At 44.4% G+C, this 72,089-nt stretch overlaps 1 protein-coding gene across 1 annotated transcript; it reads right to left on the reverse strand.

The window, feature by feature from the left end:
* Window positions 1-14,508: 14,508 nt before the first annotated feature.
* On the reverse strand, window positions 14,509-53,642 carry LOC100064510 (adhesion G protein-coupled receptor E2). Its single transcript, XM_023645190.2, has 16 exons — window positions 53,533-53,642; window positions 51,018-51,071; window positions 50,571-50,720; window positions 47,901-48,056; window positions 44,577-44,723; window positions 44,445-44,491; window positions 43,623-43,800; window positions 43,433-43,540; window positions 43,059-43,282; window positions 42,310-42,495; window positions 41,059-41,256; window positions 40,541-40,776; window positions 16,321-16,387; window positions 15,971-16,062; window positions 14,904-15,072; window positions 14,509-14,818 (listed from the first exon to the last, which is right to left on the reverse strand). The coding sequence occupies exons 1-16, from the start codon at window positions 53,561-53,563 to the stop codon at window positions 14,702-14,704; spliced, it is 2,160 nt and encodes a 719-aa protein (XP_023500958.1). The 5' UTR covers window positions 53,564-53,642; the 3' UTR covers window positions 14,509-14,701.
* Window positions 53,643-72,089: the final 18,447 nt, after the last annotated feature.

A 72,089-nucleotide genomic window follows, 5' to 3' on the forward strand; every position in this document is an offset into this window, starting at 1 on the left:
TGCAATTAAGCCAAGGGAAGATGGGAGCTGGAATTAGGGAGGTGATCGAGATGGTGTCAACGAGACAGATTTGTAAGCACTGAGGGGAAATATTATCAGAATTTAGCCATGGGTTGGTTTAGAGTGGAACAAGGTAGGGAGGAGGATAACGTGAAGGATGTCCCAGGTCCTGAGTAGTGCGACAAGATGTATGTAGACGCCGTTCAAGGAGATGACAAACCCTGAAGAGGACTGAGTTGGTGCAAAAGATGATAAGTTCTGTTATGACCATGTTGGGCTGCTTCCGAGATATCTAAGTAGGGATATCAAGTAGGCAATCGGAGGTAGTGGTCTGGGGCTCGTGGGTCCTTCAGGGCTAGAGAAATATATTTGGCCATCATTTCCTTCTGCAGTGAGTCCCTGTGCACGAGACTGTCTTTGAGCAGGCATAATATGAGCATAGACGTGTTTCTAGAACCAAGCCAGGTACAGTAGATGAAATCTAAAGAAGATGAATAAAGTTCAGCTTGAGAGATAGGAAGATTCCCAGGGAGTGTTGAGACATGGAAGCCAGAGACCAAGAGAAGTTTCATGATGGAGGCAGTAACCACAGCATCCAGTACTACTGAGAGGACCAAAAGATATTTACTCCAGCCAGTGATATGAAGCTCATTGGAAACTTAATAGAGAGATTTTTGGTTCCAGAAAGGAGGCAAATGGCAGTTCTGAGTGTATAGAGGAAAAAGAGGGAGGGATCAAGTGTATAACAATAATTTTTAATAAGAGAGAGACTTAGAATGTTGCAGTGAAGGTTACAAGGAAGCTGTTGAGATGGGAGACCGTGCAAGGACCAGAGACATAATGTATGAGCAATGATGTAAAGTTATGGAGAAATCAAGTGTCAGCAACCAAATACAGGCAGAGGGATTAGCCTCGAAATGTAGGAAGCACATTTTGTCTATCTGTGGGGACAAGAATGGACCAGATTTCAAATGCCTGGTGTTTTTGAGAGCACAAAATTGACCTTGTTGCATCCTGCTGAGTTGATTTTCCCTGTGGAGAAGTTGGTAGGAACATGAGCTGGGAAGAGGGAAGAGTTAGAAAAATGAGAAATTTGAGGAGAGGAGTACTCAGGAAGGGGCAGTTGCAGAGGGTGGACCAGCAGGCGGAGGAGAGAAATACAGAGGTCTTGCTGGGCAGGGTGGGGGCTCATGGAAGTTGGGAGAAAGAACAAATTGGCTCAAATCTTTGCACAATTTATGCAGACCCCATGAGTCTCACTTTCTTCACCTATCATATGGGAGCATAATAAAACTCACCTCCAAGTGCTGATGTGAAGAAACATGTGAACAAAAATGTGAGAAGAGGGTTTGTAAACCTGAAAACACCAACGCTTGGTGTGATTCACCACGCTGGGATCTCTCCTATGCTTCTGGGATTCTCCTCCCTGGTTTTGCATTGTCTGTGTGTTTTGAAAATACCAGGTACAACTGCAGACTTTTAAGGAAAGTTTCAAATCCAAGTTAGTGCTTATTTTACTTTCCCATTATGACTATATATCCCATGTACTTATTTTTTTATATAGAGGGGTGGCATGGAATGACTCGGGATAAAGGATGCTGCTGTGACTCTGAGTGCCTCGTGCATCACTGCTTCAGATCATTAGTTCTTGCTTATGGAGCTTACTATAGCATCTTTGTCTGCTTGTGAGTAAGTGTTTTCTATCTTCTCACCAAGGAAAATTAAAAAGCACATGGACCATGTGACACCAAATGGGTGCTCCACACGTGTGGGGAATGGGACCTCCACGTGCAAGCGTAAAGATGAGCATAGAAAGACAGTAGACAAAAGTGCGGGAAGAACGCCTTTCATGACAGGGGAGAGCCTGAATGAGTACAGGAGCAAACTAAGTTTGAGTCATTCTGGGGCATCTCCTCCTATATACCCAGGTTGCCCAGCGTGGTAGGCATGTGCTGCTCAAGCAGATCTGTTAGTGAAGTGCTCTGGGAGCAATGTGTGCCCTTACCACACTGTGTTTGTAGGCATCAGACACGGCCCTGCTGGAGAGTGTGTACTTCTCAGACTCAGCTGTGCTTTTCCTGACACTTGCGAACCATTTCCTGTATTGCTCCTGGACCTGCAGAGGCACAGCAGACTCTGGGTCAGCTCACTGGGAGGAGTGAGATGGGCAGAATCCTGAGTGGGTGTCACACAGTGGTACCTGCTGGCTGAGGAGGCAGTGCACCAGGAAGATGAAGGCTGTTGATGATGGTGAAGAGGTAGGCCATGACGTGGGCAGCTGGTCCCACCTGCAGGATTCCCAGACACCACGTGCAGCCCAAGATGAAGAGCTGAGCTGTAGCTTTAAATTTCAGAATCCTGGGGAGGAGTAAAAATGAGGCTCCTCATGCACCTGGAGCAAGAAAACCAAGAGCATTTTCATCTCCACTCCATGGATGCCTCTGACTGAATAGTGACCATCTCGGATCTTACTGTCCATGATCCCCTAAAGAGAAATGCTCTTTGGGTCCAGAATGGTATTTCAACTTGAACTGAAGATGGTAGTGACTCCATAATGTGGCTTTCAAACAGATCATGATGTTTCATGAAGATCCCTAATTTCATTCAACCAACAGTGCTGAGGACATTCTGTGCACCTGGCTCTGTGCTGGGCCTTGGGAACTAAAAACAACAAACAGAAGATTTATGTTTTCTCAGCTCTTACCCTCTAGTGGAAGGACAAAAACAAATGGTCATCTATAACATTTGTGAAGTGCGAGGTACTTCTGCCCACGTCCATCCAGTACTCTTCCCATCCTCACCTTTTCCAGGGACTGACCCAGAGCATCCTTTGTCTAGAATAGAGGCCATTGATTCTGTGCAAAGCTGGGGAAAGCAAGGGACATCCCCAAGCTTATATTCCTGGGGATAAGGGTAAGGCCTTGCTGAGGCCGAGCTGAGTCAAAACGGGGAGGGCCAGGCACCGTCAGCATTCCCCTACAGAAAGGCATGATTAATTGGGTGTCATCTCTAAAAAAGAATTGCTTAGCCAAGGTCACAACGGTTTACACATATGTTTTCTTCCAAGACCTTTATCATCTTAGTCATTACACTCAGCTATGTGATCTGTCTGGAATTAATTTTTCTAAATGGTGTGAGGTTTTTAATAAGGCGTGAGGTCCACATTCTTGTGCATATGGATATCCAGCTGTCTTATCATCATTTACTGAAAAGATGATTCTTTTCCTCAACTGACTACAGCTCATGGACTGGCTGCGTGTGTTTGTCAATACAGCTTTACTGGCACCCAGCCACGCCCAGCTGTTTGTCTACTGTCCGTGGCTGCTTTTTTGCTACAACCACAGAGTTGACATTGTGACAGAAATTGGATGGCTCACAAAGCTGAAAATATTTCCTGTCTGGGCCCTTACAGAAGGCTTGCTGACCTCCGGCATAGCAGGCGCAGGATCTCGGAGACAGGCCTCATCCCCTTCCATTACGAGCACCACATCCTGAACATTAGTCCCTGACCCAGAGGTCCATCAAATTGTCAGATCTGCAGCTTCTATATTCAGAATGTTCCTGGCTGGGATGCAACCCAAATGTGCATTGATAGGAAATAGGTAAACATGGTACAGCCATACTAGGGAATTCCCCAATCCTACACGCAGTATGAACCCATTTCTATAGCATGCAGGGAGATTTACAAATATGTGTGTACATGTATAGAAACATGACTAGAAGGACAGACATAAACTGTAAACAGGACAGGCCTGTAGAAAGAATGACTGTGTGTGTCTGGAGGGAGAGATGGGTCAGAAACGGGATGTGAGGAGAAACTTTCAGTTTATAGATTTCTGGGGTGTTTAAATGATTTACAACAAGAAATGTTTTATATAATTCATGTGCAGTGATGAGTAAAAACATTAAATCTTAATTTATTAAAAGGAAAGAAAGCAAGCCATGTAGGTGGATAATTACTTCTGCCTGTGGCTGGTGATGCTCAAACCCTGACTTTTCTGATTCTCACCCTAGAGGATGGCTTCATCTCAGGGTGTGGGAACAGAAACACATTTTGCCATTTTCCAGTCTCTTTATTTCACTCATCTCTCTCCATAAAGACAACAATCCTCAGAAGGATAAATCACTTTCCTGTCTGAAAGCTCCAGATCGCTTTGTAAGGCAGATGGCATAAACCCCAAACTCCTCCTTTCCCAGCATGCAGATTGCTTCCAGTACCACTCCACGCAGACTGTCCAACTTCATTTCCTGTCAACCCTCTTTCAGGCATTGTCTCTGGGTAGCAGCATTTTTGAGCATTTGTGTTTATCTGCAGTCTCTCTACAATGGGGACACATCCTGGCTCAGCTACGTGCTGGCTGCGTGAACATGGACAAACTAGTGCCCATCCTTAAGCCTCACTTTCTTCACCCTAAAGTGGGTGTAAAAGCTACTGTGCTTACAGAGTTGTTTGATGTGTAAATAATCTATTTGGTCACTTAGCAAACAGTGATTGATCCCTTCCCGTGAGTCTGGCCCTGTGCTATGTGCTTGGTACTCGATACCCAATGGGGAGGCAAAACACACACAGCTCTAACTCCTTAGAGCAGAAATGTGGTGAGAGAGACGTGTGAGTTAGCAATTGCACAAAGGAACAGAGCTCAGCACAAACGGAGGCAAGCGCTACGGAAGAAATGAGCACCCTTAAAATCTTCTGTCCAAGATATAATCCTTGAGATGTTAGTTGATATATAAACGGAACTTTTTTCAATTTTTATAAACTTGGACTTATTTAAAGGATTGAAGAAGAAAATTGGTAATTTCTTAGGATGATGCTAAGTGAAAATACCTGAGAGTCAGGGTAAAGATAAATGTAACTGACAGAGGACATCATGTGTGGCAGAAATCATGATGCCGTCAGAGGAGTGCCTGGAGCTGGCGAACTCTGACCTCACTCATAGGGTTCCACCCTCCCAGTGGTGGCGTCTGAGTGAGTGGTAGTCGACATGAGCAAAAGCCTCCTGGACCAGCTCCAAGCCAGGCTCTTCAGCCTCAGAACAAGCTGGAGGGGATGAGAACCAAGTGTGCCCCAGGGGGTGTTACCCACTTCAGTGTGGGTGACAGGAAGTCAAAGGACGAGAGCGAGAGACAGAGAGAAACATGCACATCAAGTCAACCATGATATTTTCACCGTGAGATTCCTGGCACTTAGTTTGTCTTTGTGCTTTTCAAACATTTCCAATGTTCTGTGTTTTTCCTGCATTGCTTTTGAAATCAGAAAACCATCCTGTGTTCTCTCCGAAGAAGGAGTCAGTGCTGGATTGATCATCCCAACATCAGTTGCTTGAAGGCGTTCCATGGCACATCTGCCCATGGATGAGGGGCAGAGAGAGAGGTGTGGGCACAGCTGCTCCTTCCTCCTCTTTTCTTGGAGGAACTCCTGAGACTGGTCTCTTCACCTGGCTCCTAGAGGCTCCCGCCTCTTCTCACCACTTCTCAGTCCTTTTCTCCACCTCCCTCCCCACTCTGTCCTGCAACCATCACTGTGTTCTCCTACCTTTATCTCCCTAGTCCAACTACGTCTGCCACCCCTACCCTATCCAAACCCCTTGCCTGTCCCCTAATTGTCCCATTTTCTCTCCCATTCCAAGCTCCCTAGTTCAGTCACCTCCGTGAAGCCCAGAATCCCCCTGCCCCCAGCTGCCAAGAGCATTGGGAACACTCTGATTCCTTCAAATGCCCATCAGCTGCTTCTCTCCCTGGTCTCCCTGGCCCAGCCTGCCCATTCTCTCCATGCTCTCCCTCATCCACATTCCAGCAGCAGCCTCTCCGCCCCTCACCTGGCCCCCTGAGCCCTATCAGGTAGCCAGACCCCTCAAGCCTTCCTGTCTCCCTCTCACGCTCCACCCCATATCAAAGTTACTCTAATTCCTCTCTGAATCCTCACTCCTTTTCATTCGTTCGGGACCCTCGTACTTCACTCCCTTCTTTGTCAACCACACATTCCAATTTCTCATCCTTGTCCCTGTCACCCACCCTGTTTGTACTCAGTGGTCCCAATCACCTGAGAACCATAGGACCTCTGTCCATCCTGGATTGCTGGGTCCGTAATCTTCAGCATATCCTGAGTTCTCCCAGTCCAGGCAGCTCTCCTCATTTCACTCAGGCCCCCAGACCTCCCCAATTTATCACCCCCTCCCCTCCTGTTCCTCCAGTTGCTGTACCGCCTCAGACCTACGCCGCCCCCGTCCCGCAGCCCCAAGCCCTCTGAGGTCCCCATTCCTGCACACCTCCCTGTATCCTCTGCCCCTCCTGGTGTCTCCCATGCTCCCCTGCTCCTCTCTGTGCCTGCAGTTACCCCTGATGAAGGCTCTCTCCAACTCGCCGTTGCCTCCACTTTCTCCTCAGCCCCCCAGTGACTCCCCAGGACTCCCAATACCAGTCTCTCCCAACACAATCCAATTCCAATCAGGTCCCCTCACCTTCTCCCCAACCTTCCCATCCTCATTCTTACAATTTCCCACCCACTTCCTCCCAGGGCCCTGTCCTCATCTCACTATCAGTCTTTCGAACTCCCACCCCAGAATGCCCCAGAGGAAGACTCAGTGATCCAGCTCGGTCCCTCCCAGGTTCCTGCAGTCCCGAGCAGCCCCAATGCCCCTCCACTCTCTCCATTTTTCCATTCCTTCCCCAATACCCCTCCTTGCATTTCACTACTTAGCTCACCCTTCCTAAGCTGAGGAACTTCCACATCCAGGATCCTCACTCTTGCACGCACAATCTTAGGACCCAAGTGTCCGGCCTCTTGGCATCTCTGAGTCATCGCTGAGATTTGAGGACTCCAAGTCTGCAGATCCTGCTGTTTGTAGTTTTGTGGTCCCTGACTTAGACACTTCCGGTTCTGTGAACATGGGCTCCTTAACTGCTGGCGTCCGACAGCTTCTTGTTATATACTTCTTGTGTCTGGATTCTATGTTCTCCACCAAGGGGCTAAATCCTCAATGAGTCCCTGTTTCCTCATCCACATGGTGACCATCAGAACCAGGAAAGGGCACAACCAGTGAGGGGAGCTGTCACAGCAGACCCCCAAAGTGGAGAGCTGAAGGGAGAGACCTCTTCAAGCATTGCACCTGCTCTCTTTGATGGGCGTAGTAATGTACTGAAGCCCTGTCATGAGAAGTGGAACCGCACTTCAGAGCCTGTCTCATGGCTGTTTCTAGCTCAGTGACAGAGTTCTGGATAAACGAGCTGGGGAACCCCCAAGCTAACTCGTCCTGGTTAATTCTTGTTTGTCTTTGGGTTTCCTACCAGAGCTTAATCTTTATTTTCTCAGTTAACATTTAAAAATAACCCACAAGGAAATTATTATTGTTATTCCCGTGATAAACAAGGATAATATATTTAATAGATTTTTAAAGGTGAAGATATGAGGGCAAATGCTGAGATCTGCCTCCCAAACTGTAAACATCCTGGAATGCTGCCCTCACTTGACCGAGAGCTCTCTCCCACCTGCCCTCTCCAACCATGGCTGGTTCCACATCTGCCGTGTCCCCACAGAGCTGTGTGTCCTTAGACCACAGTATCTACTATACTGCATTTTCTTCTTCTTCTGGTTTTCCAACTTACAGATTGATGTGGACTGAATGTTTGTGTCAGCCAGTAAATTCAGGTGTTGAAGCCCTAAGCCCTGATGTGATGGTGTTTGGTGATGGGCCTTTGGGAGATAATTAGGGTTAGATGAGAGCAGGCCCCTGATAGCAGGATTAGTGCTCTTTAAAGAAAAGATGCCGAAGAGTTTCCTTTCTCTATCTCTCCATGCTAGAGCTCGAAGAAAAGCCCATGCGAGGACACAGCGAGAAGGTGGCCATCTGCAAGCCAGGAAGAGAGCTCTCACCAGAACCCACCCTGTCAAACCTTGCTCTTGGCCTTCGCAGCCTCCAGACCTGTGAGAAAGTAATTTCTGTTGGTTAAGCTGCTCAGTCTGTGGTTTTGTTACGGCAGCCTGAGCTGACCAATACATAGGTCCTCACGATTCCTGGAGAATAAGATGATGTCTGCCTTGTTAATTTTAGTTTCTTTCAGTTTAGCATGATGCCTATCCAAAGAGTAAGTGCTCACTGAATATTTGAAGAGTGAATGAATAAATTGGTGTTGGATGAGGAGCTCCCCAGAGCACCCATAATATCTCCATAGATAAAGATTTACGAAAACATGGCCACGATCATTCATTTTTGAGTGTCTATAGCCGTTTGCATGCTACAGTGGCAGAGTTGAGTTGTTGCTGTAACTATATGGCTGTGATGGTTAATTTTTGTGTCCTCCTGACTGAGTCACAGGACACCCAGATGGCTGGTTAGGCATGATTTCAGGGTGTATCTGTGAGGTGTTTCCAGAGGAGATTAGCATTTGAGTTGGTGGACTGTGTGAAGCAGATGGCCCTGTCCCATGAGGATGGGCATCACCCGATCCACTGAGGGTCTTCATAGAATAAAAGATGGAGGAAGTTGAATTGACTCAGGCTGAGTGCTGGAGCTGGCGCATCAGTCTCCTGCCCTCGGTGCTCCTGGCTCTCAGGCTTTCAGGCCCTGATGTTAATCTATGGCTCCCTGGCTCTTAGACCTTCAAATTACACCACCGGCTTTCGTGGGTTCCCAGATTGCCAGTGGCAGACTGTGGGACTTCTCAGCCTCCATTATGATGTGAGTCAATACCTCATAATAAGTCTTTTCGTATTTCACATTTATGTATGTGTGTGTGTCTGTGTATCCTATTTCTCTGGTGAACCCTGAGTATTACACTGGCCCACAAAGCCTAAAATATACACATCATGATCTGAGCTTTCAATATAGCTTCATGTGAGGAGGAAAGGAGATTGAGTCTGTGAAATAGTTTATGCTTCAAGTGTCCAGTTGCAGGACTTAGTTTATAAGAATCTTTCAGCCTCTGAGTCAAGTCCATGAAGGATGGCCTGTTCTCTCCTGATCTCAGCCTTGCACACAGTGAGTAATCAATATTTTTGAGTGAGTGAATAATGAAAGACATAGAAAACAGAACAAAGAAATTTGAAAATCCAGACTATCATGTGAACATTCCTGATCTTTTAGATGTTGTTGGTTTGAAAATACCTTCAGGCTGGTGTTCCTGCTCATAGACTTTCAGCATCTGGAAGAGCATTTGCAGGATGGAGAGGCTTCAGAAAAGGGCTTAACCCAAAGAGACCAAAGAACTAGCCCTCAGCTGGCCTTTTCTGTGTGGAGTACTTTCTGAGCATACTGTGAGGCACAGAAAAGTTCCAGATTTCACAGGAATCCAGCATGAGCATGTCCACCATGACTTCTTCCACATTGCTGACACGATGGGTTTCTTGAAACGCACACCGCAAAGTCATCCTTCTCCTCTTCTAATGGCTCAAAGAATAACAGTTCTGATTTCCCATGGGAGAAGAGGCTATAGTTCAAGAGATCTTTCAATACACCTGGAGAGAAAATGTTTTAGACATGATGTACAAGACCATAGACAGAGAACTTAAAAGTTTGCTTTGGAAAAAAATAGAAAATTTAGGAAGTAATCAAAATTTCTGTGCCAGATGGATTCGTCAAGGCAAGACCAAAAGGCCGTATCAGATTGCCTTCTGCTAGACCCTGGTCTTTCTCAGAAATCCCATCTCCCTACGTTTCCTAACCCCCAAGTTACAGAAGACAACAGCAATTAAATCTGCTCCAGAAAATTATCCATCTGTTTCAAATGTGTTTCCTGCTCCCTCTGCTTCAGGGTTTGTGAAAAGGTGCTCTACGCCTGGAGTCACGTAAGACGGCAGCTGAGAAATGAGTGAAATGTAGGAAGGACTACCTATAGTTATTCACCTAAGATAGAAAGGAAAAGGCATTAAATTCCTTTCATGCCCTTCTTCTTTCCACCCCCAATGTGAGTTATTTATTCCTATGTGCACAGGAAGCTAAGCAAAATTTCTGAAATTTAGATGGGCGACTTCACCTGCTTATCTTTACTCAAAAACTTTGTAAATACTGTACTTCAGGAAATTACTCAGACCTGAGAACAAGAGAAACTATTTTGTTTTCCTTGGATGAAACTTCAGGAAGCCATGGAAGGGATGCCAAATGAAAGGGAGACACCTTTACATCTTTACACAGCAGAGACACTAAATTTTAGGAGATCATAGAAGGTAAAATTACATTAAGCAATGAATATCCTTGGTCCTTTGCCCATAGATAGTACATGTACGTGATGAGATTACTCAAATTTTGGAAGGTTTCATTAGCTATCTGATGCCATTGCTGCATTCCTCCACAGAAAGGGTATGTTTCTTTGATTCACTGTGTACATCATCTCTGGGCAGGAGGAAAATTGGTGGGATGAGAGGATGATAAATATTTGTTCAAATATCTATCCTATGAGCCAAATTTTGATGGCTCTACAATAGGTAAGCTAAACCTTGTACAATAAGTATGGTAGAGAGGAAACTGATCCACCAAAGATGCTCACATTCTCATCTCTGGATTTGTAAATATGTTACTTTACATGGAAAAACAGATTTGCTGATATAATTAAACTAAGAATCTTGAGATGGGAAAATTATCCAGGAGTATCCAGGTGAGCCAATGTAAGCACTAGGGTTTTTATAAGGGCAAAGGGAGGCAGCAGAGTTGGAGTCAAAGACAGTAAAGGAGATAGAGTGACAGAAGCAGAGGAGAGAGAGACCAAGAGACTGAAGATGCTACGCTGCAGGCTGTGATGATGGAGTGGATGCAGGGCCCCCTAGCCAAGAAGTGGAGGAAGCCTCTAGAAGCTGGAAAAGGTGAGGAAACGGACATTCCCCTAGAATCTCCAGGAGGAACGCAGCTCTGATGACACCTTGATTTTGGTCCCTAAGACCGATTTGGGACTTTCCACTTCTAGAGCAGTGAGATAAATGTGTGTTGGGTTCAGCAGTAAGTCTGTGGTAATTTGGTCCAACAGCAAGAGGGAACAAATACATTCAAAATATAGATGTGGAAGAATCAGTTTTCTGGGATTCTGGAGTGAGGGCAGCTCCGATTTGGGTGAGGGACTCCTGGGAACCAGCTCCCAGGGATGAGGATACGGCCTTGCTGAGGCTGAGCTGACTCAAGAACACGAGGGACAGGTACTGTTAGCATCCCTCTAAACAGAAAGGCGTGGATCACTTGCTATGTTCTTCCTGAATGAGTGGAAGCCCTGAGTGGGACAGGCCTGTGGAACAGCGAGAATTCAGCCTCTCAGATCCGTGGGTCCCTCCCTTACGTGTTCAACATCAACTGTACTGAGGGATGCTGCATTCGCTCCTGCTCGGTTACATTGTGCATCCTTGACTGAAGCAACATTTACTGTGGGGGGAATGGTCATCCCCCTCCCACCAAAGCATGATTCACTTGAAAGCCTCAAATGGAAGCAGTTAATTAGTTCTGATTGGGCGAGACTCAGAAAACTGTCTCATTTGTACACGGGAGATGAAGGGGACGATTGAGGACTTAAAATGCTTCTCAGTTTGACCAAGTTCACATGGCACGTACTTGGTAGAGCTGCTATTTCATTCCAGATCTGTTTCAGTCTGGGAACTAAGATCTCCACAAAGCTCTTGGATCATAAAGAAATATTAGGGTGTTGACAGGTAGACATGATGGTTAACAACAAAACAATAAGTAAGGCAGAGAATTATCTTGAAATTCCCAAGAGAAAGAGGCACCTTAAACTGATCAATAATTTATTCTAATATTTTACCTCCATCATGCTCAGGAAGTTCATTCATTCATTTGTTCATTTGTTCAGTAAGTAACTATTGAGCACTTGGGAAGTGTTAGACGTGGAGAGAGATTGAAAACAAGACAATTCCTGCCTCTTCTGCAGCTGCAGTTTGTTCATTCGTTAATGTGATCAGTCATGCAGCAATTATGCATTGAGCATTTCTACAGACCTGGCCCTGTGTGAAATGCTGAGGATGCAATAGGAAGGAAAAGCAGCATGGTGCCTGCTGCAGCTCAGATCTAGAGGGAAGACAGACATTAACCAGATAGTGAAAAACAAGAGTGAAATGACTCTGACAGATGCTCTGTGGGAAAGGCACAGTGGCTATCAGAGAGAAAAACCAGAGAGTCTGACCTATTCTGAGCAGGCAGAGAAGGCTTTTTGGGGGAGTTGACGCATGAGCTGAGATCTGAAGGCTTATATAGTTTTGAGCCAAGGGAGACATAAGAGTGTTTCAAGAAGAAGGAACATGTACAAAGTCTTTATTCCAAAGAGGCACGGTGAATCTAAAAAATTGGAAGAAATCCCATGTGGCTGGAACAATGGTGAGTATGTGGCAGATGAAGCTGGAGAGGTGAGCAGGAGACAACCCAAGCAAATTCTCATTGATTATGGATTCGGGGTTTGGTCCTATATGAAATGGATTTAACAAAGGAGTGACATGATTCCATTTGTGTTTGAAAAGCTCTCTCAGGCTTCTATGTAAAGGATGCATTGGATGGTGACAAGAATAGAAAAGGCAGGTCAGTTGGGAGGATAGTGCAGTTCGTCAGGCAAGTAAAGATGGCAGCCTGGCCAAGGAGGGGGTGATGGAGATTGAGCCAGCTGGACATATTGGGCACATATTGAGAATATGGGAACAACAGGACTGGGGCTGGTCCAGTGGCATAGATGTTAAGTTGGCACCCTCCGCTTCAGCAGCCTGGGATTCACCTATTCAGATCCTGAGGGTGGACCTACAACCGCTCATCAAGCCAAGCTGTGGTGACATCCTACATAGGTGAACTAGAAGGACTTATGATTGGATATACAACTATGTGCTGAGGCTTTAGGGAGAAAAAAAGAGGAAGAATGGCAACAGATGTTACCTCAGGGTCAATCATCTTTACCAAAAAAAATGAACAAATAAATAAAAAAGGGAAACCTAAGATAAAAAAAAAAGAACAGCATTGTATAATGAATAGGTTGTGATGGGGAGTAAGATCATTGTTAAGTGTAACTTTCAGGTCTCAAAGATGTGTCACAGGATGGATGTAGTGCCATTCAGAAAGACAGACACCATCGGAAAGAATTGAATTAGGATAAAGATTGCAAGTCTTATATATGAAGGACGAGTTGAAGGTGTCTTTGAGATATCAAAAATGTCAAATAAGTAAGTGGAGATGTTCCTCTAGATCTCAGAGGAAGGGTCAGATCTAGAGAAACATACAGAGGCATCATTTGCATCGATATGTGACTGAATCTAAGGAATGGATGTGATTGTTTAGGAGGAAAGAATTTAACGAGAACTGAAGTTTTTCTGCAACCAACCCGTTGGATCGAGCTGTAAAGGAGACAGAGAGAAAAGCTAGAGAGAATGGAAGAAAGACACACAGGGGAGTGTAAATAGAATCTATAGGGGATAAAGATGGAGAGTTTCATGAGAAAGGGGTGAGGAGTAGTGTGGGAAGTTTCTGAGAAGGCTTTTAGGAACACAGAGATCACTGTAGGTCTAAGAGATATATGTTTTGGTGGAATCATGGGGGAAAGAAGCCATATTGCATGGGGTTAGGGAGTGAGTTTAAAGCAGGGAAATTGAGACACAGAGAAAAGTCAACTATCGGCTGGTAGCTAGAACAGGGCCAAGTAGTACATGTGTGAAAAATGGAAGAAAACTAAACATGTTTCCTTAACTTTAGCAAGAACACTGTTGAGAAGGTGAGGGAAGAAAAGAGGGAGGGAGGAAGAGAGAGAGAGAGAATGTGTGAACAATAACGCGAGGATAGTTGATAAGGCAGGAATGATGAGATCCAAAGCACAGGTGGAAGCATTGTCTTCAGAAGGAGAAGGGAATTGTGTCGATGACACAGGAATGTGGAGGGGATGCACGCTGACGTTTGGTGGGTATGGTGGATTGTGTGAAATATACAAAGCATCGTAATGTCTTTGATTTTGTCTGTGAAATAGGTGATGAGAACATTTTCCGAGAAAGGGGGAGGAGAGAGAAGATTCAACAGTGGAGCCAGTGCTGGGTGAACAAGGTAACAAGAGAAATGCACAAGGACTTCCTGGCAGAATCCTAGACTCCTTTAAATGGTAAGGACAACTCAAGGGATTTCATAGAAGATGGAAGAGTTGAGAAAACATAGGTAAAAGGACTTTGTAAGTTTAAACCACTGTGTTGGTTCTTTGTAATCTGTGCCATGAATTATCCCATGTCATTAATGCTTTTCCTTCAAGGTTTTGCATAGTGTAGAAGCTGTTGAAAATATGAGGAAGTCTTTTTAAGAAAGTCTAAAATGCCAGCTAACCCTTATGTCTGTTTAATTCATAAATATGTGCATCATTTCCTTCCATTTCCCCCTTTTTGTGAGTGCTGCTGAGTGACTGAGATAGAAGGTGTGCAGAGAAGGATAGAACAATGTGGCTCTGAGTAGAACATGCATCACTACTTTGGATCATTGATTTTTGCTTATCTAGTTAACCAAGCACAGCACATAGCAGGTATTCAGTAAGAGCACTGATGTATAAAGGTCAAGATGAACACAGTTCCCTAAGCAAAATATGTTTATTAAAATAAACTTTTAAACTGAGACCACTGCTAATGGTTAATGAGTCCAGGAGTAAGTCAAACGTGAGCCAGCCTAGGGCATCATCTGCTGTTCACCCAGGTTGTCCAGTGTGATAGGTATGGGCTGCTCGGGCAGATCAGTTGGTGAAGTATTCTGGGAGCAACGCATGATCATACTGTGATGGGTTTGGAGCCATCAGACATGGCCCTGCTGGAAAGCGTGAAAGTCTCAGACTCAGCTTTGGGTTTCCTGACCATTTTGAACCATTTCCCGTATTGTTCCCGAACCTGCGGAGGAAAAGCATACTCTGGATCAGCTCACTGAGAGAGGTGAGGATGGGATGAGTCCTGGGCGGCAGCTGGAAAGTGGTACCTGCTGGCTGAGGAGGCAGTACACCAGGAAGATGAAGACGCCCTGCAGGCTGTTGATGATGGTAAAGAGGTAGGCCATGACGTGGGCAGCTGGACCCACCTGCAGGATTCCCAGACACCAGGTGCATCCCAAGATGAAGAGCTGAGCTGTAGCTTTAAAAGTCAGCATCCTGTGGAGGAGGAGAAAGGAGGCTCCTGAGACACCGAGAGCAACAAAACCAACGCCATTCACATCTCCACCCCATGGATGCTCCTGCCTTCCTCTGCTGGCGATGAGTTCTCAGGCTGCACTGTGATCATATTTGACCTTTGCCATCAATGATTCCCCACAATAGAAATGGCACTCAGGTACAGGAGGGCAGTTTGATTTAGATTGAGGAGGATAGTGATACTTCAAATGTAAGTTTCAAAAATTTTATGACTCTCCACAGGGATCCCTATTTTCACTCAGCCAACACTACTGAGGAGGTACCGTGCATCGGGCTCTGTGCTGGGGCCTGAGCATAACAAATAACAAATGTAACATTCTATTTCCATTTGGAAAGGATGATGATAGGAATATAGAAGAAACATCGTTAAGCTTCCACAAGGGTTCCTGGAGCAAAGGGCTGCCCAACCTCCTAGATTTGATGTTGACTAGGATTCTTTCCAGAGAGAGGAATGGACGACGGGTGAGAAGTAACCTGAACTGATGGTGTTGTGTGAAAATGTAGGCTGGTGTGGGAGCAGGCACAGAGTTTTCTAAGTGCTTCATGGGAACATAAGTCTTCTTTGCACTTTTGTCATGGGACTGCTGATAAAACTCCAAAGAATGTTTATCAACCAATGTCCGTTCTTCCTGCTGCTGAGAGAGTAACAGTCTGGGCTTAGAGATGGACGGAACATTTTGGCTGTCATGTCAGCCACACACCCCTGAGTCTGAGCTGGCTGCCACAGAAGCATAGCTGGGTCTGTTTACTCTGGGTTCTCAGAAGACCCTGAGAAGGGGCAGCAGGGGCTGCTGAGGCACATGGCTTCACTCTTGGGACCACACGTGGCTGTGGGCTGTCACCCTCTCCTCCGGCTTACCTTGTGTCCTGCAGGGTGGACACATCACTGTTGAGGGAAGAGAGTCTGCTTTTCAACATCCAGAGAGTCATCAGAAAGAAAACAAAGTTGACCTTCAGGAAACCACAGAAGGATTATTGATTAAAATTCCAATCTGTTTCTGTATCCTAGCCTGTCCAACATCAATTCCATTCTTAAGTAGTTTCCACATTTAGTAAAAGTGTTAGAGTTTGTAGTTTTTGGAGCAGTCTCAGAAAACCAAACCAAATCCATGACAACCCAAGGATATTCCAGCTCATCCACCCCTTATAATTCTGCCCTTCTAATGACCCTCAGCTGAGCATTAAGGATGCTCTGAAGTCATCACTCACAGAGCAGATGGCACAGACTGGTCCAAGGAAGCCCCATATAAATCCACTTTCTGAGTGGAGCCAGCAGCTGAGCAAGAGAGAGAATAAAAATTGCATTGGTCCTTAGGAATATTGAAAAAGTATATAAATTCGTTCATCTATTCATTCTTCAACAAATATTGAGTATCTTGTCTGTGATAGGCTATGTGGTTGGGCTCTGAAGATACAGCAGTGATGAAAGTAAACATTGGACTTCCAAGCAACATGGGGGAGTGAGCTGTTCCCTTCATCACTCCCCCTTTGAACTACAACTACCTGGACATTCCCTGACCAACAGAGGAAGCCCACACAGCACAACAGGATGCCTGAGAACACAGGCAGCTATATACATCTGAGGGTGGATGGACTGGCCCCCTGGGAAGTGGCAGAGATAGATGAGCACACCTTCTCTCTCCCAGTAGCCCTGTCATGCACACCAACGCTTGCTAACCTGGTGCAAGTGCCCAAAAAGTGGGAGCACACACCAGGACATCTGTAAGAAGAGGTGGTGGTAACCCTTAGCTTGCGCTTGTGGTCACTCTCCCAGCAGGGAGGGGGAGCCCACTATTGCCCCTGTGCCACCAAGGACCAGCCAAGGCTCAGGTCCCAGTGGGTATGCCCCACCCTCCAAGCACAGCAACTTAGTGAACCGAGGCTGTGGACTGTAAACAGAGGCCTCAGCAGATCTACATGCTGGGGCAAAAGGTTCCCAAGCATGTCTGTGAGCACTCACAGTGCTGCTGAGTTCCCAAACAGGGAACACGTCCTGGGCAGCTGTGGGAATAGGCATGCAGCTGGGCCCACTCAGGTTCACTTTCCTGGTGGAGAGGGAGAGCCTGCTGTGCCCCAGTGCTGTCAAGGAGCAGCCATAGCTCGGGTCCCAGCAGGGTAGCCCCACTCACCAAGCACAGTGGCCCCTCAGACTGCAGACCATAAACAAAGACTTCAGCAGATCGACCTGCTGGGGCAAATGCTCCTCAGGCACGTGTATGAGTACTCCTAGTGCTGCTGAGCCCCCAAAGGAGGAACAGGCCCCAGGATGCTGTCAAAGTAGGCACGGTTGCTTTGATCCCACTGGTGACCACTTTCAGGCAGGGAGGGGGAGCTCAGAGGACCCCTGACACACCAGAGTGGACCTAGCCCAGTGAGGAAGCCTGGCCTGACAAGGACAGTCCACACAAGTGCCTGAACGCACCCCAGGCTGGGGCAAGCACCCATAATACACACACAGCTCCCAGCAGACGAGGTGGGGCCAGGAACACTGCTCCTGCTCCCCCACACCCAGCAGTAACAGGGGGAATCTGTGCCCTAAGAATACCACAAATGCCCCAACAAAAGATTAGTTCATCAAGCACCATGAGAAACTGCAGCAACAATTCAGACCAGAAGGAAAATGAGAATTCTCTAGAAACAGACACTGAAGGCACAGAAATATACAACCTAAATGACAGAGAATTCAAAATAGTTATCATAAGGAAACTTAATGACTTACAAGAAAACACAGAGAGACAATTCAAGGAGCTCAGCAATAAAATGAATCCCTTCACCAAAGAGATTGAAACTATAAAAAAATGAAGCAAAAATTCTTGATATGAAAAACACAATTGATGAAATAAAACATAATCTAGAATCATTAGTAAATAGAACTGATCTTATGGAGGAAAGAATTATTCTTCTTGAGGGTAAAAATGTGGACATTCTACAGGTGGAGGAGGAGACAGAACTAAGATTTTTAAAAAAGGAAGGAATTCTTTGAGAAATAGCCAACTCAATTAGGAAAAGCAACATAAGGATTATAGGTATTCCAGAGGGAGAAGTGGGGGAGACAGGAGCAGAGAGCTTGTTCAAAGAAATAATTGCTGAGAACTTACCAAAACTGTGGATGGTTTCAGATTTACAGATAAATGAAGCTAATCAAATGCCCAACTTCATCAGCACTAAAATAACTTCTCAAAGGCATATAATTATAAAAATGGCAAAAGTTTGTGATCAAGAAAAAATACTAGGAGCAGCAAGGCAGAAGGAAATAACCTACAAAGGAAATCCTATCGGCTTTCAGACCACTTCTCAGCAGAAACTCTACAGGCTAGGAGAGAATGGGATGATATATTCAAAATACTGAAAGACAAACACTTTCAGCTAAGAATGCTCTAGCCAGGAAAACTTTCCTTCAGATACGGTGGAGAAATAATCTTTCCCAGATAAACAGAAGTCGAGGGAGTTCATTGCTGCTAGACCTCCCCTACAAGAAATAAGCAAAGATGCCCTCACACTGGCAACAGAAAGGCAAAGGTCTACAAAGCTCTGAGCAAGGATACAAATAGACATGATAAGAAACGTGTGTTCTCTACCAGGACAGAGAACCAAAGACTCAATTACAACTTATAAGAGAAAAGGAAAGGAAGCATCAAAAGTAATGGTAAACACTTCAACTTAGCTACAAACTCACAAAATTAAAAACAGAAAATTTTTTAACAGCAGTTACTCAGAAGGGGAGAGGAAAGAGAAGGAACCTGCTTAGGTTAATGGAGATAAGCGGCCATGAGGAAATGGTCTATCACATCTCCAACATCTTTCCTACAACCCTCATGGTAACCACTAACCAAAAAATCAAAGCAGAGCCACAATTCACAAAAAGTGAGAAATCTCCCTCAGAAAGCCAATAAAATGAAGTGGCCGTCAGAAATGCAAAGGAAGAGAAACAGTGGAAACATAGAACAACCAGAAAACAAGAGATAAAATGGCAGCCTTAAGCCCTCATATATCAATATCACTCTAAATGTATATCACTCTAAATGTAAATGGATTGATCTCTCCAATCAAAAGACACAGAGTAGCTGGATGGATTAAAATACAAGACCCAGCAATATGCTGCCTCCAGGAAACGCAACTCAGCTCCAAACACAAACACAGGCTTTGAGGGAAGGGATGGAAGAAAATACTCCAAGCTAATGGCCAACAAAAGAAAGCAGGTGTTGCCATACTTTTATCAAACAAAGCAGACTTCAAGTTAAAAAAGACAAAGATAGACAAAGAGGGACAGTATATAATGATAAAAGGGACATTCCACCAAGAGGATGTAACACTTATTAATATATATGCACGTAACATAGGGGCCCCAAAGTACATAAAGCAATTATTAACAGACATAAAGGAAGAAATTAACAGCAATACAATAGTTGTAGGGGACCTCAACACCTCACTCACATCAATGGACAGCTCATCCAGACAAAATATCAAGGAAATAGTAGATTTAAATAAAACTCTTGATCAGATGGACTTAATAGATATAGAGAGAGCATTCCGTCTGAAAACAGCAGAATATACATTCTTCTCAAGTGCACATGGGTCATTCTCAAAGATAGACCATATGTTGGGAACCAAACCAAGCCTCAATAAATTTAAGAAGATTGAAATCATCCCAACCATCTTTTCTGACCACAATACTAGAACCACAAGAACAAAACTGGGAAAGTCAGAAATATGTGGAGACTAAACAACATACTACCGAACAACCATTGGATCATTGAGGAAATCAAAGGGGAAATTAAAAAATACCTGGAGACAAATGAAAATGAAAATATAACATACCAACTCTTATTCGATGCAGCAAAAGAGGTCCTAAGCGGGAAATTCATAGCAATGCAGGCCCACCTCAACAAGCAAGAAAAATCTCAAATACGTAATCCTGAAGTACACCTAACAGAGCTGGAAAAAGAAGGACAGACAAAGCCCAAAGTCAGCAGAAGGAGAGGAATAATAAAAATCAGACCACAAATAAATGAAATAGAGATTTAAAAAAACAGTAGAAAGGATTAATGAAACTAAGAGCTGGTTCATTGAGAAGATAAACAAAATTGACAAACCCTTAGCTAGACTCACCAAGAAAAAAAAGAGAGAAGGCTCAAATAAATAGAAATGGAAGAAGAGAAATTTACAACAGATACTGCAGAAATACAAAGGATTATAAGAGAATACTATGAAAAACTATATGCCCACAAATTCGATAACCTGGAAGAAATGGATGAATTCCTAGACTCATACACCCTCCCAAAACCAAATCAAGAAGAAACAGAGAATCTGAACAGACCAATCACAAGTACAGAGATTGAAATAGTAATCAAAAGCCAGCCAAAAAACAAAAGTCCAGGACCAAAATGGCTTCTCTGGAGAATTCTACCAAACATCCAAAGAAGATTTAGTGCCTATCCTTCTCAAACTATTCCTAAAAATTGAAGAATGTGGAACACTGACTAACGCACTCTATGAAGTCAGCCTTGTCCTGATACAAAAACCAGACAAGGACAAGAAGAAGGAGAAATACAGGCCAATATCACTGATGAACTGAGATGCAGAAATCCTCCACAAAATATTGGCAAACCGAATACAGCAATAAATTACAAGAATCGTACACCATGATCAAGTGGGATTCATTACAGGGACTCAGGGATGGTTCAACATCTGCAAGTCAATCGATGTGATACACCACATCAACAAAGTGAGGAATAAAAATCCCATGATCATCTCAGTAGATGCAGAGAGCGTTTGACAAGATCCAACAGCCATTTATCATTCTAAAACTCTCAATAAAAAGGGAGATGGTATAGAAGGAAAGTACCTCAATACAATAAAGGCCATATACGACAAACCCACAGCCAACTCATACTTAATGGCGAAAAACTGAAAGCCATCCCTCTGAGAACAGGATCAAGACAGGCATGTCCACTCTTGCCACTCCTACTTCAACATAGTATGGGAGGTATTGGCCAGAGCAGTTAGGCAAGAAAAAGAAGTAAAAAAGAATCCAAATTGGAAAGGAAGAAGTGAAATTTTGCTAATTGCAGGTGATATGATTGTATATATAGAAAACCCTATAAAGTATCCACCAGAAAACTATTAGAAATAATCAACAAGTACAGCAAAGTTGCAGGGTACAAAATCAATTTTCAAAAATCAGTTGCATTCCTATACACTAACAATGAACCAGCAGAAAAAGAAATCAAGGAAACAATCTTATTTACAATCACAACAACAACAAAAAATAAAATATCTAGGGATAAACTTAACCAAAGAGGTGAAAGACCTGTACACTGAAAACTATAAGACATTATTGAAAGAAATTGAAGCCATAGAGACATGGAAAGATATTCCATGTTCATGGGTCTGAAGAATAAACATAGTCAAAATGTCCACACTATCTAAAGCAATCTACAGCTTCAATGCAATCCCTATCACAGGCCCAACAACATCTTTCACAGAAATAGATCAAAGACTCCTAAAATTTATATGGAACAACAAAAGACCATGAGTAGCCAAAGCAATCCTGAGCAAAAAGAACAAAGCTGGAGGCATCACAATCCCTGACTTCAAAACATACTCCAAAGCTACAGTAATCAAAACAGCATGGTACTGGCACAAAAACAGACAAACAGATCAATGCATCAGAATTGAAAGCTCAGAAATAAAACCACACATTAATGGAAAGTTAATCTTTGACCAAAGAGCCAAGAATATACAATGCAGAAGGGAGAGTCTCTTCAATAAACTGGACATTGTTGTTAAAACTGGACAGCTACATGCAAAAGACTGAAAGTAGACCATTGTCTTGCACCATAGACAAAAATTAACTCTAAATGGATTAAGGATTTGAATGTAAGAACTGAAAGCATAATAATCCTAAAAGATAATATAGGCAGTACATTCTTTGACATTGGTCTTAGCCACATCTGTTCGAATACATGTCTAATTGGGTAAGGGAGGCAAAAGAAAAATTTAACAAATGGGACTACATCAGACTAAAAGGTTTCTGCAAAGCAAATGAAACCATCAACAAAATGGAAAGACAACCCAGCAACTGGGAGAAAATATTTGCAAATCATTTATCAAAGAAGGGGTTGATATCCAAAGTATATAAAGAACTCACACAACTCAACAACAAAAAAGCAAACAACCTGATCAAAAAATGGGCAGAGGATATGAACAGACATTTTTCAAAGGAAGACATACAGATGGCCAACAGACACATGAAAAGATGCTCAACATCACTAATCATCAGGGAAATGCAAATCAAAACTACACTGAGATATCACCTCGCACCCATCAGAATGGCTGTAATTACCAAGACAAAAAACAACAAATGTTGGAGAGGATGTGGAGAAAAGGGAAGCCTCACACACCGCTGGTGGGAATGCAAACTGGTGCAGCCATTATGGAAAACAGTATGGAGATTCCTCAAAAATCTAAAAAGAACTACCATACGACCCAGCTATCCCACTACTGGGTATCTACCCAGACAATTTGAAATGAACAATCCAAAGTTACATAAGCACCTCTATGTTCATTGCAGCACTTTTCACAACAGCCAAGACATGGAAGCAACCCAAGTGCCCATCGATCAACGATTGGATAAAGAAGATGTGGTATTTATACAATGGAATACTATTCAGCAATAAAAAAAAACGAAATCATCCCATTTTCAACAACATGAATGGACCTGGAGGGAACTGCGCTAAGCAAAATAAGCCTGAGAGAGAAAGACAAACACCATTGATTTCACTCATATGTGGAATATAAACAAATATGTGGACAAAGACAACAGTCCAGTGGTTACCAGGGGGTGGGGATGGGCACAGGGGGTGAAGGGGAGCACTTATGTGGTGACAGACAAGAAATAATGTGCAACTGAAATCTCACATTGATGTAAACTAATAAGAATCTCAATTTTTTAAAAAAAAGGAAGGTAATTAGGGGGTGGAGCAAAATGGCGGGGTGAGCTGACCCGGGATTCTCTCCCCTCCAAAATACAAAAAAAGATTGGAAGAACTGAATTTCAGAGAACAAAAATAATGCCAGCTCATTAGAGACCTACAATTCCAAGAAGGCAGAGATCATAAACCTTGCTTTATACCTTCGGAGGCACTGGAACGGTAGGAGAGAACATCGCTCCCTCCCCTGGAGTCTGCGATCGCTCCGGCGTGGGTCGGGAAGGAGCGGGGGAAGGGCCGCGCGACCGGGGGATCATCCAGGACTCCTGCCACTGATTCAGTGGAAACCCGCTGACGGGGGGAAAGCTTCTGTCCACGGGGACGCCATAAATCAAGGGCCTTGGGAGACCAGAGAACAGAACTGATCTGAACCCAGACCGGTGCGTGTGAGTAACAGCCCCTCCCCCCCAGTGAAGCCAGTGGGCGCAGCCATCTTGCCCCAAGGCTGAGAGCTCATAACACGCTGCTCTCGACCCCCATCTAGTGGCGACAGGCTGTAACTGCAACTGAATTCTACCACCATGAGAAAACACCGCTCCTCTACCATCCAGCAATTTATAAAAGCCCCAGACCAGAAGGAAAACAATAAAAACACAGAATTAAGTCCTAAGGACTTGGAATTAGGTAAACTAAGTGATAATGAATTCAGAGCAGCTATAATCAAAAAAACTCAATGAGGTAGAGAGAAAGATAGAGAAACAAGCCGAGTTCTGGAGTTACTTCACAAAAGAGATTGAAATCATAAAGAAGAATCAAACAGAATTACTTGAGATGAAAAACACAATGGACCAGATAAAACAGAATACGGATTCCCTGAATGCCCATGTAGACAACATAGAGGAGAAAATTAGCATAATCGAGGACAGACAGGCTGAATGGCGCCAGACAGAGGAAGAAAGAGAACTAAGAATTTTTAAAAAATGAGCAAAATCTCCAAGAGATAATGGATTCAATGAGGAGTAAGAACATAAGGATCATAGGAATTCCCGAGAATATGGAAAAGGAAAATGGAGCAGAAAGTGTGCTTAACGAAATTATTGAAGAGAACTTCCCAAATCTAGGGATCAACGGAGAAATGTCTGTAGAGGAGGGTTTTAGATCTCCTAGATTTGTCAATGTAAAAACAGCTACCCCAAGGCACATAATAGTAAAGTTGGCAAATAGGAATGATAAGGAGAGAATACTCAGGGAAGTAAGGGAAAAAAAGAGAATAACCTATAAAGGAGCCCCTATCAGACTGTCAGTGGATTTCTCTACAGAAACCCTACAAGCTAGGAGAGAATGGAGTGATATATTCAAAGCTTTAAAGGATAAAAACCTTCAGCCAAGAATACTCTATCCAGCAAGAATTTCCTTCAGATATGAGGGAGAAATTAAATCTTTTCCAGACAAACAAAAGTTAAGGGAATTTGTAACTAAAAGCCCTCCATTACAAGAAATCCTCAAGAAGGCTCTCATACTTGAAAAAAGAAAAAAGGGAGAAAGGGGACACAATCCACAGACTAGGGAGACCGATGGATAGAACCAGAACAGGATAGCAAATATTCAATTATAGCAGTAGGGTAAAAGTAAGGAAACTACCAAAACAAGGACGATCTTAGCACTCTAACTACCAATTAATAAGACGAGTTGGAATAAAAAATGAAAATAATTATTTAGGAGGGGAAGAGCAAAGGGTCTAAATCAGTATTGGTCGAGTAAGTAAGAGACCACCAGTAATAGACTATATTATACACAAGATTCTAAATACAAACTTCAAGGTAGACACTAAAATAAAGTACAGAACAGAGTCACAAATCATAGATGAGGAAAAATCTAAGAAACCCAGCGCAAGAAATTGCAGTATTAAATGGGTAGTCTAAAGCACACAGGAAAAGAAACACAGGAAAACAAGATAATGAGCAACAGATTGACAGCATTAAGTCCACATGCATCAATAATCACTCTCAATGTGAACGGATTGAACTCTCCAATAAAAAGACACAGAGTGGCAAAATGGATTAAAGAACAAGATCCAACAATTTGTTGCCTCCAGGAAACACACCTCAGCCCCAAGGACAAACACAGACTTAGGGTGAAGGGGTGGAGGACAATACTTCAAGCAAATAGCAAGGAAAAAAAGGCAGGTGTTGCAATTCTCATATCAGACCAAGTGGATTTCAAAATAAGACAGGTAAAGAGAGACACAGAGGGACAATATATAATGATCAAAGGGACACTTCATCAAGAAGAAATAACGCTTATAAATATCTATGCACCCAACACAGGAGCACCAAGATTCATGAAGCAACTATTAACAGACCTGAAGGAAGATGTTAAAAACAACACAATAATAGTAGGGGACCTCAACACCCCACTCACATCAATGGGCAGCTCATCCAGACAGAAAATCAACAAGGAAATAGTGGAGTTAAATGAAAAACTAAAACAATTGGACTTAATAGACATATATAGATCACTCCACCCTAAAAGAGCTGAATACACATTCTTCTCAAGTGCACAGGGAACATTCTCTAAGATAGACCATATGTTGGGAAACAAGGCAAGCCTCTACAAATTTAAAAAAATTGAAATAATAACAAGCATCTTCTCAGATCATAGTGCTATAAGGCTACAAATTAATTACAAGAAAAAAGCTGAGAAAGGCACAAAGATGTGGAGACTAAACAACACACTACTGAACAAGCAATGGATCATTGAAGAAATTAAAGAAGAAAGAAAAAAATACCTGGAAACAAATGAAAATGATAGCATGCCATACCAACTCATATGGGATACAGCAAAAGCTGTATTAAGAGGAAAATTCATCGCAATACAGGCACATCTTAACAAACAAGAAAAATCCCAAATAAGCAATCTTAAAGCACACCTAACTGAACTAGAGAAAAAAGAACAAATGAAGCTGAAAGTCAGCAGAAGGAGAGAAATAATAAAAATAAGAGCAGAAATAAATACTATTGAAACGAAAAAGGCAGTAGAAAGGATCAATGAGACAAAGAGCTGGTTTTTGAGAAGATAAATAAAATTGACAAACCACTAGCCAGACTTACAAAGAAAAAAAGGGAGAAAGCTCAAATAAACAAAATCAGAAATGAAAGAGGAGAAATAACAACAGACTCTGCAGAAATACAACAGATTATAAGAGAATACTACAAAAATCTATATGCCAACAGAATGGATAACCTAGAGGAAATGGATAAATTCTTGGACCCCTACAATCTCCCAAAGCTCACTCAAGAAGAGGCAGACAATTTGAACAGACCAATCACAAGGAAAGAGATTGAAACAGCAATCAAAAACATCCCAAAGAATAAAACCCCAGGACCAGATGGCTTTCCTGGGGAATTCTACCAAACTTTCAGAGAGGATTTAATACCTATCCTTTCAAGCTATTCCAAAGAATTAGGGAAGATGGAACACTTCCTAACACATTCTATGAGGCCAAGATCACACTGATCCCAAAACCTGACAAGGACACCACGAAAAAAGAGAACTACAGGCCAATATCACTGATGAACATAGATGCAAAAATTCTAAACAAAATTTTGGCAACCAGAATTCAGCAATTCATGAAAAGAATCATACATCAGGATCAGGTGGGATTCATACCAGGGACTCAGGGATGGTTCAACATCCGCAAATCAATCAACGTGATACACCACATCAACAAACTGAGGAATAAAAACCACATGATCATCTCAATAGATGCAGAGAAGGCATTTGACAAAATCCAACAGCCATTTATGATAAAAACTCTGAACAAAATGGGCATAGAAGGAAACTACCTCAACATAATAAAGGCCATATACAACAAACCCATAGCCAACATCATACTCAATGGGCAAAAACTGAACCCCATCCCCCTAAAAACAGAAACGAGACAAGGATGCCCTCTATCACCACTCTTATGTAACATAGTACTGGAGGTCCTGGCCAGGGCAATCAGGCAAGAAAAAGGAATAAAAGGAATCCAAATAGGGAGGGAAGAAGTGAAACTCTCGCTGTTTGCAGACGACATGATCTTATATATAGAAAACCCCAAAGAATCCATTGGAAAACTCTTAGAACTAATCAACAACTACAGCAAAGTTGCAGGGTATAAAATCAATTTGCATAAATCAGTAGCATTTCTATACTCCAGTAATGAACCAACAGAAAAAGAACTCAAGAATACAATACCATTCACAATCGCAACAAAAAGAATAAAATACCTTGGGGTAAATTTAACTAAGGAAGTGAAGGACCTATATAATGAAAATTACAAGGCCTTTCTGAGAGAATTGAATGACAGCATAAGGAGATGGAAAGACATTCCATGTACATGGATTGGAAGAATAAACATAGTTAAAATGTCCGTTCTACCTAAAGCAATCTACAGATTCAACGCCATCCCAATCAGAATCCCAATGACATTCTTTACAGAATTAGAACAAAGAATCCTAAAATTCATATGGGGCAACAAAAGACCCCGAATTGCTAAAGCAATCCTGAGAAAAAAGAACAAAACGGGAGGCATCACAATCCCTGACTTCAAAACATACTACAAAGCTACAGTAATCAAAACAGCATGGTACTGGTACAAAAACAGGTGCACAGATCAATGGAACAGAATCGAAAGCCCAGAAATAAAACCACACATCTATGGACAGCTTATCTTTGACAAAGGAGCTGAGGGCATACAATGGAGAAAAGAAAGTCTTTTCAACAAATGGTGCTGGGAAAACTGGAAAGACACATGTAAAAGAATGAAAATTGACCATTCTTTTTCACCATTCACCAAAATAAACTCAAAATGGATTAAAGACCTAAAGGTGAGACCTGAAACCATAAGGCTTCTGGAAGAAAACGTAGGCAGTACACTCTTTGACATCAGTATTAAAAGGATCTTTTCGGACACCATGTCTTCTCAGAGAAGGGAAACAATAGAAAGAATAAACGAATGGGACTTCATCAGATTAAAGAGCTTCTTCAAGGCAAATGAAAACAGGATTGAAACAAAAAAACAACCCACTAACTTGGAAAAAATATTTGCCAGTCATATATCTGACAAAGGCTTAATATCCATAATATATAAAGAACTCTCACAACTCAACAACAAAACATCAAACAACCCAATCAAAAAATGGGCTGGAGACATGAACAGACATTTCTCCAAAGAAGATATACTGATGGCCGATAGGCACATGAAAAAATGCTCATCATCGCTGATCATCAGTGAAATGCAAATCAAAACTACATTAAGATATCACCTTACACCCGCTAGAATGACAAAAATATCTAAAACTAATAGCAACAAATGTTGGAGAGTTTGTGGAGAAAAAGGAACCCTCATACACTGCTGGTGGGAATGCAAACTGGTGCAGTCACTATGGAAAACAGCATGGAGATTCCTCAAGAAACTAAAAATAGAACTACCATACGATCCAGCCATCCCACTACTGGGTATTTATCAAAAGAGCTTGAAGTCAGCAATCCCAAAAGTCCTCTGCACCCCAATGTTTATTGCAGCACTGTTTACAATAGCCAAGACGTGTAAGCAACCTAAGTGCCCAGCAACAGACGAATGGATAAAGAAGATGTGGTACATATATACAATGGAATACTACTCAGCTGCAAAACAGAACAAAATCATTCCATTTGGAATAACACGGATGGACCTTGAGAGAATTATGTTAAGTGAAATAAGCCAGCGAGAGAAAGATAATCTGTGTATGACTCCACTCATATGAGGAATTTAACATTATGGACTAAGAACAGTTTAGTGGATACCAGGGGAAAGGTGGGGTGCGGGGTGGGCACAAAGGGTGAAGTGGTGCACCTACAACATGACTGACAAACATTAATGTACATTGAAATTCCACAAGATTGTAACCTATCAATAACTCAATAAAAAAAAAGGAAGGTAAATATCGTTTTAAGCCCCTGAAATCTCACATCAGTAGGAGGCACACAGTCAGACACACCGTGACAATAAACAAAAATGTGGGGCAATGAGAATGTATCATAGTTGTCCCGCTTAGTTTTGGGCCTGAGAGATTAGGATGGTTAGTGAAGATTCCCACCAGAATTTACAGGTTAGTTGAGATATGAGCAATGAGTGGATGTCACTGAGAGAAACAGTGTTGAGGCAGGGGCCTGTAATTTCTTTAGGTTCATGGGACTCAAGTTTTCAAGAGTCTCGTGAACCTAATGTGGTTTGAGAGGGTTTTCCTGAACTATTCAATTTATTTATCCTTCACCTGCTGCAAAACCCATCCACTGAGTCTAAAATCATTTTTCTGGCTTTATTGAGACATATTTCGCACCCGTAACATTCACAGATTTACACTGTGCATTTCAGTGATCGTGAGTATATTCAGAGTTGTGCAACCATCACCACAATGTAACTGTAGGAAATTTTCAGCTCCTCAGAAAGAAACTTCAGAGTGATGTCAGCATCGTGATGGAGTGAGTTATTCCCTTTGTCTCCCCTCTAAGTTACAACCCACTGGAAATCTGTTGATGGACAGAGACTCCGTACACAGTGTTACAGGATGCCTGAGAGATCCACGATCTATACATCTGAAGGTGGGTGGACTGGACCCCAAAGAGGCAGAGGAACTAGGGGAGCAGCCCCTTCTCCCTCCCCTCACAGCAGCAATCCAGGGCAGGGGTCCTCACACCTGTGCATGTGCCGATGAGCACACGATGTGGGGCAGAAACAACAGGTGCAGGGTGGTCATTGCCCATCACCCCGTGGATCCACCTTTTGTGCCTGCAAACAGAGACTGCAGGAGATGAAGCACCAGGTGCGGCTTGGTCCCTGACCCTCACCAGCAGATCTGGTACACTCGGCTGTGAGCAGACACTGGAGGAGCAGAAACAACAGGCATGCCTTATCCCCATCCCTCCCCCCTAGAACTAGCAGGTCACACACAGGCCCTGAGAATCAGGACACAGAGGGGGACCAGTGAACCAGCCCTTTTTCCCTCCCCCAGCAGTGGCCCAGTCCTTCCAATGGTGGGGACATTATATGAAATTCAGATTTTCCTGCCTGGGGAAGGTTGCCCTGACCTGAGTTTTCAAAACACACCAGCAAGTGCCAGAGACCAAAGGGTGCATGAGTGATCAACAGCAACAAGCTTTCTCTGCATATCCCCTGCACTCCCCCACCCGCCCTGCAGCAGTGGCAAGTGGAACCTGTGACCATAGGCTGCAGGAACAACAGCAGAACCAGTGACACAGACCCAGTGGTGGCACCCACGGAAGGGGTAAGGGGATGCAATAAAAGTCCTCAGGTCCCCAGGGCACCAGCTGTGACAGTGACACTGGTGAACCCGGCACACCTCAGAGAAGCCATGAGCAGCAGCACAGGAGGTGCACAGGGCAGCAGCATCCAAGCCCCTGGAGAGCCCGTGGGGGAACCTGAGGCCCAGTTGACCCCGAAAGCAGCAGAAGTGCTGGCAGACTGGTGAGCCTGGTGGCACCACCTGAGACGGCAGTGACATCACAAGCAGCAAGGCACCAGCCACCTCAGAAGCACAAGTGGCACAAGGAAGAGACAGACAATGCCCCTGGCAGGGGCAGTGGAGTGTGGAAAGTGCAGGCTCAAATACCACCAGAACCAGCTCAGAACCAAAGTAGCCAAAGCCATACCCAAATCAGAAAGGTGTTTACTACGAAAAATGTACCAGTAGAGGATCAACTCATCAAGCACCTTGAAAAAGAGAGTAACTTGGCAGAACACAAGGAGAATGATAGCTCTCCAGAAACCAAACTTGAAGTCACAGAAGATTACAATCTAACTGAGATAGAATTCAAAATAGCTGTCATGAAGAAACTCAATGAGTTACCAGAAAACTCAGAAAGAGAGTTCAGTGAGCTCAGGAATAAAATTAATGAACAGAAGGAGTACTACACCAAAGAGATTGAAACACTTTTTTAAAAAAACAAAGAGAAATTCTGGAGATGAAGAATACAGTTCATGAGATGAAAAATAAAGTAGAAAGCATTAAAAATAGAGCAGACCAGATGGAAGAATTAGTGAGCTCAAAAACAGAAAACCAGAATTGATTCAAATGGAAGAAGAGAGAGAACTAAGATTTGTTTTTTAAAAAATGAAGCAATTCTATGAGAAATATCTGATTCAATTAGGAAAAGTAACATAAGGATAATAGGTAGCCCAGAAGGAGAAGAGAGGTAGAAAGGAGCAGAAAGCTTATTAAAGAAATAATACTAGCAAATTCCCCAAAGCTTGTGAAAGAACTGGACATACAAAACAAATAGAACTGGACGTATGAAGCAATAGGAACAGAACATACGAAGCAAACAGAACTCCTAATACCTCAATGCGAAAAGATCCTCTCAAAAGCATATATTATTAAAAGTGTCAGGAATGAACAACAAAGAAAGAACATGAAGGGAAGCAAGAGAGAAAACCACATACAAAGGAACCTCCACCAGGCTTTCAGCAGTTTTCTCAGCAGAAACCTTACAGGCTAGGACAGAGTGAAATGATATATTCAAAACACTGAAAGACGGGGCTGGCCCCGTGGCCGAGTGGTTGGGTTCACGCGCTCCACTGCAGGCAGCCCAGTGTTTCGTTAGTTCGAATCCTGGGCACGGACATGGCACTGCTCATCAGACCATGCTGAGGCGGCGTCCCACGTGCCACAACTGGAAGGACCCACAGCGGAGAATATACAACTGTGTACCGGGGGGCTTTGGGGAGAAAAAGGAAAAAATAAAAAAAATCTTAAAAAAAAAAAACACTGAAAGACAAAAACAGTGGAAATGGAAATATAAAGCAAACAGAATATACGAGACTAAACAAAGGAGCCAAGAATACACAATGCAGAAAGGAAAGTCTCTTCGATAAATGGTGTTGGGAAAACTGGGCAGCCACATGAAAAAGAATGAAAGTAGACCATTATCTTTTGCCATACACAAAAAGTAACTCAAAATGGATTAAAGACTTGAAAGTAAGATGTGAAACCATAAAATCCTCGAAGAAAATATAGACAGTACACTCTTTGACATAAGTCTTAGCAGCATCTTTTTGAATACTATTTCTCCTCAGGCAAGGGAAACAAAAGAAAAAATAAACAAATGGGACTACATCAGACTCAAAGGCTCTACAAGGCAAAGGAAATCATGAACAAAACGAAAAGACAACCCACCAACTGAGAGAGAATATTCGCAAATCGTATATGCAACAAGGGGTTAATTCCAAAAATATATAAAGAACTCATGCAACTCAACAACAACAACAAAACAAACAACCCAATCAAAAATGGGCAGAGGATATGAACGCACATTTTTCCAAAGAAGGTATACAGGCACATGAAGGAGGTTCAACAACAGTAATTATTTGGGATATGCAAATCAAAACTATAATGCGATATCCCCTTACACCTGTTCATAATGGCTATGATTAACAAGACAAAAAATTAACAAATGTTGGAGAGGATGTGGAGAAAAGGGAACCCTCCTCCACTGCTGGTGGGAATGCAAATAGGTACAGCCACTATGGAAAACAGTATGGAGATTTCTCAAAAAATTAAAAATAGAAGTGCCATATGATCCAGCTATCCAACTACTGGGTATTTATCCAAAGACTTGAAACCAACAATTCAAAGAGACTTATGCACCCCTATGTTCCCTGCAGCATTATTCACAACAGCCAAGATGTGAAAGCAACCCAAGTGTCCTTCAATTGATGAATGGATAAAGAAGATGTGGTGTATATATATATATATATATATATATATATATATATATATATACACACACACACACACACACACAACGGAATTCTATTTAGCAATAAAAAGATATGAAATCGTCCCATTTGCAACAACATGAATGGACATTGAGCATATTATGTTAAGTGAAATAAGCCAGACAGAGAAAGACAAGCACCGCCTGATTTCACTCACACATAGAAGATGAACAAACACATGGAGAAAGAGAACCGATTAGTGGTTTCCAGAAGGGAAGGTGATGGGGGAGGGTGAAAAGGGTAAAGGGGTGCATATGCATGGAGACGGATAAATACTCGACTGTGGATGGTGAGCATGATGCAGTCTATACAGAAACTGAAATATAATAACGTACACCTGAAATTACACAATGTTATACACCAATATGACCTCAATAAAACATTTTTTAAAAAATTACAAATGCTGCTCTAGCAATTGCTACCTGCTTATAAAACTAAAGGATTGAAAATAAAGTAAATGTCCATCAATACAAGGCTAGCTATTATAATTATGAAAAATTTATATAATAAAATCTTATGCATCTGTAAAATGGAAGGAAGAAGCTGAAGAAACTTCAAGATATGTTGTTAAATGAAGAAAACCAGTGTGCAGAAAAGGGGTATGGTATGCAACCATTGGTACTAAACATATATTAAAAATCAAAATATGTGATTTTTATATTAACAAAATCCTTTTGATAGAAAAAAAAGAAACTTCCTTCACATTAGCAGCCACACCTCATTCTGACTCTCAGGCATCCCACCCCCACCCTAGCCCCAGGGCACCACTAATCTACTTTCTATCTCTATGGTTTGCCTATTCTGGACATTTCACATGAGTGGAATCATAAGATATGTGATCTGTTATGACTCGATTCTTTCATTTAGCATACAGTTTTCAAGGCTCATTCATGTTGCAGCATATTTTCATGGGTGAATAATATTTTTTATTCTTTATTAATGGCTAAATAATATTCCACTGTATGCTATGCCACACTTCCTTTACCCACTCATCAGTTAGTGGACATTTAATTTCCAACTTTGGCTACTTTGAATGATGCTGCTATGAGCATTCATGTACAAGTTTTGTGTGGACGTATGTTGTCATTTCTTTGGGGAATATACCTAGGAGAGGAATTGCTGGGTCATGTGGTAGCTATACATTCAAACTTTGAGAAACGGTCAAACTGTTTTGCAAAACAGCAGCACTATTTTAAATACCAGCCAGCAATGGGTGAGGATTCTAATTTTTCCACATCCTTGCAACACTTTCCACTGTCCGTCTTTTTTTTTCATTTTGTGTTAAAACTAATGAGGGTGAAGTGATATCTTATTTTGTGGCTTTTAATTTGCATTTTGCTAATGCCTAATATGTTGAGCATCTTTTCATGCACTTATTGGTCTTTTATATACCTTTAAAGAAATGTCCAAATTCAAGTCAGTCCATTTTATATTGAATTTGTCTTTCATTATTGAGTTAATTCAGTTTAATTTTAACAACAGTGCAAACAGATCTCTTATGATCACAGATTGGTTACCGAGGCATAGAGAGCTTATGTCTATTGCTCAAGGTTTTACTAACAGACAGTGAGAGAATCTACTCTTGATCCAACATTAATGCAAAGTATAGAGCAAGAAAATGGAGAGTGAGGCGGGACATTTCAGGAGAAAGGAGACCGAGGCAGGACATTTCAGGACAATGGAGAGTGAGGTGGGACATTTCAGGACAATGGAGAGGGAGGAAGGACATTTCAGGACAATGGAGAGTGAGGTGGGACATTTCAGGACAATGGAGAGGTTGGTAGGACACTTCAGGACAAGAAACTATATCCTGAGAACAATGTAATCAAGAAAGAACTGAAGTGTCTGAGAAGGACACCTGGAAAGAGCTCAGCTGAGCAGGTGAACATAAGTTTTAGCAGCATGTCGTGGTTAAGAGTGCATGTCCCAGGAGACTGACTTCTGAATGGAGGAGTGAGAGCCTTGGTAAACTTGCTCTCCTTCTAAAACTACAAGAATATAAGCAAAACAGCTAAAAGCAACCATTTCAAAACTCTAGCAATTACTCCAAGCCACAGAACAAACTGAAAATAGCCTATCCAAGAGAACCTGCTGACCCTCAATAAGACTGGAAAGGAAGGAGTCTGTGAAGTTTCAACTTGGAGCCTTTTCCATTCCTTCTCTCCCCAGCTTGGTGGTGCAGCAGCCAAAAGTTGACAGCACTCCAGACAACAGAGGGAGCTGACTACATCCAGAGATCTGTTAACAGTATCATCATCATCCTTAGAGCACAGTCAGCATTTTTCCAGACCCTTTGACTCCCTGGGAACATTTTCTTCTCCAAGTTTGGAGGCTTTTTGATGTGACCAATAGTTCATCTCAGTGGGGGACAAAAAAGCCTACTCCATGGGCATTTCCAAACCAATAGCAAACTGCTGTCACACACCAGCTGCCTAAGGCTGCGATTTTAAGCAGGGTCAACAAGGATTTGTCTGGGGAATTTCAAAGATACTCTCCAATGCTGGAGAACTAAAGGAACATAGAGAATTTTGAAAAACTCAGAAACATTCCTGGAAGCCTCAGGATGCACAATGATGTGCCCATGCTCAGGAAAAGACTGGGAATAAGAAAACACCATCCTCTCACCTCCGGCTGACCTTGAGGCTTTGTGCAATCAGGAAGTGAAAGCTCAGACTGTTTTGTATGCCCCTGAAAGTGGCAGGTTCGCCTTGTCCCACAGATGCCTTTGTAAAAGAGTGCAGAGCACGTAGGCAAGGCATTTAAGGAAATCTTATGACCAGACATTGAGTAGCCACTAAAGTATCCTGAACCAGGTATGACCCTGTAGGCTCCCAGGATTAGTAAAAGAAACAAGAACCTTAAGAAGCTAGCAGAAAACTCAGAAGTCATACTCTTTAGAGAATGATCAATATGCAGAATTTGTTTAGGAAATTGAGAAACAAACAAACAACAACAAACCTTTGAGGAATCTGATAACAGGAGTGTTGCAATATATGATCTAAAACACCTAGTTTTAAACAAAAATGAATGATATATATGAAGAAACAAAATAGTATGCATCATACACATGGAAAAAATAAGCCAAAAGAATATGTCACTGAAGAGGCACAGATTTTGGTCTTAGTATGCAAAATCTTTAAATGCATTATTATAAATATATTTAAAAACTAAAATAAAGCACATCTGGAAAATTGAAGGAAAGTATGACAGCAGTCTAACCAAATAAAGAATATGAATAAAGGGATAGAAATTATGAATGGAACAAAATGGGGAGTCTAGAGTTGCAAAGTACAATAATTGAAATGAGAAAATATTCAGAGTAGCTCAACTGCATGGAGCTGGCAAAAGAAAGACTTCATGGGGCCAGCCCCAGTGGCGTAGTGGTTACCTTCAGCATGCTCCACTTCAGTGGCCCAGGTTTGATCACCAGGGTTTGACCTACACCACTTGTGGCCATGCTAGGGTGGCAACTCACATACAAAATAGGGGAAGATTTGCACAGATGTTAGCTCATGGCAAATCTTTCTCAGCAAAAAAAAAAAAAAAAAATAGAAGAATTAATGAATTTGAATATAGATCAATAGAAATTATGCAGACTCAGGGAGAGGGAGAAAAAAGAATGAAGAAAAATGAAGAAGCTCAGAGACCTGTGGCACAGGACCGATTGCACCAACATACACATAATTGACATCCCAGAGAAAGATAAAGCAAAAGGGCAGAAAAATACCTGAAGAATGAATGGCTGAAAACTCCCTGAATTTGAAGAAAAGTATTAATCTACACATCCAAGAAGCTCAATGAAGTCCAAGTAGAATAAACTCAAAGAGAGCCACGCCTAAGCATGGCATAGGGTTACTGAGAAGAGTCAAAGATACAACCTAGAACGTGGCAGGAGGAAACTGACTTTTCATGTACAGGAGATCCTCAATAAGACCAAGAAATGACTTCTTGTCAGACATCATAATGGTCAGAAGGCAGTGGGATAACGTCTTCAAAGAGTCAAAAAAGATAGTGAACCAAGACTTCCATATCCAGCTAAACTCTCCTTGAAAAAAAAAAAAGAAATTAAGTCATTTCAAGATAAACAAAAATAAGATAATTCTTGCTAGCAGCACTGTCCTGCAGAAAATACTAAATGAGCCCTTCAGGCTGACAGGAAATGACACTAGACAGTAACTGGGATCCACATAAAGGAATAAAGAGTGCCACTAAATGTAACTACATAGGTATCATGAAAGGCACTATAAACATATTTTTCTTTGGAACTCTTTTCGTCTGTTTTAAAAGACAACTGCACAAAGCAATACTTATAAACTGTGTCAATGGTTTGTGACAATAATAGTACAAAAGAGGAGGAAGGGAACAGAGAAAAACTGGAGGAAAGTTTGTGTATAATACTGAAATTAAGTCAATGCCATTGCAATCCACAGGCAACTCAAAAATATAGTAAAAGAAATGAGGGAATTCAAAAGGTACACTAGAAAATGTCTACTTAACACAAAAGAAGACAGAAATGAGGAATAGAAGAATAGAAAAAGACATAAGATATACAGGAAAGAAATATCAAATGGCATGCAAACCCTACCTCATCAGTAACTACATTATAGATAAACGTACTAGACACTACAATCAAAAGTCAGAGAACGGTAGTATGGATTAAAACATTTTTTGTATCTACTGGAAGACACACTTTGGATTCAAAGACACAAATAAGTTGAAAGTTAAAGGATAGAAGGAGCAACCAAATGAGAGCTAACGTGGATATGTCAACATTAGACAAAATAAACTTTAAACAAAATTTTTAAAGATGAACAGGACATTTTATAACAATAAGTGGGTCAGACCATCAGGAAGATATAATGAATATAAACATAAACGCACCAAACAAGAGTCCCTAATACATGAAGCAAAACCCAAGATGGAAGAGAGAAACAGACAATTCAACAAGAGTAGTTGAAGACTTCCACACACAGTGGGTTTGTTGGTGTCCCCTCAAATTATGTGTCCAAGTCCTAAGCCCTGGCACCTGTGATGGTGACCTCACTAGAAAATAGGGTCTTCGAAGATGGAATTAAATTAAGGATCTCAGTATGAGATCAACCTCGATTTAGAGTGGATCCTAATTCCAATAGCTAGTGTCCTTATAAGAGAAAAGAGAGGGATATTCAGACACTGATGCACAGATGCATTGGAAGACAGAGGCAGAGATCTGAGTTATCCAGCCCCCAGCTGAGGAATGCCTGGAACTACCAAAGCTGGAAGAGGCAAGGAAGGATTCTCCCCTAGGGCCTTCAGAGGGATTGCAGTCCTGCCAACACCTTGATTTCGGACTTCTGGCCTCCACAACTGTGAGAGCATAGGTGTCTCCTATTTTAAGCCACCAAGTTTACAGTATTTTGTTAGTACAGCCCTAGGAACTAATACCACATCACTTTCAATAATGGATAAATAACGAAGCATAAGATCAATAAAGAAATTGAATATTAGGACAACACAGTAACCGATGAGATCTAACAGACTCTATAGAATTTTCCACTCAACAACAGAAAAAGGCACATTCTTCTCAAGTGAATGAAGAACATTCTCTAGGATACGATAGAGCGTAAGTTAGGTGTTAAATGAAGCCTCAGTAAAATCTTAAAAATTGGAATCATACAAACTATTTTTTTCTAACCAGAAATGAATTAAATTAGAAATCTACAACAGAAGAAAATTTGAATTTCACAAACGTGGAGAAATTAAACATTCTCCTAAATAACCAATAGCTATGGTCAATTGATTTTCAGCAAGGAGGCTAAGACAATTCAATGGAGAAAGAACATCCTTGTCAACAAATGGTCTTGGGAAAACTGGGTATCCACATGCAAAAGAATAAAATTAGGCCCCCTTCCTCACACCAGATGGAAAAATTAACTCAACAGCCATCAGACATATCTGTAACAGCTAAAACTATAAAACTTCTAGAAGAAAAAACTGGAGAATGTCTTTGCATCCTTTGTTCAGGCAATGGTTTCTTAGATATGACATCCTGAGCACTACCAACAAAAGAAGAAAATAGGTACATGTGACATCATGAAAATGAAAAACTTTCCTGCTTTAAAGAAAGCACATTAGGAAGACGGTGAAAAGACAGATTTGTAGAAAATATTTGCAAATCGTACATTCATAACGGACTAGTATCCAGAATATATTAAGAACTCTTACAACTCAACAACAAAAAGACAAGTAACCCAACTGAAAAATGGGCCAAAGATTTGAATAGGCATTTCTCCAAAGAAGATATGCAAATGGTCAATAAGCACATGAAAAGATGCTCAACATCATTAGTAATCAGGGAAACGTAAATCTAAACCTCAATGAAATATCACTTCACACTCATGAGGATGGCTAAAACAAACAATGTAGAAAATAAGTGTTGACAACGATGTGGAGATATTGAAACTCTCATATATTGCTGAGAGGAATGTAAAATGTGGGACACTTTTGAAAACAGGTGGTGGTTTGTCAGAATGCTCAACATAGATTTGCCATATGACCCAGCAATTCTACTTGTAGATATACACCCAAAACAAATGAAAACACAAGTCCACACAAAAACTTGTACATGTATGTTTACAGCAGCATCATTCATAATACCAAAAAATTGGAAATAATTTAAATGCTCGTAAACTTACGGATGGATAAACAAAATGTGGAATATTCACATAATGGAATATTATTTACAAAGCAACAACAACAAAGAATGAAGTCATGATACTCACTACAACATGGATGAACCTTGAACGCACCATGCTAAGTGAAAGAATCCGGTCACAGAAGATCACATGCATGACTTCAGTTATGTGAAATATCCACAATAGGCAGATCCACAGAGACACAAAGTGGACAGGTGACTGTCGGTGGCTGGGGCGGAGGAGTGGGTGGTGGGAATGGGGAGTGAATGTTCCTGTACATGAGCTTTCCTTTGGGGAGTTGAAAATGTTCTAAAATCAGATTGTGGCGAAGGCTGCACAACTCCATGGTTAGTCTAAAAGCCACTCATCTGGACACTTTAAAGGGGTAAATTTTAGGGATGTGGAATATAGTTCAATAAAAATGTAAAAACAATAAACCTAGTATGAAAAGCTGAAAATAAAAGACTGCAAGCTCTGGAGCGTGGCTGTCTGGATTGGAATCCCAGCTCTGCTACCTAGCAGCTGTGCACCTATGGGCATTCACCTAAACTATGTGTGCCTCAGTTTACTCAACTGTAAAATGGGACAAGTGACAGTACACGTCTACTTCATACTATTGGTCTGAGGACTGATTAAGATAACACAGACAAAAATGGTTGGAAAAGTGCCTGACCAAAAATAAGCACCTCATAAATCTTAACTATGATACAATCTAGTATTTTCATTACTTAAATCAGCTGTACTTTTTCAAATGAAAAATTGGAATATCCTTTGGATTTTGATGTAGAGGGAGGTTAGATTTTTTAAATTTGGATTTCATCTTTGTAATTTCAAGGTCAGAGATTGAAGGACATTCTCCTTAACTGTTATTATCTTCCTCCAGAAAATGCCCTAGGGATTATTACTTAGTGTCTCTCTGCATGTTATGCTCTGGCATAATCCAAATGCTATGCTGGCCAAGGTCATGCTGGAGAATAGAAGGACAAACGGGAAAGTGCATTTACTGGGTTGACGTTCCATAGAGATGAGGCCTGGATGCTGCAGAAATGGCCACGATCACGGCCGGGACCCCGTAGCCCACAGGGAACATGAGCTTCTTCATGAACCTGCTCACACTGGAGTAGTTGACCACCGCCAGGTTGCGCGCAGTGAGGAAGAGGTGCAGGCCCGCCAGCAGCATCCAGGTGAAGGAAGCCAGGTAGAGATAGTGTAAGGCACCCGCGATGATGGCGCACAGCACCTGGAGGAGGAGCGAGGCCTCACCAGGAGGGAGTGTCGGGGTGAAGTATGGCCCCAGGACCTCTCCCGTGCCTTGCCATTGGGGAGAAGTCTGATGCATATGAAGGAGCGGTCAGAGAGGGTTTGTCATCTAGTTGCATCAGTCAATGTGACATTGGTCACTCACCCTCTAACCTTCCCCGGGACCCAAGATCATTTCATTAAGGCATCCAGTGCAGCATGGCTCCATGGACTCAGCACCCCCTGGGGCAGACAGGAGGATCCACTGGGACCGGGTCAGTACCTTGATCTCCGTTCGGTCGACGGCCGTGAGGAAGAGGAGGTGGGCCAGGAAGAGGCAGAGTGAGAGCTGCAGGTGGAGGGAGGTGCTGGTGTTCTGGATGGCTCTGCACAGCAGGAAGGTGAGGGCCGCCAGGAGAAGGCACAGCAGAGAGAGGCTCAGCCCTACGTGGGTGATCACATCCAGCACGGGATCCTCCTCCTGGGACCCAGCAAAGAGGAGACCACAGTCACTCCTTCCTGCTCTGGGGTAATGGCCCTTCCACCATTTTTCTTTTTACTTTTAGGCATAGAAAAATTTAGGAATGGAGGAGCCAGGTAAATTTGACTAAGCACCTACAGGTTCAGAACGTTAGGACACTATGGGATTGTGAACTGATAGATTCAGAGCCTGGACGAAGCCCTGCCTCTCACAAGGGCTCATTTTCCTTTAGAGGTCACCTGAGTGAGTCTCTGGTCTGGTGACCTAGAGGAACTCACCAGCTCACCCGGTCATGGGAGGAGGCCAACACGGCCCACGACCCACCTGTTCTCGCTGACTCCCCTGGTGCCCTCTGCCAAGTCGTCCTTTGTGCAGCCCCTGAGCACTGCTGCACCAGAGACCCCTGAGGTGAGCAGAGGTCTAATTTGGCGACCATATCCCTGCCCCTGGGTGAACACACCCCTTCTTCCAGGTTTCCAGCAAAAGCCAATCGAGAGCTGCTGTGAAGGCATATGGCAGATGGAGGTCCCACATCAGGCCCTACATCAACTGACTTGAAGAGAAGGAGTTTATCCTGGGTGGGCCTGGTCTAACCAGGTGAGACCCTGAAATATCTGGGCTTTTCCTGGAGAAAGACACTCAAAGGCCAAGCGAGTTTTGATGTGAGGGAGCTTCAGCTGCTGGCCTCCAGATAGGACCACTGACACCTTGTGAGAGAGCCCAGGAGACAACCACACGAGAAAGGATGCAGGCGGCCCCCAGGTGCTGAGTATGGTCCCCCACTGCCAGGTAGCAAGAAAGTGGGACCTCAGTCCTACAACCGCAAGGAGCTGATTTCCCCCAACAACACGAAGTGCAGAGGAGGACCCCAGGCCTCAGAGGAGAGGCTTGTAAGACCTGTAAGATGCCAACAGACAGGCCAGCTGCACCATGCAGGACTGCTGACCTGCAGAGACTCGGGGTGACACATCTGTGGGTCTTTAAGCTGCTGCATCTGTGGGAATTGGTTGTAGTGTGACATACACTGAACGCAGCCCCTCCCAGGGCCCTCACCTCCACACCTTTGTGGTTCACTATTGTGTCAATGGGGCTATTTGCCGGCAAGAGGCCCTGTCTGGTGGTGCTGCTGCTCCAGCTGCCCAGCCTCTGGCACCCAGTGGTGGCCCAGTGCCCGTCCCTGTCGTCAGCTCGCTTCCGGAAGGCACAGATCAGCTCCTGCCGTGGCCCAGGCGTCTCTGGCTGTGGGCAGGTGGAGGTGACCGGAGAGGTTAGCCTGGAGCCCCTCTTGGGTCCTGAGCGCGGGCTGAGGCCGAGGAGGCTGTTCTTCATTTGCAGCTGCCCACTGAGCGCCTGCTGCGTGGGCCAGGAGGGGGCACAGCAGTGACCAGGGCAGACCCACGTCCCTGCCCTGGGGGACTGACATGCTCGGGGAGACAGAAGGTAAATAATAGACCAGATACGTAAGTAAACTAGACAGTGTGTTAGAAGGTGTTAGGTGCCATTTAAAAATATAAAAAGAAAGACACAGCGTAGGGAAAGGAGAGCTGTGGCTCCAGGTTGTAACTTTCAATAAGGAGGTCAGGGGCGGCGTAAAAGAGAAGGTGACATTTGAACACACTGGAAACACGTAAAGGGCTGAGTCACGTGAGGGAAAGGTGTCCCAGGCAGAGGGCACAGCAAGCGCAAAGGCCCTGAGGTTTGAGGAAGGAACAGAGTGGGTGCAGGTGGGCTACAGAAGGACCACTCTGACCCTGGCTACTGGGTGAGCAGTGGGGCTGACCCCTCCCCGCCCCAGGACTCACACGGTGGGAGAAGATGACGGTGACGTTGGGGTCGAGTTTCATCGTGTTCGTGTTGCTCAGAAAGACTGACTTGACAGCCGAGAGGAGCCTCCACTGGCTGCCGCGGAGGGGGCTGTCGTGGCTCTCCTCCAGCTCGGCTTGCCTCTCCGGGTCCAGCTGCAGGGAGGCGTTGGCCAGTGGTTTCTGCATGTTGGGGTTGGAGAGGATGCCTGCCACGGCGGGGCCTGCAGACAGACACACCGGCCCGTCTGCCCTCCCTCCTCCCTGAGATGCCTCATCCAGGCTGGCCATTCCAGGGGAGCCCGTCTGACCCTCACCCCTAGCCACATCCCAGCCCCCTCCCTCTCCACGGGTGCCCCCACAACCTGCCTTACCCGACCCCGCAGCCCCAGCCGCCACGGCCCAGTCCAGGACCATCCATGCATGGCTATGGTCCAGGGTGACGTTCCCGTGCCCCTGCTCCTGGATCACCAGGGACAGCTCTGAGGGGAGAGGGGCAGTGACTGGGGGTCTGGAGCAGGATGCGTGTAGGGCTGGGGCGGGCAGGGCAGGACGAGGCCTCACCTGTGCCTTCAGGAGACTGGTAGGTGAAGGAGCCTCCAGGCACGGCCTTGGCGAGGGTCCTCAGGACTTCTTCCAGGCCCGAGAGCAGGTGGGTGACCGTGTGGTGCCGGTCAGGCAGGGCCAGGGTCTCCAGGTCCCCGGGGGCTTTCAGCAGCTCGTCCACTGACTGGATGAGGTCCTGGGGGTGGTGGGTGACAGCCGCTGGGTCATCGCACCACAGGGGCCACCTGAATGACACTGCTCTTCCTCACCAGGGACATGGGAGGACCACCCGGGGGCTGGGGAGCACACGCGGGTGCCATCGAGACCCTGGAGGAGCCAGAAGACCAGTGAGGGCGCAGCCTGTGGCCTGTGTGTCACAGCCATGGTGCTCGACGTCCCTCAGGACCAGACTCCTGCCCCTCCATCCAGAATAGTCGCCACAAGCCACGTGGCCGTCGGGCTCTGGAAATGAGGCTGCTCCAAATGGAGCCAAGCTTGAAGTGTAAAATATGCAGCAAAATTGCCAACACTTAGTTCAAAAGAATGTGCAATATCTCAGTGACATTTTTATGATTCTGTCTTGAAATGGTAATATTTTGGATCTATTGGGTTAAAGTCCATTTTCTCAGTAATTGGCCTTGTTTACTTGTACTTTTTTTTAACATAGCTACCAGGAAATTTAAAATGACATACGGGCTCCTGCCTGTCTACCCGCTAAGCGCGCACCAGCTCTGCCCCAAGGGAGCCTCGAGGGTGGGCGGGGAGCTTGGGGAAAAGGGGCGGACACAGCGGGCTGCACGGGGGGATTCCTGCCTCCCGGTCCCTGCTGGAGCCACTCACCTGGCTCTGGATTCCGGGGGGCAGAGTCCAGGTGGGGAAGGACACCTCTGCAGGGGACAGACAGGGGTTCTTTAGGGGTTAGAGGGTCTGTGCTTGTTGGGATGGGATCTGGGGTCAGGTCAGATCAGGTACCTTCGCACACGGTGGTGTTTTGGTTGTCCCGGAGCCCCGGCAGGGGTGTCCACCCTGGGTGGCAGCGGCACCTGTATGAGCCCGCGGTGTTGACGCAGACGGTGGAGTTATGGCACTGGTACTGACCAGAGCTGCACTCGTCGACATCTGGGGACATGAAAACGGGGTCAGGCCAGGTCACAGCCTGGAGGAGGGCCCTCACCCCTCCACGCCCTGCCCCCTTCTCCGTATTTGCATCCGCTTGCCCCCTGGGCTGGAGGCGACGCCACCTGGTGACGGCACACCCTGAGTGGTGACCACAGGTCATGGGGAGTGCAAATGTGACACAGCAGGTGAGCCAGACGGATGTGCAGGTTGTGAAATAGTGGGAACCTTCACCCCAGTTAGTAATTAGCTGCTGCCTGGGGTCCTGGGAGCCTTCCCCGTGGTACCCCAGCTCCTTCCCCAGGACCCCCGGATCTTTTCCCATTTGGTCTCTAAATGCTTAGTGCCTGGCCCCACAGCCACCCCCAGCCTTCATGCTGCTGGGTCCAAGTGGGAGCCATCAGGTATGGGAGCAGCTGTTCTGGGAGGGGGTCCCCAGGAGTGCAGCCGCCAAGCTCTGGACCTGCACAGATGGTGCTGTCTCGGCCTTTGGGGGACCCAGGACCCGGCTTCCAGCCAGGGTGGCAGCGCACTTGTAGCCGCCCAAGACACTGAGGCAGTGGGTGGAGCTGTGGCAGGGATTGTGCCCCGAGGCACATTCGTTCACATCTCAGGACAAAGCCAGAGGGTCAGGCCCTGCCCTCCACTCACTGCACACCCCTCACTGCCCGGCACTAGGACCCCAGCATTATTGCATGCGCCACCACCTGGTGACTTTCACCTTCACCCTCAAAGCACCATATAGTGGCCTCCCTGCAACGTGGCCTTGCAGGGACCATGGCCCCCAGTTTACAGGCAGGGAAACCAGGAGAGAAACTGAGGCGTGGGGGCTGGACTTTTCTTTTTTTAAAGATTTTATTTTTTTCCTTTTTCTCCCCAAAGTCCCCCGGTACATAGCTGTATATTCTTTGTTGTGGGTCCTTCTACTTGTGGCATGTGGGACGCTTCCTCAGCGTGGCTTGATGAGCAGTGCCATGTCCGCACCCAGGATTCGGACCAACGAAACACTGGGCCACCTGCAGCAGAGCTCGTGAACTTAACCGCTCAGCTACGGGGCGGGGCTGCACTTTTTGACCAAGGAATCTTGCCGGCTCCTTCTTGGGCCCTGGTCCAGGTTCCCTTTCTGGAAAGTGGAAATGACAGCTTCCTCTGTTCCCATGTGACATACGAGGAAGGGGCGAGGTCTGGGGGTGCTCTCAGGGGCAGGGGGCTCCACAGGGGACCCAGGCCCAGAGGCCGGGCTTCCTCCCTGCTCTGTGGGGACCTTCAGGGAGGTGGGCCCTGGGCAGGCTCAGCAGGTGTCAGCATCCCAAGGCCTGAGGATCGGCTCCTCCTCGGGCTGCAGGACCCGCCTAAGCTCCTTCCCAGTGCATTCAGCCTCGGTGCCTCCCCGGGGCTCTACCTGTGCACAGATTCAGGTCCTTTGGGTTGAGCTCCAAGCAGGGCGGGCACGTGCAGGTGTAGCTGCCCAGGGTGTTGGTCAGACACTGCGGCCTTTACAGATTCTGGGTTTCTGCTGACATTCGTCCACGTCTGCAAGGGGAAGGAGAGGTGACGCAGCCTGCAGCCGTGAACAGCCCTCGGGCCTGGGAGGCAGCCACGTTTCCTGGCAGAGAAGCATCTGGAAGGCCCCACTGTCTGTTCCCGGGTGAGTGGGCACCTTTTCTCATTCACATGGAGGCCTGTGGGTGGATGTGGTGGCCTGGATGTGCTGATGTCCAGAAGTGCCTGGAGGTGGTCTGAGTCCTCCCTGTCCCCAGCTGTGACTCCCTCAGCCTCCCTGAGCAGCTCCCAGCGGGGGTGGGGACAGCAAGGCCACCTGCGTCTGAGGATTCGGTCAATGGCCAGGTGGGCCTCTCTGGGATCGAGAGCAGGGAATTGCTGCATTCCCCGAGCAGCACCATCCTGGACCCAGCAATGGCCTTGTTCAGGATGGGTGCTTCTGGCTGAGTTCTCCTTGGAATCCCTGTGAGCCTGGCAGGACTGTGCTCTCCCATCCATGCTCACTCTGAGACTCCAGCCCCGTGGAATGGACCATGAGCCACCCCTGAACCAGGCCCCTGCAGAAGGAGGCGTTTGGCAGAAGGGAGAGTGGAGATGGTGCTGGACAGTCCAGGGCGACCCAGACAGCGGGTGCCAGGCTGGGTGGACAGTGGGGCTGACTGACATCTGGCAAGGCAGCCTTGGGGCTTTGAAGGTGCCTTTTCCTGATTCCCATGAAGATGTCCCCTGGACTGACAAAAGTGGAGAGATTCACATCAGATCAAGGCCAGCGGTGGGCGAGGGCTGGGTGGCTGGAAGGGGAGCAGGTGCTGATGGGTGAGGGGCGGCAGAGGTTTCTGTCTTCTCAGCCCTCAGCCTCCCCACAGAGATGCAGAACTGTGCACCCCGTGGGGTTGTTTCACCCTCCATCTTCTGGGCCCAAGTGGTCCAGGTCAATGTGGAGCCGGGCTTGACCCCCTTGGAGAGGGTCAGCCTGGGGCGATGGTCCATGATGACACCCTCTCTTGCCATTTGGTCCTCATGGAGCTCTTCTGTCACCCGATTCTCTGAGTTTGTGTGGGGTGGTTTCTAGGTCACGCTGTCCACCTCTGACCCTGCTCCCCCCAGGTCCCGGTCATCCGCACTGCCCACGGGCCATGAGCTGAAATTACTGGGGAGGGTCCGGGCAGAGCCTTGTTCAGAGAAGTCGATGGAGGCAGACCCACCGGGTCAGGTGCCAGGAGACGTCTTCACCAGGTGGGGATGTTGGCCAGGGCCAGAGCCAGCCAGGCAATGCGTACCTGCCCTTGAATCTCCCCCGTCTCGTGTTTCTGGACGGGGCTCCTGGGTCCATCATGGCCTGGGGGCTCTGAGGGTGCTCCAGGTGTGGCCGAGCCCCTGTGGGCTTCTGGCAGTGACTGAAGAGGTTGAATATTGTGCTGGTACCAACACGCTGTGAGCCCGTGAGGTCTCTTGATGCCAACCCTCTCTTTTGTTTCATGAAAATAAGATGCCATGTGGGCAAGGACGACATTCAAAATTGCAGAAGTGTCCCTCTGTGGAGGGTTCTGAGCCTTGCAGTTCAAGACGGCAAGTGACTTGGTTGGTGCCAGGACGGCCCTCTGCTACCTAGAGAAAGTGGCGCAAATGACTCCAAGCCTCATGGATAAGGGGATGGCAGACGCGGGTGGTTCTTACCTTGACACGTGTTCTCACTCTCGTTTCTGAACGTTGTTGCCCCAGAAACAAGCCCATATCCGGGGGCACATGTGCAGTAGTAGCTCCCGTCCACATTCTGGCAATCCGCGAATTTTCCACAGGACATGGCCAAGGGTGGTTCACACTCGTTGACGTCTGGAACACAACAGGGCAGAGGGTCACCTCCCAAAGGTGAGAGTTCCCAGAGAGCAGAGACCCTGGCCCAGGCTCACCCTGCCACGGGGACGGCACAGAACTCAGCTCCCGGGTGGCACCCCTGGGACACAGCTCGGCTGGAGCCATCTGCTCCAGAAATTCTGCTAATTGTCTGCTCATCTCCGCTCTCTGGCTGGGCCTGAGGGCACCTAGATTCAGAAACTCTGCTGTCCCATGACAGGGGCTGGAAGGAGGTGTGCACCCCTCTCCACAGCTGGAGGGGTAGACGGAGGCACTGACTCAGCTCCGGACCCTCCCCTGGGATGCTCTCAGCACCACTGGGGACCTGGGAGTGCACTCCAGTCAGGGTGACAGTGGCATTGAAGGCCACTCTCGATGCCGAGGAAGGGGAGGGAGCATAGTGGGGGCTGTCCTGGGCCACGCTCATCATTCACACCTGGGGATAAAGCCAGGTGGTCAGGAGCCTGCCCAGCGCTGGCTTCCATCACCCTTCACTCACAGTGGCCCAAGTGCACCCACACTCCCCATCAGGCACTCCCCCAGCTCCCCAGGTCAGGCCTTTGCCAGATGCCTCAGGATGTCTCTAGGGGAGTCTTGCAGTCTCCACCCCTGAGGGAAGTCTCCCCTTATCAGAGCCTGTGGTGGATGTGAAATGAGGAAGCAGCACAAGCTGCTCATGGCTGAGTCATCGTGGTGTCTTCTGGCATCTTCTGTCTCCTTGTTCTCCCATCATGAGAAGAAAGATGCCCATGAGCCACATCCCCTTTGAGCAGCTCAGGACCCACAAAGCAGGGGCTGCACAGCGTAACTGAAAACAGCATCAGCTTAGTAAGAACCGCAGATGCAAAATAAATCAACATGCAGGGCAGCATGGCGGCCCTCGTGCATCCAAGGAGGGGACCAGAGACTTCAGTGCCTGAGAGGACTCACAGTGTCATGGCGAGTCAGGCACACAGCTGGTCTCCCCCAGATGGGAGCTCTCTTCTCTGCACCTGCAGACTTCCCTTCTAAGGCCCAGACCCAGGCTGCGGGTGTCAGCACCAGAACAGGACAGGATGCAGGAGGGACGCATGCCTGAGGGATTCGTGTTCAACCCCCACCTGGCAATGGGGCTTCCCTCCTCTGTTCTATGATGGCGGCAATGGCTGGACATCTGTTCCCAAGGTTGATGGGAGGGTGTGAAGCCAAGTGTGGGACCCTGAAGAATGAGGTGCAAGGGATCGGGGGAGACATGAGGATGGGACATCTCCACCTGACAGGCGCCCTCCCTGACAGGAGCCAGGATCCAGGGGCATTAGCAGCAGGGTCTCCTGTCCATGGTCACCTGTCTACAAATCTCCGTGAGACACACACGCACACACAGAGGAGCCTTTAGGAACACCGCCAGGGTCATGGATGGCTGGGCTGTTGTCACAACAACATCGGCTTTTTCCACATGACAAAATTTACTTTCCCTCAAATATTAAATAACACACGTATACTAGGAAACCAAGAGAAATTATACATAATCCACTCCACAGACTACTGAAACTTTTAGGGGTATTTTCTCTCATTTTTTCAAATCTATAGGGAGTGTTTTTCCCTTCATTATCAATAAATAAACATCCAAGACCATTTTGAGTCAATGAGGAGTATTTCCTAGTGTAAAAACAGTATAATTTTCTTCTTTTCCCATTTTTAAAAATCGTGGTAAAATGCACAACATAAAATTTACCATCTGAACTATTTTTAAATGGTATAACATCCTTTTATGACGCTGTATTGTTGAAGAAGGAAAACGCTTCATTTTACACCTGGATTTCGATTCGACCACATGATTAGTTGTAGGAATTGGAAAAGTCACTTGATCTCTTTCCACCAAATCTGATCATTTAAACCACAAGCCTAGCCCTGTCTGCCTCACGGGGCTGCTGTGAGCAGGAGGTGGGAGATCGTGGTTGTGAGCTGGGTTCCTGGCGAGCTCTGGCTGGTAAAAGGGCCTGAGCTCCCTGGCCCAGGCTGTGTCTTTCCTCCTGCTGCTTCCATTATCTCTCCCGTTTCTTTGTATTATTAGAATAATGACAATAATAACAGCAGTAACAATGATGATAGCTCTCATTTGTTGACAATTCGCTATGTACTAGTCTTTCCCTGTTCTTCCCACACAGAAATGTTAGATCTCACACCATCCACGTGGGGCAGGTGCAGTGATTATCCCCAACTCACAGACAAGCAAACTGAAAGGAGAGCTAATTTCCCGAATGTCGGAGAGCCAGTCAGGGGCAGAGCAGCACTCGGAGCCCTCAGAGCCCAGCTGCCCTGTGTGAGCTCACGACACTCTCCCTACTGACCATGAAAGCAGGTGCCCACGTCCCTCACACTTCCCCTGCCTGTCTCCTGTCTCATCCCTGACAACGTGCTTCTGTGCTGCTCTCAGGGCTGAGGGCTCTGGATGCCCCTCAGTCTCCCCGCACCGTCCCCATGTGCTCCCAAGACCCCAAGCCCCCACAGTACCGTCACAACTGTCTGCAGGGTTGGTGATGATCTCCCCAGACCAGGAGGTGAATCCCAGATGACAGCGACAGGCGGTGGCACTGACACATATGGAGTTCCGAGGGCACCAGGGGGCACAGCCTGGAGGGGCAGAGTCTGTGGAGGCAGAGGCTGTGGGACAAGGACCACGGTCAGACAGTCCATGGAATGGAGGAAGTCAGCTGTCAGTGGGGGGTGCAAGAGTAGAGGAGAGGAGGGCAGAGAATGATGACCCCCAACAAGGAGGAAGAGCTCAGAAAAATCTGGACATTTAGGGGGTAAGAAACAGATTCTCTTGTCCCCAGAGGACCAACTCTGAGCCTCGCTTGCAGAATAAGGCTCATTTCCCCTGCTTTTTGGTGACAGAACCCAGACCCCAGCATGGACGCCCCAGCTTATGTCAAAATGGGGCTGGACAAGCAGACTCACCTCCGGGACTCAGGGCTGCAGCTCCCAATGGCAACAACAGCAGCACTGAGAGTCCTGGGCCAGAAAAAACAGAGAAATGACAAAGAGAGGAGAGTTAAGCTCCAATTTTAATCTCTGTCCGCACGACCATTGCCTCCTGTGGAGGTAGCTCTGTCCTGCAGTGCACGGCTTTCGAGCAGCATCTCCAAGGCTCCTGTACTTCACTGGAATTGAGGACTCAGCCCCTCCCTCCATCCCCCAGGACTCCCCGAGGACTCGGTCACTGACAGCCACAGCCACAGGGATATCAGCAGGGCACGGAGCCCTGGAATCAGGAGGGGGAGGTGACGACAGGTGAGGAGTGGGAACTAAGGAAGCTGCAGGTAGAGCGACTCTCTCCTGGTGAGTGGACTCTCCAGGGACAGCAGCCATGGCTTCCTGGTTCCTCCAGTGAGCTCCTGGCGTCCTCTAGTGCACTGAGGACACAGCCTTCCCCCTTGGCCCCCAGGCCAGTCCTGAGAAATGAGTCACTGAGCAGGTGTTGTGGGGTGAAAGCCGCTATGGGCGCTAAGGAATGAAATCTGCTTTACAGGCCACAACCAGTCTGCCTCACAGGGTCTGTCATCACATCCACGTGAGCTGAAAATCTTTTCAGATCTGTATGCCTTTATGGGATTTTTCTTTTCGGCTGAAAGCAAAGATGAATTTCTCTTAACGCTGCACTGCCAGTTCTCACTGTGCAAGGTGTCGGAGGACCCTGGTGGAGGATGGGTTTGGAGATGGACACGCACACGTCTGCAGCCCAGACGTGGTGCCTCGTGGCTGCAGGGCTTCAGGAACGCTGCCCATCCTTTGCCCACACTTCCCCCAGTGCAAAGTGGGTGCAACGGTAACTGTGATAGGGTGAGCTTTATTCTGACCATAGATTAGTGAAGACTAACAACGGGTTAGCACAGTGCCTGACACAGAGCAGACAGACAACGTACGTCAGCTAAAGGGAAGGAAAGAGCAAAAGAAGGAAAGGAAGAGCAGTTTCCCTCCTGTTCCTCTACTACCTTCCTGTTCCCTGAGACACAGCTGCAAGGATCATAATCCAGGGTCAGGCGGAATTACACCCTCAGCTCGGTTCTCTCAGAGGTCAGATTCCTAGACTTCTACTCTGCCCTCCTCACCCACGAAATGTCCTTTTCTCTTGTGGTTCCGTCCGGTGCTGAGGAGAGCCAGGCTCTGGGGCCAGGCTGCCCGAGTCCACACCCAGCCCAGAGCTGCCCTTCGGGAAAGCTGTGCAGGCGACCCATGCCTCAGATGCCCGTCAACCGTGCTCCTGTTCCTGGAGTGTGGCCCCCAGAGCAGGAGCTAATGATCCTAATGTCCCATGCGCGTGAATAAGGTCATTAGTCTACTGAGATGTTATACACGCACACCTAAAAATGTGCATATCTGGGAGAAGCTAACTGTGCTCTCCATTTCTTTCAAAGCCCCACAGTATTTTGCACATTAGACCCTGCCAAATATGTGCAGATTTTTAAAAACAATCGTGTTCCAGAAAGCAAATGGTAAGAAATACGGCTATTTTCATAAAAACCAGGAAACTAATTACAACCAGTGAGGACAACATATAGGTAACATCTAACCCACAAGGTGACAGTATTATCGTAAACATTGAAGGAAATAGAGACTAATCAAAAGTAAGCTGACCTTACAGGTATCAGTTTTCACTAATTCACTCGTGTTGTGCTTCCGATCATTCCATGACCCACACAAAGCTGATAGACTTAAGGACTTTGTTTTTCTTAGAATATTAGACTTTTCTGAGAGTTTGGTTGTCTACTCTTCCAAAAAACAGTGGCATAGGTGATATGATGTTTAATCTTATGCATCCCTTTGCCCGGGCCGCAGCACCCAGATATTTGATCAAACACCAGTCTAGATGGTGCTGTGAAGGTATTTTTAGATCATAGTAACATTTAGACCAGTAGACATTGCGCAGGCAGATTACCCTCCACAATCTGAGTGGGCCTCACCAAAACAGTAGAAGAAATTAAGAGAAAAAAGACTGACCCCCTCTGAGGAAGAGGGAATTCTGCTTCCAGACTGGCTTCAGACTTGAGATGCAACATCGAGTCTTCCCTGGGTTTCCAGCCTGCCAGCAGGTTTTGGACTTTCCAACCTCCACAATCTCATGATGCAAGTCCTTAAAGTAAATCTAGATAGGTAGATAGACAGACAGACAGACAGAGACAGAGAGAGAGATACATCCTGTTGGTTCTGTTTCTCGGGAGAACCTGAGCTAATATGGGTGGTAAATCCCTTAGTCCCCACCTTCGCCCTCGCAATGAGTTTCACTGACTTTCTCCTTTGAGGACTGAACAGAACTGAGCTAATATCCTTCTTAAAACTTCTTCCCTGCTCTTCCTTACAGAGATGGTGGGAAAACGAGCCAGAAATCGGGCAAAGAGCAGAGAACATTCTCAAACTGTAAAGACAGTTCCCAGCTAGCTTATACTTCTCTCATCGTTGTTATAATTCTTCCTACCTGGCAGCAACCTTAGAAATCTCTTTCTCATGGTGCAGAGTCCAGCAAGCCCAGCCACGGAGGACGTCGGATCTTGGTCTGTTTGTGACAAAGACTTCTGTTTTTACTATGACTTCTGTCTTCATGAGCTGACTTAGGAAATCTCTTATCTCAATGCTTTCTTCCCCTGATCTGCCCCATGATTAACTTCTCTGAAGCTCATAGTTCTGCTTTTAAGTATTTGTACAGCATCACTAGTATTTTCACTAAAACCCTGCCTGAGGCTGATTTTCATATCTTTTTGATAGAAGATGTGATACTGTGTTTAAAAGGCCTCCCAAATGTGAGGAATGATTCTACTGATCTCTTTGCCCCTACAAGGATCTTGATTCAGAGTGAAAAGACCTGCCTATTTATTATCGATTAACAGATTTCTCAAAGTTCTTATTTTGAAATAAATATAGGCTCACAGGCAGTTGCAAAAACGATACCAAGCTGTCCTGTGTACCCTTCACCCAGTTTCTGTCAAAGCTTACATTTTTATGGGATGATCCTGCAAGGTCTAAACTGAGTACCTGACACTGGGACAATGCGTGTGTACAGTTCGGTGTCACTTTATCCCACGTGCACGTGCCCGTAACCTTCCTGCAATCACGAGGTGTAATATTCCAGCACCACAGAGGTCCCCCTCATCCTGCCCAACATCCCAGACCCCGGCAGGTCTAAAACCAAGTTGTCTCACTCTTCAACAATGTCAAAATGGTCCCCGAATCATATTTATTGATAAAGGAAAATATTCGTGGTACGTTTTAGAAGATGACAAAAACACACTTCCCAAATCTTCCAGTAGTCTATGTGGTGGGATTATGGCGATTTTCTTTGCTTTCAGCTTTTACATTTTCTGTGTTTTCCACACGTCCATGTGTGTTAGTCGGCTAGAGCTGCCATAACAAAATAGCAGGGAATAGGTGGCTTCAACAACAGAAATTTATTTTCTCGCAGTTCTGGAGGCTGGGTGTCTAAGATGAAGGTGCTGGCAGGGCTGGTTTCTGGTGGGTCTCTCTCCTGGCTTCCAGATGGCTGCCTTCTCACTTTGTCCAAACATAGCCTTTCCTCTGCGTGTGGAACAGAAGAGAGAGATCTCTGCTGTCTCTTCCTCTCCTTTAAAGACGTCAGGCCTGAGCAGCCCTGATGGCCTAGTGGTTAAAGTTCAGCCCACACCACGTCAGCGGCAGAACCACACCACCCATCTGTTGGGTGCCATGCTGGGATGGTGGCTCATGTAGTGGAACCAGAACAAGTGACAACCAGGATATACAGCTGTGCCCTGGGGCTTTCGGGAGGGAAAAAAATAGGAAGGTGGACAACAGATGTTAGCTCAGGGTGAATCTTACCCTGGAGAAAAAAGACATCAATCCTGTGGGACTAGGGCCCCACCCTCATGACCTCATTTCACCTTAATTATTCCTAAAGGGCCCATCTCCACATATCCTTACACGGGGGTCAGGCTTCAACATACGAACTTTAGGGGGACACAATTTAGTCCATTACATCACATTTACTTAATATTTGGGGGAAAAGTATACTTAATTTAAAAAAAAGATGTCTTCATTTTCCCTTCATTCCTGAGGATATTTTTTCTGTATTAGAATTCTAGGATGACAACTCTTTTCTCTCAACACTTGCAGAGTGTGTGCCTTGCTCTGGCCCCCGTGGTTTCTGATGGCCAGTCAGCAGTGATTCCAGTTGTTCTGCCTTATAGATCAGGCCTCCTTATTCTCACTGTTTCAGGGTTCGTTCTTCGTCTTTAGTTTCAAAAGTGTCATTGTACTGTATCTTGGCCTAGATTTGAGTTTACCAGGCTTGGAGTAGCCGCAGCTTCTTGAATCCATTGCTTTTTGTCTTTTGGCAAATTTTGGAAGTTTTAAGGCACTTTTCCTGAATAACTTTTCAGATGCACATTCGATTTTCATCTCCCTCTGGAATTCAAGGACACAAATATTAGATTCCTGTTATACTCCCGCAGGGCCCTGAGACTCTCCTCATTTTTTTTTTTTTTTTTTTTGGATAGTGTATTTAGTCTCCTTTGTGCTGACTGGATAATTTAAATTGTTCTGTCTTCAAGTTCACTGATTTATCCCCCTCTTTTGTCTCCATTCTGCTATTGAGCCCGTTTAGCAGATTTCTCATTTCAGTTATTGCATTTTTGAGGTCTAATATTTCCATTTAGGTCTTCTTTATATCAGATATTTCTTTGTCAAGATTTTCCATTTCTTGGCCGAGACTTTCTGGTTTTTTGTTTGTTTCCGAGAACTCTGTTTGTGATTGAACATTGGAACATTTTTTCTGACGGGTGTTTTAAAATACATGTCAGATAATTTTAACACTTGTCTCATATCAAACTGAGATTTTCCTGGTTCCTGGGAGGACAATGACTTTTTCATCGTACCCTGGATATGTAAGGTATCATGTTTTGAAATTCATAGACTCATAAACTTAAGGTATTATGTTACTAAAGTCTTCAGTTTTGGCTGACTCCTCTGACATCATTGCAGTGGGGAAAGGGCTGCCATCTCGTTTCTGGCCCACGAGGTTGGGATCCAGCTTTCCTGCTTGGGCTCCCCTGATGCTCCCATGGGGGAGGGATACCTTGTTACGGCTGGGTGGGGTTGGAGGGTCTCGCTCACAACCAGGCCTCTGCTGACACCACCTGACTGGGCTGTGGATAAACCTCCTCTCATGCCTCCACTGACTCCACAGACAGGGATCTTTCCAATGGGCGTGATGAGCATCCCAGTTCCTTCTCTGCTGCAGCCCGTGGGGTGGGAGGAGCGCTTCATTACAGACGGCAGGAGTGGAGGGCTGGGCTTCACACCTGACCTCTGCTGCTGAGGGGAAGACACAGTGTTTTCTGTGGTGTTTGGTTGGAGTTGGCAGTTACTGTTGACCTACTCTCTGTTGTGTTGGCTGCCCCTTCTCGGTCTTTTGGCTAAGGGGGAGCAGGCTTCTCTCGCGGGCACTTCTTTTATCTACACCCATTGGTATTTCTGGGTTGCAACCTCTTCATTCCAAGTCTGGGATGTATGAGGCAGGAAGAAAACCCACAGAATCAACACTGTACATTTCCTTGGGTCTCAGGGTCCCTGTGCTATCTGCCTTCTCTGCACCTTTCAGAGTCTTCTTATGGTTGTTTTATGTATAAAATGTTTATATTTACTATAGTTGTAGTTGTGTTTTAACATAAACTTTTTCATACTATCAGTTGTTCTCAACTCGTCCTTCAGGCAACAGTACTTTTTGGAGAGTTCTCGCAATACGTACATACAGATCCACATCTCTCTTTTTGGCTGCTGTTGTATATATTTAGATTACACAATATGAATAAATTATACCTTCGATTCCTTGTTTGATGCACATTTAGATGGGCTCTTGTTTCTCATTGTTACAATAATTCTGCAGTGAACATATCAGAAATATCACAAGGGGATCATTTGTAAATTTCCTTAGGAGATTCATCAAGTGTTTCAGGTACTTGGTTGAAGAGCATGTATGTTTTACATTGTAATAAGTTCTGCCAAACTTCTGTCTACTAGGATTTACCAAATTACCCAGGTGCTAGAGAAGAGGATCAATCTCCCACATTCATCCTGTTTTAAATTTCATTTTGAGCATGAAAAATTTTGTAAACCTGTGACTTAAGTGACTTCTATGCTAGGTGAATCATTTATCTCATTTAGAAGGAAATTAATGAAAGAAGAGAGAGGCAGGGACTTTAAAATGTCTAGAAGGTGTGTTCCTTATATATTTGTGGATGGAGAAAAGTCAAAGACTTCAAGAATATAAGCCAACCTCTCTGAGCATCACAGGTGCCTCCATCCTTAGGATGACGAGGCCAGACCAGGTGAACTGCACGGTACCTCTCAACTCTACAATTCTAAGATTCCATTAGGACGCTTAGGGATCACAGATGTATTGGAATCTTGAGATTATACATTATCAAAGGTTTTCATTTTCCCCAATTTGAAGGGTAAAGAATTTATCTTATCATTTCAGTCTGTACTTCTCTCATTTACCAGTGTAAATTTCAACAAATTTTCATGTATTTTTGCATTTTCATGCTTCTCTCTGTGAGTTACGTGCTCATATCTTTGACACACTTTCTATCGTATTCCTTCATTCTTATTATTTAAGGAGTTAACAATACGTGCATGTATGTATTTATGTGTCGCTTGTATCTGTATCTATATATCTTTTGCTAAATAAAGCAAAACTTTTTATTGTATCACCTCTCCAAACTCTTATGATGGTGTCTTTTGTCACATAAAGTATTCTTCCTGAAAACACTGTCACCTGCTTTATTTCTGGGGAAGGATAACGGGAGAAGAGAAAATATTCAACTGAATTTGAGCAGCAGCTAAATTGGAAGCAATGGAGTCAACAACTTTAGGTCTCTAAGCTTCCTCTGATCCATCAGAGAATGCTTGAACTTCCTTGTTTGGAGATTCAAATTTTTCCTTGGAGGATGGCCATCCATTTTCAGTGGGTTAAAGGAATAAAGAACCACAACCTCAAATCACCAATTGGGGTTTGAACACAGAAAATAAGGCCAGGTTACTCCTTTCAAAAGCAGATGTTTACATTAAACTGTAGTTACAAACCCCAGATGTTTTCTCTGGTTTCCACCCTTACCCTGCCCCTAACAGGAGCCCCAGGAACCTGCAGAGTATATGCATCACCAACCAGACAGACAATCCAGCTGTCTCTCCACACTGGAATCCGACTGCTCATGGACTGTGCTAGCTCAGCTGCCTCCAGGGCTTGGAAGCAGTAACCGTGCTGTCAGGGAGGGCAGGTGCTAAGGATGCCACCAGTCAGAGAGTCGAACGCTGGGCACTGGGTCCAGGATGACATGCACACCCTGTTCACTGCACAGTGTCCGACCACCATGGACAGGAGTGTCTTGCAACAACAGTCTCACTAATGATACCGCTTGTCCGTTCTCACACTGATATGAATGGGGTAAATCTCATCCCTACGACAATTGGAATAAAGATGAAATTCAGGGAGGTGTCACCATAAACCCATAAACTTTTCATCTTATTTTGATCCAGTTTTTCCATTATTTACTGTATGGATTTTTGCTTTAGTTCTTGTCTAGGATATTGTTCTTCATTTTCTAATAATTTAATAATTTTGGTAAATTTTTATGTACCTGGAATCTGTTTAGTAAAGATGTTTTCACAAATGAATAGCTTGTTGCTCTGACACTATTTATCAGAGAGAATATTGTTTCTACACTGATTTCACATGCCCCTTTTCACACATTGCCCTGAAATTCTGCTTGTATTGAATATTAAATTGCTACATATAATGTATTCTCTATTCTGTTTCGTTGACCATTTTTCTGTACCTGGAACTGCACCTCACTTTTAAAGGTGCTGTAGTTTTGATGGTTTTATAGGTCCCAGGAGGCAAATCCCTGTATTTATTTCCAGTAAAGCCAAACTGGACTTTGAGAATGAGAGACTTTCGTTAGAAGGACTACCATATTCGAGAGAACGCTCCAATCTCAGGAATCTGAAATCACAATGAAAAATGTTTTTCCTTACGGGGTACCGAAGGAGGCAGGCAGAGGTCAGCAGAAACCTTTGGAGGGAAGTCAGACAAATAAGGGACTGACTGGTGTGTTCTGATGGGGAGAGAGTCTCGCTGTGGTCAGCCAGTTCCCAGGAGAAACTCACAAGGGTGGCAGCTCTCCTTTTTTGTACTTGTTCAGGCCTGAGGGCAAGCAGAGTTCCGGGGTCTGTGGGAAAGAAAGGAGCTGATTAAAGTTTGGTGACGACAAAGCAGAGGGTGAGAAATGGGAGCATGTGAACACCTGGTCACTGACTATTCTTCACACCTGTGCTGCCTCTCCTTTCCTATTTTTTCTTCTACATACACATTATAGCTAATTTACTAAGTTCCATGAAAAATACCCTGGAGCTTTGTGATCGCATTGACTGCACAGATTAATTTGGTGGTGATGGCTCCCTCAAAATGTTAAGATTTCCCCATCCCGCCAGCATGACTCTCTCTTTATGGAAGCTATGATGTTTCACAGTTAAACTTCGTATTTTCCTCCTTGAAGCCTTCATGCATTTTCTGTAGGATTGTTCCCAGGTATTTTTGAAGTATTATTTCTTTTATTTTAAATAGTTTTTGCTATTGTATTTTAAAATTTGTTTTTCCCTTGATGGAAAATGCCGTTGTATTTTGTATTTTGATCTTGCTATGGACATCTTTGGGAACTCAGTATGTGTCAGTGAACTCTCTGAACTTTTCCTGGTAGACAATTATGTTATCTGCAAATAGTGACTGTGTTGTGTTTTCTTTCAAGCACTGTACCTGTATTTTCCTTTCCTCATTGCATTGGTTGGACTTGGAGGCAAAGAATTGTGAGCCAATTCAGGTATCAGTTTTCAAAGTATTTTGTTTTGTGGCAACTTGGAATTTATTTTTCTTTTTCACATCATAAGAAATACATCAGTATTCCCTTTTCAAATGACGTAAGCAAGGTATGTGCTCAGCAAAATATGAGAAATTTCCCTTATATCGCATAGCTGAGCCCTGCAACACACAGGCACATGTGAACATGCATGTTCTCTCTCCTCTACAAAGGGACTCATGACTCACACTTTGTAATGTACCCAAGCATTTTTCTAAATACTAATCTACTTATTTTTATGTATCTATCTATATTTTAAAAACCTGTATTAAATATATGTAAGGTTCTGCAACTAGCATTTTCACATGAAAATATTCCTTTTTATGTACATATTCCTTCAATTTTTTTCACAGTTCCATAGGTTTTCCTACTATGGTTGAACTCTGATTTGTTAAACTGCTCCCTATTAGTAAGTAAACATTTTAGTTTTGAATGAGGACTGGGAAATTTGAAGTGGGTACATCGTTGATTACTTGACAAACATACGGACATGATATTGAGGGTGGAGGATGGCAAAGACCCCAGACCTGTCTGTGAAATCCTTGACCTGTTAACCCTGATAAGAAGAATTGAGGCCCATGGTCTAACACAGATCTCAGGGCTGCAGCGTCTGGAAGCAGGAGAACTGAACGGTCTAAGGCTGAATTCTCCGTAAAGGGCGGGGAGAGGGTGAGTCCGTGTACACCCATAACTTACTGCTCCCGCTCCACCCAGAGCATCACGGCCCCCACACTGAGCTGAGATCTGTGGCTCCCTGCTGTCGCACATGTAAGGCCTGGGGAGGCTGGGACCACAGAGCTTCCTGTGTTCCCACACTACTGCTCTTCATGAGAAATTTTAGCATTGTCTTTTTTCTGTATTTCTATTTGATCTTCATGTCAAAACAAAAATGGGTAATAACTGAGAAAATTTGACTATTCTTCCAAACACCCAGAAGACACCTCTTCTTTTTACACTCTATTTATTAAGTACACAGACACTGTGTGCTTATGTTGTAATTTTAAATAACCATCCACAAATTGGAGATTCTGCCAGATTTCTTCTTGAACCCTGTCCCAATCCTACTCCCCTCAGCAGAAATCCTTTATGGATAGGATGCGTGTTCTTCCTTAAAAACTCAAGGCAGACCTTATAACCTTTTAATCACATTAGTAATAACAAATTCTTGTTGCAACAGCTCAGACATTACAGAAGTTATCATACCCTTTAATCAGTGTCCCAAAACCTAGGCTCCTCAATTTGCACCTATGAAAAATACCATATTTTACTATTCATAAGAATTAACTCAACAGTACTATGCAGACTGCATTTCAAGTTTCTTTTTTATGCTCAACTATGTACATTGTAGCTCATTTCATGTCAGTATAGAAGCTGTGCTATAGACAGATGTATTTTATTCTTTCTTATTCTGACAGATATACCCCCATTTACTTTGTCATTCCTGATTCATAGATGCCTGCGTATTTAAGAAAAGTTAACAGTCCTTTTTAATTAGAGGACAAGAATCACAGTGATCGAAAAGCACAATGAAGTCAAAACAGTTCTGATGTTTTCCATCTGGTGAAGCGTCTTTCCCCCCAAACACAGGCCCTTCAGTTCTCTGCAGGCACACTTGCCCTACAACTTCCCCAACTTTGCCAAGCACTGACGCCAGACTTCAGGGTAGAATACTGAATTTAGTCCTCTGAAAAATTAAAAAAACCTTACTTTTAATTTGGAAATGCACATTTTTACTCCCTAATAGATATTTGTAATTACTAACTTTTAAGCAACATGAATGGCTATTGCTGTGCACTCTTAAGTGCCATAAAAAGGCTTTTGTCTTTGTACTGGGTTACGGTCCTTTGGGAAGATTCTCCAAGCTCACTGGTGAGCTCAGAAGCAAAGTGTGACAGTGACCGCGTTGGTGTAGTAGTTTCCGGGGCACCTTAGAGGACAGGAGAACAAGTGGGCAGCCTCTAGAGAAGATTTGAGCCTCAGCCAAATTGCTCTATTTTTAGAAATCTTAACTTTTTAGAGAAGTTTTAGGTACACAGCAAAATTATAGAAGGTACAGAGGTTTCCCACGTGCCCCCTGCCCCCACACATGCATGGCCTTGTCCACATCCCTCACCAGACGGGTACCCCAGTTACAATGGAGGCACCTCCATTGACACGTCACAATCACCAGGGTCTCTCGTCCACATCAGGGTTCACTCTGGTGTTGTCCATTCTACTGCTTGCATCTCTTCCGCTCTTTCCCTTTGGCACATATACTGCAAAAATCCTTCTTGTAAATATTTTTCTATGAACATGGGAGAGTTTTTCCAAGGTAGGTTAACAGAAGTGGGATGTCTGGGCCCCAGGGTGTGAGCATCTTAAATTTTCACAGCTAGTACTGAATTGCAACATACAGTGTCTACCTCAATTTACCCTTTTACCATATGGGGCTATCCATTTCACTATGGTCTCACCAGTGTTGCATGTTATCCAACCCTGTAGATTTTTACAGTATAATGCTTGACAGTATCAATTACTTATATTAACCTCAATTTCCCTGATGACTACATATTTATTAGAACATTTCTTTCTCTGGTAATTACCTCTACATTTCTTTTTTAACATTTTGTTAGACTTTTAATTATTGACTTTCAGAAGTTCTTTGTACATCATAGATATTAATCTTTTATTAACGTTGCAAATATTTCATCTTGTCTTCAGGCTTTGTTAATGGTGTAGTTTATCATCCAGACACTTCTATTTAAGTAGTAAGGCTTGTCAATTTTTTTCTATGCCTGTGGATTTTGATCGTTGATTGAAAGGATGTTATTAATGAAATTTTAAATTGTGACTTCTGTTTGCTTTTGAAATTTCCCATATCTTCATACATGTTATCCACCTTTTCGGGTCGAACAGGGTTTCTCAACCTTGAGGGTAACAGAAGAGAACATGAAATTTCCTGTTGAAAGCTACTGTCTCTTTACGCTTTATTTGTTGCTGTAGAAACTTTCCTGTTTCTAAGGGAGAAAGGAAAACACCCGTTTTTAGCATCTCTAACGTAAAGGAGTTAGAGCATAGTTTTTCAAGCTCAGCAGTATTGATCCTCAGGGGCTGGGTAACTCTTTGTGGCCGAGGCTGTCCTATGCGTTGTAGACTGTTGGGCAGAATCCTTTGCCCTCACTCACTAAATGCCAGTAGGCACCCCTCCAGCTGAGAAACCAAAGATGTCTCCAGAAATTGCACCCCTGGGCAAAACTGCCCCCCTGGTGAGAACAGCTACACTAGAGCCCTTAACACATTAATCTTAGTTATTTAAAATTTCCTGCTTGTTAGTCTATCCTTAATTCTGGTTCTTTTGATTTCTCCATGGGTTGTGTTTTCTTGCTTTTGCTTGTGTTTCATAATTTTTGATTGGATGCTGGACAATGTGTGTAGGACAGTAGTGTGTGGGAGGGCCCACAGCTAGTGAATTAAGTTAAGAATATGCATTGTGACCTGATGAATGAGGAGGCATGAGCCACCCACGTGGGTCAGTGGATGGCACCCTCAGCATCCGAGCTCCCACTCTGAGGAAGTGAAAACCCAGCATTGTCCTGACTGAAGGTGCAGTTTCCACACACTCACATAAAGGCAGTAAAGTAACAAGATTTGTAACTTACAGGTCCCAGGACTAGAGGGTGTGTGTGCAATGAGCCCAAAGGGAAGGACAGTCCTCTGGCCCAGGTCACGAGGGAGCAGGAGATAGAGAGCAGGGTAGCAAGCAGCTATCGCCTATGGGGTGCTTGGGGCAGAGGTCACTACCTTTTCAAGGGCTCAACTGTAAGTGTTTATTTTAAAAGCTGAACCAGGAAAAAAAAAAAAGCAGGAACTTGTGGCAGAAATCCTAAGCTCAGGTTGTTATCTAAATGTCCGGACTCTGGGTGTGGGCAGGGTTGTCACACTATAAAACGGCTTGGCAGCAACGCAAAATAGCTGTTTCTCATCACAAGTAGACACTGAGAGATTTATATTTATTACTGGAAGTGGGCACGCTATTCTTCTGCTGGGCTGTTTTTGAGGGGTCTTGAGTCTATCCGGTCAGGAGTCATTGCGCCCTGGGTTTCAGTTTATTCTAGCGTTACCTTGTGATCTTGTGCTTTTGGTGGCGGCTGTTTTGCCAGAGGGTTTTCCCTATTGCTCCACCTTCAGCTGTAGACCCGCCCAGCATGGCTGCATCTCAGAGAGGGTCTCTGCACGTTCCTGCCACTCCCTCAGAGATTCTACACTTGCACGATTGCCCACCTGGGCCGTGGTCAACTCATTAGAAAGTGAAGGTGAATTCTTCTTAACCGTTTGTGTGGCACCCAGATCCCTGTCCTTTGTGCTCTGCTACAGGTGCCCTGACAGTCTCTGCTGCAAGAGCCTGCCTTCCCTTAGATTTTAGGCTACTTTCTTGTCCTGTTATCTCTGCTCTCTGTGGAAGCAACAGAATGATTTTGTAGTTTATACGGATTTTTATTATTGTTAGGTTGGGAGTGATACTCATTTCCATTTTCTATTTCCCAGGCAGAGGTGGAGATTCCCTCTATCTTCTTCTAATATTTTAATATTTTATTTTTAGTTTGCAGATTTAATTTCATCACCATGTAGCCATGTAAATTCATATATTTATAACATATTTATTTACAAAATTAGTTTTTTGTAGTGGAGGAAAATGTATTTTCTGGATATGAAGGAATTCATGAGGGTATATGTTTTAATGAAATAATAACTAATATGTTTACTTACTTTTATGTAACTTCTATTTACAATTTTTTTTAAGATTTTATTTTTTTCCTTTTCTTCCCAAAACCCCCCGGTACATAGTTGTATGTTCTTCATTGTGGGTCCTTCTAGTTGTGGCATGTGGGACGCTGCCTCAGCGTGGTTTGATGAGTAGTGCCATGTGCGCACCCAAGATTCGAACCAACGAAACACTGGGACGCCTGCAGTGGAGTGCGCGAACTTAACCACTCGGCCATGGGGCCCGCCCCTCTATTTACAATTTTTAAACATACAGAGAATTTGGGAGAATGATATAAACCACTCATATATCCTCCATCTAATGTCAACAATTATTAATGTAGTACCGATTAAAAAAATCTTTCTTAATTTGTATACACACATACACATTTTATTGCTAAAACATTTGATGGTCAGAGGCAGACATGACACTCCATTCTGCAATATTTCTTCATCAAATGTTGAAGAATTTAAAGAATGTGGTCTACATAACCACTTACCTTTGTGACACTCAAGAAAATCAGCAATTTCATAACAACATTTACTATCTGATCCATATTCAAATTACCCCAATTGCTCCAAAATATTTTTATAGCTGTGTTTCTGAACCAGAGTCCCACTAAAATTTACGCTGAACTCGATGGTGATGTCACTTTTGCCTCTTTTGACATGGAATAGCCTCTAGTCACTTTTTAAAATGCTATTGACTTTAGAAGAGTCCAGGGCTTGTTGAATGCCCCACACTCTCAATTTGCCTGATTGTTTCCTCTTGATGCCATTTAACCTGTTCTTCTGTCCCCTGCATTCTGTGTATACTGAACGTTAGATCTGGAAGAACAGGTGCCAGCAAGGTTGCCCATAAAGGGCCAGGTGGTATATATTTTCAGCTTGTCGTTCTTACAGTCTCTGTCACAGCTACTCAACTCTGACACTGTAGCGTGAGAGCAGCCATAGACAATCATCCATGAATGGGTGTGGCTGTGCTCCAATAAATCTTTATTCACCAGAGCAGGCGGCTGCCTGCACTTATCCTGCATGCTCCAGTTTATCCACCCTTGGTCTGAAGGCTGGATTAGGTTTAGGTCAGACTGATTTGTCAATAATTCTTTATTCACCACAAATGGGATGTTGTAACTTCATGTCTTCTGAGGAGATATCTGATGTCAGGTTTCCCATAGTGGTGATGTTAAGCCTGATCATTAAGTTCAGATGGTGACTGGCAGATCTCCACGCTGTAGACGTGCACCTTGGCCCTTGTGATGAACCAGTAATCTGAGGGGATTCTTGGGCTCTGTAGGACCAGCTTGTCCTCCAGCAGCCTTTCACCCCGTGCTTTTAGTGGCCTCTTACTGGATATTGAAAAACCCATGATCTTCTAATTCTATCATATCTTTTACATTTAGAGCTGACATTTTATGTGTCACTATGGACTCATGGGTATTTTTATTTAATATTTTATAATCATTTACAGTCATTTTCCTGGACACTCAAATTGACGCAGATTTGGTCAGTGGGGCCCACAGGGAATTTCATGCTCTGGATTTAGATTTTCTCTAGATTATATGCTGAGGATGCATAGATATCCATATATGAGTAATATGTATAGCTATAACTTACAAAATTTGCAGTAGCAATATACACCTTATCTCACAGCTCAGCTTATAAAATGTAAGGATGTAGAGACTCTATTCAGAGGTTTCTGATTTTACTCTGAGGAAATATTCTTTTACCAGTAAGCTCTGTGAAATGAGGAACTGAATCTGTCTTGATCTGTGTGCAGCACATGGTGAGTAAAAAACATATATATTTTTGAATGAATAAATTCGTAAGCCTTAGAGATAGAGAGTGAAGAAGTTGAGGCAGGTCAGCAGGGAGACAAACTGTCCTAGTTGGCCTGTAACCCAAGTGTCTCATGGGCCAGAGGACTTTCAGCACTAAAACCAGGAAAGTTGGACAACTGGATTAAATGTTTACATTACACGCAGTATTTGAACATTATTTTCCTCTCTGATGCTATTTTAAGAAAGTCCTCTAAGGCTCATTATCCGTGTAATGTATCTTCAACTTGAGGAACTTCCTTGCAGAAGAGGAGGTTGGAGCAGAGGGTTTCATCCAAGGCAGCTGGGGAATTGGGTCATAGCTCCTTGACTCTGTGGGAACGAGGTGAGCATGCTGTATGGCCCAGAAGACCCCAATTCTCCAGCAACTGAATGTCAAACATTTCCTGATACTTTCTCCCACAATGGCACCATGAAGAGCTTCTTGTAACAAACATGAAAAAGTATTTTCTGTAATCTTTGCCCAAAGGATGACAGTTCAGAACTTTCCAGGATACAATGTCCTCGGTTTAGCTATTAATTTAATTCTCCTGAGAAAGAAGATAAAAAAAGAGATAGTGTTAAAAGTTACAAGATTTGTACACTGAAACTATAAATCATTGTCAGAGAAGTCAAACGAGACCTAAATAAATGGAAAAACATCTTATTTTCATGGATCAGAAGACTTAACATACTTAAGATAGTAGTACGACCCCCCGCCCCAAATTAATCTACAGGTTTAACAAAATCCTTATCAATATCCCAGTAAAATTTTTCTAAGAAATTGACAAGCACATCTTAAAATTCATATGGAACTTCAAGGGGTCCATAATAGCTGACACTGTACTGAGAAAGAAGAACAAACTTGTAGAGTCAGTTCCCCAACTTCAATCTCACTACAAAGCCACCGAAGTCAAGAGAGATGAGTGCAACAGAGTCGAGAGTCCAGAAATGAACCCTTACGTTTATGAAGAAACTATTTTGACAAGAACACCAAGACAATTTGTTAGGAAAAAAAAATTGGTTCTGTTTTAAATGATGATGGGACAACTGGATATCCATATGCAAAAGAATATGGACCTCACACCATATTAAAAACCTCACACTTTAAAAAAAAATTAATTCCAAATGGATCATATACATAAATGTAATAACTAAGACTTTAAAAGACTTGGAAGAAAAAATATGCATAAATCATTGTGACCTTGGTGGAGGCAATTCTTTTTAGATAGGACACCTAAGCACAAGTGAACAAAAAAGTAGATAAATTGGACTTCATCAAAATTAAAAGCTTTTCTGCATCAATGGCCACTATCAATTGATTGAAAAGCCAATGTACAAATGGGAGAAAATAATTGCAAATCATATATCTGGCAAAGGACCTGTATCCAGAACATATATAGAGTTCTTAAAACTGATCAATAAAAGAGAAATGACTCAAAAATAGGGGAAGGATTTGAATACATATTTCCCCAAAGGAGATATGCAAATGCCTAATAAGCATGTGAAAATATGCTCAACATCATTAGACATTAGGAAAATGCAAATCAAAACCATAATGAAAAATATTTCACATAAACTAAGGTATAAAATAAAACAATACCAAGTTTTGGTAAGGATGCGGGTGAATTGGAATCCTCATATATTTTGGTCTTGCTCCTAGTGGCAATGGGGAGTCATCTGGAGGATTTCTGTGCAAGGAGGTACATGACTAAATTTTTGTTTTGAGAAAATAACTCTGAATTTTACGTGAAAAACTCATTGGAAGAGGGAGAAGAGTAGAGGAGAGATGAGTTAGGGGGATATTGCAATTAAGCCAAGGGAAGATGGGAGCTGGAATTAGGGAGGTGATCGAGACGGTGTCAACGAGACAGATTTGTAAGCACTGAGGGGAAATATTATCAGGAGTTAGCCATGGGTTGGTTTAGGGTGGAACAAGGTAGGGAGGAGGAGAATGTGAAGGATGTCCCAGGTCCTGAGTAGTGCGACAAGATGTATGTAGATGCCGTCCAAGGAGATGAGAAACCCTGAAGAGGACTGAGTTGGTGCAAAAGATGATAAGTTCTGTTATGACCATGCTGGGCTGCTTCCGAGATATCTAAGTAGGGATGTCAAGTAGGCAATCGGAGGTAGTGGTCTGGGGCTCGTGGGTCCTTCAGGGCTAGAGAAATATATTTGGCCATCATTTCCTTCTGCAGTGAGTCCCTGTGCACAAGACTGTCTTTGAGGCAGGTATAATATGAGCATAGACGTGTTTCTAGAACCAAGCCAGGTACAGTAGATGAAATCTAAAGAAGATGAATAAAGTTCAGCTTGAGAGATAGGAAGATTCCCAGGGAGTGTTGAGACATGGAAGCCAGAGACCAAGAGAAGTTTCATGATGGAGGCAGTAACCACAGCATCCAGTACTACTGAGTGGACCAAAAGATATTTACTCCAGCCAGTGATATGAAGCTCATTGGAAACTTAATAGAGAGATTTTTGGTTCCAGCAAGGAGGCAAATGGCAGTTTTGAGTGTATAGAGGAAAAAGAGGGAGGGATCAAGTGTATAACAATAATTTTTAATAAGAGAGAGACTTAGAATGTTGCAGTGAAGGTTACAAGGAAGCTGTTGAGATGGGAGACCGTGCAAGGACCAGAGACATAATGTATGAGCAATGATGTAAAGTTATTGAGAAATCAAGTGTCAGCAACCAAATACAGGCAGAGGGATTAGCCTCGAAATGTAGGAAGCACATTTTGTCTATCTGTGGGGACAAGGAATGAGGAGAGAATGGACCAGATTTCAAATGCCTGGTGTTTTTGAGAGCACAAAGTTGACCTTGTTGCATCCTGCTGAGTTGATTTTCCCTGTGAAGAAGTTGGTAGGAACATGTGCTGGGAAGAGGGAAGAGTTAGAAAAATGAGAAATTTGAGGAGTGGAGTACTCAGGAAGGGGCAGTTGCAGAGGGTGGACCAGCAGGCGGAGGAGAGAAATACAGAGGCCTTGCCGGGCAGGGTGGGGGCTCATGGAAGTTGAGAGAAAGAACAAATTGGCTCAAATCTTTGCACAATTTATACAGACCCCATGAGTCTCACTTTCTTCACCTATCATATGGGAGCATCATAAAACTCACCTCCAAGTGCTGATGTGAAGAACACGTGAACAAAAATGTGAGAAGAGGGTTTGTAAACCTGAAAACACCAACGCTTGGTGTGATTCACCATGCTGGGATCTCTCCTATGCTTCTGGGATTCTCCTCCCTGGTTTTGCATTGTCTGTGTGTTTTGAAAATACCAGGTACAACTGCAGACTTTTAAGGAAGTCTCAAATCCAAGTTAATGCTTATTTTACTTTCCCATTATGACTATATATCCCATGTACTTATTTTTTTATATAGAGAGGTGGCATGGAATGACTTGGGATAAAGGATGCTGCTGTGACTCTGAGTGCCTCGTGCATCACTGCTTCAGATCATTAGTTCCTGCTTATGGAGCTTACTATAGCATCTTTGTCTGCTTGTGAGTAAGTGTTTTCTATCTTCTCACCAAGGAAAATTAAAAAGCACATGGACCATGTGACACCAAACGGGTGCTCCGCACATGTGGGGAATGGGACCTCCATGTGCAAGTGTAAAGATGAGCATAGAAAGACAGTAGACAAAAGTGCGGGAAGAACGCCTTTCATGACAGGGGAGTGCCTGAATGAGTACAGGAGCAAACTAAGTTTGAGTCATTCTGGGGCATCTCCTCCTATATACCCAGGTTGCCCAGCGTGGTAGGCATGTGCTGCTCAAGCAGATCTGTTAGTGAAGTGCTCTGGGAGCAATGTGTGCCCTTACCACACTGTGTTTGTAGGCATCAGACACGGCCCTGCTGGAGAGCATCTACTTCTCAGACTCAGCTGTGCTTTTCCTGCCGCTTGCGAACCATTTCCTGTATTGCTCCTGGACCTGCAGAGGCACAGCAGACTCTGGGTCAGCTCACTGGGAGGAGTGAGATGGGCAGAATCCTGAGTGGGTGTCACACAGTGGTACCTGCTGGCTGAGGAGGCAGTGCACCAGGAAGATGAAGGCTGTTGATGATGGTGAAGAGGTAGGCCATGACGTGGGCAGCTGGTCCCACCTGCAGGATTCCCAGACACCACGTGCAGCCCAAGATGAAGAGCTGAGCTGTAGCTTTAAATTTCAGAATCCTGGGGAGGAGTAAAAATGAGGCTCCTCATGCACCTGGAGCAAGAAAACCAAGAGCATTTTCATCTCCACTCCATGGATGCCTCTGACTGAATAGTGACCATCTCGGATCTTACTGTCCATGATCCCCTAAAGAGAAATGCTCTTTGGGTCCAGAATGGTATTTCAACTTGAACTGAAGATGGTAGTGACTCCATAATGTGGCTTTCAAACAGATCATGATGTTTCATGAAGATCCCTAATTTCATTCAACCAACAGTGCTGAGGACATTCTGTGCACCTGGCTCTGTGCTGGGCCTTGGGAACTAAAAACAACAAACAGAAGATTTATGTTTTCTCAGCTCTTACCCTCTAGTGGAAGGACAAAAACAAATGGTCATCTATAACATTTGTGAAGTGCGAGGTACTTCTGCCCACGTCCATCCAGTACTCTTCCCATCCTCACCTTTTCCAGGGACTGACCCAGAGCATCCTTTGTCTAGAATAGAGGCCATTGATTCTGTGCAAAGCTGGGGAAAGCAAGGGACATCCCCAAGCTTATATTCCTGGGGATAAGGGTAAGGCCTTGCTGAGGCCGAGCTGAGTCAAAACGGGGAGGGCCAGGCACCGTCAGCATTCCCCTACAGAAAGGCATGATTAATTGGGTGTCATCTCTAAAAAAGAATTGCTTAGCCAAGGTCACAACGGTTTACACATATGTTTTCTTCCAAGACCTTTATCATCTTAGTCATTACACTCAGCTATATGATCTGTCTGGAATTAATTTTTCTAAATGGTGTGAGGTTTTTAATAAGGCGTGAGGTCCACATTCTTGTGCATATGGATATCCAGCTGTCTTATCATCATTTACTGAAAAGATGATTCTTTTCCTCAACTGACTACAGCTCATGGACTGGCTGCGTGTGTTTGTCAATACAGCTTTACTGGCACCCAGCCACGCCCAGCTGTTTGTCTACCGTCCGTGGCTGCTTTTTTGCTACAACCACAGAGTTGACATTGTGACAGAAATTGGATGGCTCACAAAGCTGAAAATATTTCCTGTCTGGGCCCTTACAGAAGGCTTGCTGACCTCCGGCATAGCAGGCGCAGGATCTCGGAGACAGGCCTCATCCCCTTCCATTATGAGCACCACATGCTAAACATTAGTCCCTGACCCAGAGGTCCATCAAAATGTCAGATCTGCAGCTTCTATATTCAGAATGTTCCTGGCTGGGATGCAACCCAAATGTGCATTGATAGGAAATAGGTAAACATGGTACAGCCATACTAGGGAATTCCCCAATCCTACACGCAGTATGAACCCATTTCTATAGCATGCAGGGAGATTTACAAATATGTGTGTACATGTATAGAAACATGAC

The sequence above is a fragment of the Equus caballus genome, chromosome 7, assembly GCF_041296265.1.
Source record: "Equus caballus isolate H_3958 breed thoroughbred chromosome 7, TB-T2T, whole genome shotgun sequence".
NCBI lineage: Eukaryota > Metazoa > Chordata > Mammalia > Perissodactyla > Equidae > Equus > Equus caballus.

What these genes read in the sequence shown, in the direction of transcription:
- LOC100064510 (XM_023645190.2), bottom strand. Translation starts at nt 53,563, where the DNA reads ATGAGAAAGAGATTTCTAAGGTTGCTGCCAG. An exon ending in CCCCCGGAATCCAGAGCCAG is followed by an intron (nt 43,801 to 44,444) that starts GTGAGTGGCTCC and finishes CACCACCCCCAG; the next exon opens with GACCTCATCCAGTCAGTGGA. An exon ending in TGAACCACAAAGGTGTGGAG is followed by an intron (nt 41,257 to 42,309) that starts GTGAGGGCCCTG and finishes GCTGGGTCCCAG; the next exon opens with GAGGAGGATCCCGTGCTGGA.